This window comes from Phoca vitulina, unplaced genomic scaffold (assembly GCF_004348235.1).
Source record: "Phoca vitulina isolate PV1807 unplaced genomic scaffold, GSC_HSeal_1.0 scaffold9, whole genome shotgun sequence".
Lineage (NCBI taxonomy): Eukaryota > Metazoa > Chordata > Mammalia > Carnivora > Phocidae > Phoca > Phoca vitulina.
In genome coordinates this window covers 16,156,884-16,228,972 of record NW_022589712.1, presented here as the reverse complement: position 1 = coordinate 16,228,972, position 72,089 = coordinate 16,156,884, and the positions used below count along the sequence as shown (strand labels likewise).

The window sequence follows — 72,089 nt, the reverse complement described above, 5'->3', positions numbered from 1 at the left end:
TCCATTTCAGATCACTGTGTGTTGCAAATCCTCCCTGGGGCTGCTCAGGACTCGGGTGTCTGTTGCCTTTCCTTCCAGCCCTTCCGAAGGACGTGAAGGAGACCGAGCTGAGGGAGAACTGGGAGCGTGGAGGGGATGGAACCGTGTTCCAGAGCCACACTGGCCCCAGTGCCTTGGCACCGTTTCCAGACTTCCCTAAGCTTCAGTTCCTCGCCTGTGCAGTGGGGCCATGAAAATGCCGGGTGACCCCAGCCACGGGGCACTCAGCCCGGAGTCTGGCTTAGAAGATGTCGGTGACAATAGTCACTGATCTCACATGTGGGTCAAGCATGACGAGGAGACGAAGCACCCTGGTGTGAGCATATGTAGTGCTTCCTATGATCACCGGGAAGCCCGGGCACAGCAGCAGTCACGAACCATGGGCCCGTCCCCCTTCTCCCTGCCAGGCTTCTGTGACGGAGGAGCTGGGGCTCGGGGTCCGGTTCCTGCTCTGCTGTGGAGTCCTGTGGCCTCGGGTCCCCGTTCCCTTGCACCATCTCCAAACCTCGGCTGCTCGCCTGGGTCTCTGGCCAGGGGCTGCTGACGGGTGGCGGCTGATTCCGAGGAGCAGGGCAGCGCCACAGGACTGCAGAGGGGCTGCATGGCCCCCACAGTGAAGGACGGTGCGGGGGGGGGGCAGCCTCCTCTGATCGCGGGTCCCTTCACTCGGCTCCCCTTTCATGTAGCCGTGGGCACCCTCTGCACATAAATGGGGCACGAGGCTGCCTGGTGATGTTCCTGGCGGTAGGTGAGTCATGGCCCAGTGGTGGAGCCGTCTACACCGCATGCCCAGCAAGCTCAGAACAAAGAGGGGCCGAGGCCGATGGGAGACAAGCCCGGTGGCTGCTGAAGGGGGGCAGGACAGAACAAGAAGGGAGCGGAGAAGACACACCAGGAGCCCCCAGCCTCACCGACCCCACCACACAGCCTCCGCCCAGGTCTCGTGGCCCCACGGTGACTGTTCCGATGATGACGGCCCAACACAGACTTTCCCAGGAGAACCCCCACCTTGCTTTGTTCATTAGCTTTTCTCTGAGGTTGCAAAGAATGGAAACACATGTTCAGCCTCTGTTTTAAGGACATTCTCATTGCTAGATTATTTCTTTCACATTTTAAGTGTCCAGAGGAGCAGGTGGCTGCAGCCCCCTTTCCTCTCCCCCCTGCCCCCCGTTTGCTGTAGGCTGGGGTGTCCGGGACAGCAGGGCGCATGCTGGCTACTCAGTGGGAAAGCAGGGCAAGGAGCAATGTGGGCATTGCCGTTTTTTAAAAAAGATTTATTTATTTATTTATTTTAGAGAGTGAGACAGAGCATGAGAGGGAGGGGAAGAAGGAGAGGGAGAGAGAATCTCAAGCAGACTCCAAGCTAAGCGCGAGACCAATGCGGGGCTCAATCCCAGGACCCCGAGATCATGACCTGAGCCAAAACCAAGAGTCGGTTGCTTAACCGACTGTGCCACCCAGGTGCCCCTGGGTATTGCCATTAAAACTCCTTCCAATTCATGGGGCGCCTGGGTGGCTCAGTCGTTAAGCGTTTGCCTTCGGCTCAGGTCACTGTCCCAGGGTCCTGGGATCGAGCCCCGCATCAGGCTCCCTGCTCAGCGGGAAGCCTGCTTCTCCCTCTCCCACTCCCCCTGCTTGTGTTCCCTCTTGCTGTCTCTCTCTGTGTCAAATGAATAAAAATCTTCAAAAAAAAAAACAAAAACAAAACTCCTTCCAATCCAAAAATGTAATCATCTTTCTCCTTCTACACGTTCAGGTTCAAATGAACCAGGAAATTTTCCATGAATAAAAAAGAACCAACAAAATGGAAAAACATTTGCCCTCGCAGAACTTGTGACTTGGTGGGAGAGACTGACAATAATGTCAGGTGGTGATGAGCGCCATGAAAAAAGAAAACAAAGCAGAGAAAGGAGTAAAGAGTCCAATAATGTTTGAGGTTGCAGTTTTAACTGAGTGGTCAGTCAGGACCTCACTGAAGAGGTGCCAATCGAGCAGGGACCTAAGTGAGGTTAGCAAGGGAGCCTACAGCAACGTATGGTCGGGAGAGGTAAACTTACAAACAGGGAACTGGAAGTGCGAAGGCCCTGAGGTGGGAGGACACCTGGCATTTTCAGGGAAGCCACTAAGCAGAGTGATTTCCCCTCTCTGTGCTTTGGCCATGGGGATGATATTCTGGACAAACTGAGCAGCGTGTGGAAGTCAGATGAGCCCGCCCTCTAATTTGGGGTCCCGGGGGAGACTGACTTGCAGAGTCAGTGACTTGCCTCCATACCAGGTGGAGGGGAGACAAATTAGTAGCCAGGTGTAGTCAGGTAGATGAAGGCTCTCAGGAAGGGTTTTACCAAGCTGCCCTGAGGTTCTGAAATGGCCCAGGCAGGACCCAAAATTATCTGGGAGTCACCTGTGGGTCCTGCCAGAGGGAGGTTCTACAGCTGAAGACAAGGAAGCCTCTGTTAGGGTTGGGGGTGGCCATGAACTGAGCCAAGCAGGAGTCTTGCCAGGCCTCTGAGGGGTCTAAACACTGTGATGTGGGGTGAGGCCTAGGAGGCCAGGGGATGGCCTGTGACAGACTTCATTCATCCCTGAGGACTCCCTGGCCAGATGCACCCAAGGGAGAGAGGCAGGGGAGGGGAAGGCTACAGAGGTGAGCAGCATTTGTATCTAGGAGAGGCTGAGCTCTGTGCCCAAAGGGCCTGTCTCGGGGCCTCTGAAAAGGTAATGGGCAAGAAGTTTGCCTGGGACTTTATAAAATGCAGATTCTGACTCAGGAGGCCTGGGGTGGGGTCTGAGACTTGAACAAGCTCCCACCTGAGGCCAGTCAGTGTCACGGGGCTCAGGCCACACTGAGCAGCATGGCTCTATGTCAAAGATCAGATCCTTGAACTGAGCTGGAGTTTTAGTGGTTTCTTCTTTGTCGGAGTAAGTGGTAGATCCTCAGGAGGAGACCAAGATTGCAGACTAGATTCAGAAAACACTTACATTTTCTTCTGCATGTCCGAAGTGCCCCCACTCGTCATTCCAGAAAGGCAGGGGCCTGAGAGAAGGACCCAGGAGAAAAAGTAGACAAGTGAGACATGATCAAGTCAGGATTTGATGACTAGGACATGATTCTCTGGAGGATTCGACAAGCATTCATAGAGCCAGTTCCAGGGCAGACAGTCCTTTCAGTGCCCTCGATGCCATTGGGAACAGAAGGATGACAAGAGATGGTCCATATCCAGGGACCCTGGGAGGACGGATACGCAAGTTATCACGCTTTCGGGGCACCTGGTGCCTCAGTCCTTAAGCGTCTGCCTTCTGCTCGGGTTATGATCCCGGAGTCTTGGGATCGAGCCTGGCGTCGGGCTCCCTGCTGAGCGGGAAGCCTGCTTCTCCTTCTCCCACTCCCTCTGCTTGTGTTCCCTCTCTCGCTCTGTCTCTCTTTGTCAAATAAATAAATAAAATCTTTTTTTTTTTCCATTTTAAGTATTGCTATTTCATCTGTGATCTTTTTTTTAAATTTTATTTTATGTTATGTTAGTCAATCTTTTAAAAAAAAAAATTATCACGCTTCCAAGGTTTATATTTTATTTTATTCTACGTAAAACTTTGGGTTATGAAGTGTCATTACATAGCATCTAATAAGATCATGCAGGGTCAACTGTCTTAACGGGAAGCTCCACAGTGGAAAAAGAGAAAGTGCATTTTTCGACATTACATGAAAACTTGATCGCAGCCTTGATTTGGGGTTGATTGTATCGCTCACCCCCCCTAGTGGCTATTTACTTGAATTGCAGGGTCAGTTCCTTGCGTCTCTTAGAGACCCAAACTGCACATTATGAAATGTTAATAAATGTCTCAGAGAATGATCGCTTCACTATTGAATGCAAAAATCTCTACCACATAGGAACCCTGGTAACTTATCACTGGTATTGTGCCTGCACTCCTTTTGAATTTGTGAAAAATACCACTTTTGGCTTTGGAGGTTTTAGAGTTGATTTCTAAAGAGGAGAGGAGAATCTTTTTCAATAATTTTTGGTGCACCGAAATAACCAGAGAGAGAGAGAAAGAGAGCCAGCCGACTAAAAGATAAACAGCAAAAAGAGAACGATTTCCGCAAGTGTTAAATCTTAAATGGCGCCAAAAGTAAAATGTATTTCTCAGTATGCATGGAAGAGATATATATGGACACCCTATTTTTAACCACTGTACATTACTATATTTCTCCTGATCGAGATGTATTTATTAAGCGCCTTTGGTTCTGGTTCTAGGCACTGTAAGGTGAGTTAAGCAGACTGTGGGCTCTGAAGGTTCAAAGGGCAATACCATCATTAAAAGCTACCATTATTCCGGGAGGGGGCTGGGGTTGGGGGCAGAAAAAAACCAGCAGTTTGTTTTCAGGAAGTAAACGCCATTTGGAGCCGAGAGGTGAGGAATGGGGACTCTAGCCTTCCCTCTTCTATAATCCTCGTCAACTCAGCTCCCCATTATATGATGTGGACGTTTGACATTTTCTACCCAAAAGCAGCTGTGATCCTCATCTTCCAAGCAGACTGCTGCCTCGAATTCTCTCCTATATAAATTTTGGGGCCACCACCTCTAACATCCAGCCTACTACTGCTTCCAGAAGTTAGCCAAAGGTCTCCTAAATTCTGGTTCATTGATGTAATTTTGGTCTTTGAAGAGTGTTGATGTGTATAGATCAGTTATCTGATTGGAGGACTGCAGAACTTTCTGGCAGGTGACAATGGCTACTGCTTTGATAAGGTGCCCATCACCTGGGCATGTGAATTAGGTTATTATACTGTTGTGACTCACAGGCCTGCCAGTCATTAAACAAAGTAGGCCATTCATTGTGCTTAACTGCGTCGTCGGCAAGACTCAACTCAAAAGTTAGTTTCCTTTAGCTGAAAATGGAATGCAATTCAAATTTCTCTTTCCCATGACCCTTAAGACTGCAGGCTAAAGCAAAGTCAAAAAGTATTCAAGCTTTCAGGTGGGAATGCATAATTCACGCTTACAAAAGCTTAATAAAAAGAAAAGAAGGAAATTATTTTAAAGGGGTTGGCTAACTATAGCACCCACAAATGTGTTCAATGGTAAATCCGAAATTTAGCAAGAAGCCCCTGAGTGCAACTGTTTACAAGTAGCCAAGACGGGAGGTTTAAAGGAACATGATACAGAAGGTAATTTTTTTTTTTTTTAAGATTTATCTATCTATTTGAGGGGTGGGGGCAGAAGGAGGGAGAGAATCTTAGGCAGCCTCCCACTGAGTGTGGAGCCCGACGTGGGGCTTGATCTCACGTCTCTGAGATCATGACCTGAGCTGAAATCAACAGTCAGAGGCTTAACTGATTGAACCACACAGACAACCGGATACAGAAGGTTATTTTACCACTTGGTGGAAAGTATGTATCTCCTTGACAGATGATACATATAAAAGCTAAATCACAGGGTGCCTGGGTGGCTCAGTCATTGAACGTCTGCCTTTGGCTCCGGTCATGATCCCGGGGTCCTGGGATCGAGCCCCGCATCGGGCTCCCTGCTCAGCAGGAGGCCTGCTTCTCCCTCTCCCACTCCCCCTGCTTGTGTTCCTGCTCTCACTATCTCTCTCTGTCAAATAAATAAAATCTTTAAAAAAAAAAAAGCTAAATCACAGGGGCTCACAGAAGAGCAGAGAGCCAAGGAGAAAGGAGACAGTGGGCACATTCATTCACTCACTCAGCATTTATTTATTGAGTTTACTTATTGAATTTCTTTCTTTCTCTCTCTCTTTCTCTTTCTTTCTTTCTTTCTTTCTTTCTTTCTTTCTTTCTTTCTTTCTTTCTTTCTTTCTTTCGTTTAGTCATTCCGTTCAGTATTTATTTAAGTGCCAAATTCTATAGAAAGCAAGAGTGATCTCAAAGCCAGGTAGTCTGAGTTTATGGAGCTTACAGTCTGGAAAGAGAGGTGGGTACATAAATACTAAGTACCAAGTGGGATATGGCTACTAGGAGGGGAATACTGTGCTATGGAATATTTTAAAAAGGGACACACAGGCACAGAAAGGCTTCCGAGGAAGTGGTATCTGAGCTGAAAAGGCTTAATTACTAGAGAAGAGGGCAAGAGTCTTTCAGGTAGTGTGAACAGCACGCGCAAAGACTCTGTAGTACCAAGAACGCAGTGAGTACAAAGGACCGTGGAGAGACCTCCGTGGCTGCAGGGCAGGGAGGGGACAGGTGGTGCTGGGCCGCTGGAGGTGGGGAAAAGCTGGAGGATGCAGGGTTCTGAAGGCCACATTGAGGAGGGCATGGATAATTTGCTATGCTCCCCTGCCCCCTTCTAATTGTCAAGGAGATCTCTTGCTCATCCTTAAGGAGAGGAATGGGACAAGGAAGAACACGGGAAATAGCTGACAAGACTTCCTGGCTTTGGTTTCCTTAAAAATATTAGGAAGATGCAAGGGACTCCGAGCTCCAGTAAAATGTTTAGAGAAATATCAAAGAATGAAGAAGGTCTCCTTCCCTCAAACTAGAAAAGAATTTCTTAGATGAAGAAAGGGGCAGGATGATGGGCATCGAGGGCTCTGCTAGAGGGATAGAGGGACGCAGTTTTCCTGCAGAAGCCAGGAATGGGAGGTAGGGAGCCGTAAGGCTGGCAGGCCGTGTGTGGTCCCACATGGGCAAGGGGATGGACCGCCCAGCCTTGACCTGGGGGGACCAGTGGCCATCTCAGCATCTGTCTGGACCCCTCCCCACATGTACTGTGGAAGGCCCTGGACTCCGGACCCAGTTCCAGGGAAGGCAGAGTGGGGTGTATGAAATCTGCAAATTAACTGGCATTTGGTTGCTGCAAATGCTACTAAAATAGGCGGTTGGGGATGCTTGTATCATCCCAGGATGCCTTGGGGATGCTACGCAAAGCTGGTTGGCTGTAGTTGTCTTTTGTCTTCGCTTGACTCTTTGTTCTTTTGAATCTAAAAAAAAAAAAAATCTCTCACCTCTTTTCAAAATGTGATGAATGTGCAAAATCCTACCTCTAGATAAAAATAGATTTGTTATTTTTTGTGGGCTTGTTTATTGTTTGTGGGCTTTTTAATTTGCTGTAGCAGATAAGAAAACTTGCAACCTGATATTTTTACCAAGGGGCACCAAGTTGCCTTATTCTGGGGACCACAAGTGCACCCTTATTTTAGGTACAATCTGATCTTTTTTCTCTCTGTGTCCAATATCTTGTGTTTCGACTTACGTTGATATGTAGATTGTCTCAAATTCTTTTGGTAGAACATGTGGTACAAAACTTAAGAGAATATTACTTAAACATTTTATTTAAAAAGTTCAAAAACTGAGGTTTTCCTGAATCATTTCAGATGAGTGAATGTGTTTATATTCCTAGTAATGATGGGGATGTTGGAAACTTATTGGCTTGCGTATAATTCCTACTCCAGTTATGACAGTATTTTCTCATCTGATGCCAGAGTTTGCGTCAAATCCTTAAAATGTGGTTAGATTTCTTAATTGAAACCTCTTTGTCTATGGTGTATGTTTTTTATAGTGATTTAATTGTGTACTTTTCAAATTTTCCAGTTAAAATAGAACACAAAAAAGCAAACATTGATGGAAAATACCAACAAACATCTGCGGCATCAGGAGCAGAATTTTGTGCCATTGACCTTTAAAGAAGGTGCTAGAGCTTTGGAACCACATTCTGGAAGGGACGCTTTACTTGTTCCGGAACTAGCAACAGTGATGTTGGAATGGCTAAGTAGATAGTTACTGACTGACTGATGGACGGTGTCTCATGAAAAGATTAGTAGGATTGATTCCCCTTGGATGCAGTCTCAGATGACTTTTTTTAGAATAAAGTGACCTCTATCTCAGATGTAACCTCTGGAGTTTAAATTATTTACAAGTGATCTGAAAATCCCATGGTATGTAGTAAGTTTTAGATTGGCTGAGATAGGAATCGGTGTGCTTTTTTAAAATTTTATTTTATTTATTTTAATTTTTATTTTAACTTTTTTGTTTTATTATGTTATGTTAATAACATTTTTTTATTTATATTTTTTCTTTTTTTTTCTTTTTTTATCATGTTATGTTAATCACCATACATTACATCATTAGTTTTTGATGTAGTGTTCCATGATTCATTGTTTGCATATAACACCCAGTGCTCCATGCAGAACGTGCCCTCTTTAATACCCATCACCAGGCTAACCCACCCCCCCCAGCCCCCTCCCCTCTAGAACGCTCAGTTTGTTTTTCAGAGTCCATAGTCTCTCATGGTTTGTCTCTCCCTCCGATTTCCCTCCCTTCATTTTTCACCTCCTGCTATCTTCTTCTTCTTCTTCTTCTTCTTTTTTTAACATATAATGTATTATTTGTTTCAGAGGTACAAGTCTGTGATTCAACAGTCTTACACAATTCACAGCGCTCACCATAGCACATATCCTCCCCAATGTCCATCACCCAGCTGCCCCATCCCTCCCACCGCCCACCACTCCAGCAACCCTCAGTTTGTTTCTCAGAGTCCATAGTCTCTCATGGTTCGTCTCCCTCTCCGATTACCCCCCTTCATTTTTCCCTTCCTACTATCATCTTCTTCTTCTTTTTTTTTTTTTAACATATAATGTATTATTTGTTTCAGAGGTACAGGTCTGTGGGAATGGGTGCGCTTTAAAGCTGGTGTGTGGGAACACATCTCATAGCTAGTAAGTGAGCCTAGCCAACTGCCAATATCTCTGTTTCTACCAGACTTCACTGTTCTCTATTTATCGCCTCGTTTGCAGCAGCCATCTGGAAGGGTCCAAAGAGATCACTTTGCTCTTTTCCATTGAACTTAACATACTTTTGTGAAGAAGATCATAGTCGGTGGTGGAATTTCTTATTTGGAATTCCTCAAATGCCAAGGGTCTACTGTTGTGCCTTTGAGTGAGAAATGGATGAAGGGCCCCCTTGAGCTCTCTTCCCACAAAAAATTCTTCTGTTGTATAAAACCTCATTGCAGTGAATAGCACGAGAATACATTTCAGCTTCCTACCAAGACACACAAAACAATATAAATAGTTCCATCCAGTTTAAGACACTGTACTCAGTTGTCCTAGCTGCATCTGGAATCCACGGGAAAATAGGGTTGCTTCTTGTTTAGATCAGTACAGGATTGTAGAATCTTGGTGAAACCAGGCACATGACAGGATCCTTTTGCTTTTTGGTTTTTCTGACAATCAGTTCTACTAACAAGTTCAATGAAATAGAACGGCTTCAAGGAATGTTAAACAGAACATACAATTTGTGTGTAATTACATGATACCTGTTATTGGGGAATTCAGAGTCTAATTTGATGAAAATGGGTGCGGTACAAACAAAACAGTATTCTCTAAACAAGTCCAACTGACAAATTTTTAAATCTAAAAATAGGTATCTCTTCATGGAGGAAAGGCCAAAATACGAGAATAAAAACGTTAATGATTCTATAAGGTTCTAGGTTTTCTATCTGTTCTGAGGCACCTAGGAGGGGCCTGAGGAATTTCTGGAGGGAAATGAGAGGCTGAAATGACTGAGCAAAATACTGGAGTTTCAGACAAAAAATTTTAAAATTAATTATTTCACTACTAAATATTGTTAAAGTCATGAATATGCTCCATTCATTCATTTATTCCTTTAATAAATATTTATTGAGTGCCTATTATGGCAGGCGTTATGCTAGCTGACCACCTACCTCTGACTCTGAGCATATATTTACTCAGGTATTGGCATAAATAAATGACAAAGATAACAACGGTTCCTTATTATTTCAGAGCATGTTTTTAAAAATGGATACACTCGGGGCGCCTGGGTGGCTCAGTCTGTTAAGCGTCTGCCTTCGGCTCAGGTCATGGTCCCAGGGTCCTGGGATCGAGCCCCGCATCAGGCACCCTGCTCGGCGGGAAGCCTGCTTCTCCCTCTCCCCCCCCCCGCCCTGCTTGTGTTCCCTCTCTCGCTGTGTCTCTCTCTATCAAATAAATAAAAAAATAAAAAATAAAAAATAAAAAAAATAAAAATAAAAATGGATACACTCTTGGCACTATTTTACAGAGAGCACATGGAAATCAAAGGAAGATTGTGAATGTAACTGTCCTTTCTCTTCCATTTTAGGTGAAGATGCAAGTCTGGCTAAAAGGATAAGCAACAGGAATGATGGTGCGGGAGGTTCATCCTGCCCCCTTTCTCTTTTACCCTTTGGCAAGTGCTAGTCGGGGAGGGTGACGCTGATAAGAACCTATGGAGCTTGGAGGAAGTAGGAAAAGGGAGGTGGCTCCATGTTTCTTTTCAGGAGGGCTGACAACGAATCTGTTGGAACCAACTCTGATGTGTTTGCTGTCCCCGCAGCCTGACATTCCTAACTCAAATCAAACTCTGCACGTTAAAGTATTAAAAAAAAAAAGAAAAAAGGACCAAAGTGTTTGGGTATTTTTGTTAGCATCTACCTGACAAGAATTCAAGAGCCTGTGGCTTATCATCCCCTCATTCATCACCAGAGATGAGACATCCCGCCCAAAGACGGGAAGTCCCACCCACAGATGGGAAGTCCTGATAATTGTCTTCCCTTTGTAAATATGTCTGCCAATTAGGAGCATTTTCTTTTGCATGTGTCATTTGAGCATCACAGTCATCTGTGAGGTGAGAAGAAAGAACAGGTTTTGTTGTCCTTGTTTTATGGATAAGATAAAGAAGATTAGAACGGTTAGGTAATCTGCCTAAAGTCAATGAAATGGAATGGCTTCAAGGAATGTTAAACAGAACACACAATTTGTGTGTAAATCACATGATACTTGTTATTGGGGAACTCAGAGTCTAATTTGATGAAAATGTGTGTGGTACAAACAAAATAGTATTCCTTGAACAAGTCCAATTAACAAATTTTTAAATCTAAAAATAGATATCTCTTCATGGAGGAAAGGCCAAAATACGAGAATAAAAATGTTAATGACTCTATAAGGTTCTAGGTTTTCTATCTGTTCTGAGGCACCTAGGAGGGGCCTGAGGAATTTCTGGAGGGAAATGAGAGGCTGAATTGGCTGAGCAAAATATTGGAGTTTCAGATAAAAATTTTTAAAAAATTTTTAAAGTTTCAGATAAAAATTGTTTCACCACTAAATATTGTTAAAGTCATGAATATTCTCCATTCATTCATTTATTCCTTTAATAAATATTTACTGAGTGCCTATTATGCCTGTAAGTGGCTGAGCAGGAATTTCATCTCAGATCATCTGACTCCAGGGCTGAGTGGGGAGAACAATCAGGAAACGTATTAAGGTGTTGGGTCTACAGGCCAGAGCGGTGCAACCCTCGTAAGCCACTCGTCAATGGTAAAGTAAGAGGCTAGGTTTACCTGGGATCTCAAGATTCTGTGACTCTGTGGTGGTGGGAAGCGGACCCATCCATTTTTCTCTCCCACGGATCCCCAGTAAGTGTCAGGTATGGAAATTAGGAATATAGGATAATACTTCCCAGTGAGATTTCATTTTTTTCCTATAAGTACAGATTAGCTGAAAACTCATTGGGGAATCAGCAAAATCCCTCAGTGCCCCAAGCCTCTTGAAGTAATTTGTTCTGCTTAAATCCAAGGTTCAGCTCTGGCTCTGCCTAATTACCCCAGGGCAGGAAGCTTGTGGATGTCTTGCAGAGCGACAATTAACTTCCTTAGGAAAAGGGTCATTTTAGAGTGTGAACGATAGCATGGTGTTACAGAGTCTGAATTCTGGATGCTGTGGTTACTTTGGACTTTGTGTCACCCCCTGAAATGTCACCTCTACATTTCCTTCAGTTACCTTCCTGCAAGTGTTGATTCTGACCCTAAAAACTAACTTTTGTGTGTGTGTGTGTGTGTGTGTGGTCAGCAATGAGGTTCAGGTTTCTGAATAGTCTTGACTTCTATGGTAACCACCCTCACTCCCCAGAAGGGAGAAACAAACGAAGAAATAAGTTCACATTATGAACTCCATCTCAAATCCCTGTGAGGAAATAGATTTGTTTGGGGGGACGCAGCCACCACCATCAGCTCCCGGGAGTCCTGGTCCTGCCCGCCTGCTCAGCAACACTGTCCCCATCTCCCGGGGAAGTCTTGCTTTTAGCATCTTGTTTTACTGCAGTGCAGTAGTAATTGATGTAAATGCTCTATTAAACAGATGGAGGAATGAGCCGGAAGCGTCTTAGTTAAAACACAGCTCGATTCTACCAGGCTATTGAAACTCTTTACCCTCCCTCTGATTTAATTTTATTCTATTGGGATCCTCTGGGTGACGGTTCCTGGTGCTCACTGTTGTCATTCATGTGTGTACCCTCTAGAAAAAAAGAGCTCTTTTCTGCCCTTCTTCCCACCCAGATTAAGGGTGTGAAGTGAAGACATAAACACCATCCACCGAAGGGCCTTCTCTTGTGAGATCTCTGCTGCCAACAGGCAGCCTCACTAGCAGATGACAAGGGACAGGGGGAGAAATCATTACTGCCCAGTGATCCTTGAAATGGTGTGGAAGCTATCCAAACCTCTGAGTTTTTCAGGATTCTCTCTGAAATACAATCTGAGTGTTTAACTTCTTCCCTTCTGGTTAAGCACCTGGATGTAGAATCATATAAGTGGTATACCAAATAAAGTATTCAAACTGAAAAGAAGACAAAGATTGGGATTAGAACATATTTTTTAAAGAATGGTTTCCTTTAAGGACACCAAATAATAATCAAGGGAACAAACCAGCAAGAAGATATAACAATTGTAAATATTTATGCACCCAGCATGGAGGCACCTAAATACATAAAACAGTTAATAACAAACATAAAGGAGCTAATTGATAATAATATAATAATAGTTAGGGACTTTAACAGCTCACTTATTTCATTGGACAGATCATCTAAACAGAAAATCAACAGGGGAACAGTGGCTTTGAATGACACTCTGGACTAGATGGATTTAACAGATATACTCAGAACATTCCATCCCGAAACAGCAGAATGCACATTCTTTTCAAGTGCACATAGAACATTCTCCAGAATAGATCATATGTTAGGCCACAAAGCAAGCCGCAACAAATTTAAAAAGACTAGAGTCATTCCATCCATCTTTTCTGAGCACAATGCTATGAAACTAGAACTCAACCACAAGAAAAAAATCTGGAAAGAACACAAATATATGGAGGCTGAATAACATGCTTCTAAACAATGAATGGGTCAACCAGGAAATAAAAAAGTACATAGAAACAAATGAGAATGAACACAAAACCATTCAAACTTTTGGGGTGCAGCAAAAGTGGTTCTAAGAGGGAAGTTTACAGCAATACAGGCCCACCTCAAGAAGCAAGAAAAACCTCAGATAAACAACCTAACCTCATACTTAAAGGAGCTAGAAAAAGAAGAACAAAAAAACCTAAAACCAGCAGAAAGGAGAAAATAATAAAGATTAAAGCTGAAATAAACGATATAGAAACTAAAAAAAGAAAAAAAACCCAAAAAACAGTAGAACAGATCAATGAAACCAGAAGTTGGTTCTGTGAAAAAAAAAATCAGTAAAATTGATAAACCTCTAGCCAGATTTACAAAGAAAAAAAGAGAAAGAACCCAAATAAAATCACAAGTGAGAGAGACCACACCACAGAAATACAAATAATTATAAGAGAATATTATGAAAAACTATATACCAACAAATTGGACAACCTAGAAGAAATGGATAAACTCCTAGAGACATATAACCTACCTAAACTGAATCAGGAAGAAATAGAAAATCTGAACAGACTGATGACTAATAATGAAATTGAATCAGTAATCAAAAAACTCCCAACAAACAAAAGTCCAGGACCAGATGGCTTCACAGGTGAATTCTACCAAACATTTGAGGAAGAGTTAATACCTATTCATTTCAAATTATTCCAAAAAATAGAAAAGGAAGATAAACTATCAAATTCATTCTATGAGGCCAGAATTACCCTGATACCAATACCAGATAAAGACACCACAAAAAAAGAGAACTACAGGACAATATCTCTGATAGATGCAAAAAAATCCTCAACAAAATGCTAGCAAACTGAATCCAACAATACATTAGGAAACCATTCACCACGATCAAGAAGGATTTGTTCCTGAGTTGCAAGCGCGGCTCAATATTTGCAAATCAATGTGATACATCACATCAATAAGAGAAAAGATAAAAACCATATGATCATTTCAATAGATGTAGAAAAAGCATTTGACAAAGTACATTCACACATCCACTCATGATAAAGACCCTCAACAAAGTAGGGTTAGAGGGAACATACCTCAACATAATAAAGGCCATATATGAAAAACCCACAGCTAACATCATCTTCAATGGAGAAAAAACTGAGAGCTTTTCCCCTAAGGTCAGGAACAAGACAATGTCCACTCTCACCGCTTTTATTCAACATAGTACTGGAAGTCCTAGCCACAGCAATCAGATAAGAAAAAGAAATAAAAGGCATCCAGGTGGGTAAGAAAGAAGTAAAACTTTCCTATTTGTAGATGACATGATACTATATATAGAAACCACAAAAGACTCCATTAAAAAACTTCTACAACTGATAAATTCAGTAAAGTTGCAGATACAAAATCAATGTACAGAAATCTGTTGCATTTCTCTACACCAATAATGAAGCAGCAGAAAGAGAAATTAAGAAAACAATTCCATTTACAATTGCACCAAAAACCATAAGATACCCAGGAATAAACCTAACCGAAGAGGTGAAAGACCTGTGCTCTGAAGTTTATAAAACACTGATGAAAGAAATTGAAGATGACACAAAGAAATGGGAAGACATTCCATGCTCATGGATTGGAAGAATAAATATTGTTAAATGTCTATACCACCCAAAGCAATCTATACATTTAATGCAATACCTATCAAAATACCAACAGCATTTTTCACAGAGCTAGAACAAACAATCCTAAAATTTGTATGGAACCACAAAAGACCCTGAATAGTCAAAGCAATCTCGAAAAAGAAAAGCAAAGCTGGAGGCATCACAATTCCCAGCTTCAAGTTGCTATAATGATCAAGACAGTATGGTACTGGCAAAAAATATACACACAGATCAACAGGACAGAATAGAAAATCCGGAAATAAACCCACAATTATATAGTCAATTAATCTTTGACAATGCAGGAAAAAATATCCAATGGGAAAAGGACAGTCTCTTCAACAAATGGTGTTGGAAAAACTGGACAGCTATAAGCAAAAGAAAGAAACTGGACCACTTTCTTACACCATACACAAAAATAAATTCAAAATGGGTTAAAGACCTAATTGTGAGACCTGAAACCATAAAAACCCTAGAAAAAACACATGCAGTAAGTTGTCTGACATTGGCCATAGCAACTTTTTCCAAGATAGGTCCCCTGAGGCAAGGGAAACAAAGGCAGAAAAACAAAACAAAACAACAACAACAACAAAAACTATTGGGACTACATCAAAATAAAAAGCTTCTGCACAGCAAAGGAAACAATCAACAAAACTAAAAGGCAACCTACAGAATGGGAGAAGATATTTGCAAATGACATATCTGATAAAAAGTATCCAAAATATACAAAGAACTTATAAAATTCACCCCCCGCCAAATAATCCAATTTAAAAATGGGCAGGAGACATGAACAGACATTTCTCCAAAGAAGACATCCAGTTGGCCAACAGACACATGAAAAAGATGCTCAACATCATTTATCATCAGCGAAATGCAAATCAAAACTACAATGAGATATCACCTCACACCTGTCAGAATGGCCAAAATGAAAAACACAGAAATAACAGGTGTTGGAGAGGATGTGGTGAAAAAGGAACACTCATGCAAATTGGTGTAGTCATTCTGGGAAACAGTATGGAGGTTCCTCAAAAAGTTAAAAATAGAGCTACCCTATGATCCAGCAATCGAACTACTGGGTATTTACCCAAAGAAAACAAAAACAGTAATTCAAAGGGATACAGGTACCCCTGTGTTTATAGCAGCATTATACACAATAGCTAAGATACGGAAGCAGCACAAATGTCCATTGACATTGTCCAATGACAATGATATCCATTGATGAATGGATAAAGAAGTGGTATATATATATATATATATATATATATATATATATATATATATATATAAAATCGATTATTATTCACCATAAAAAGAATGCAATCTTGCCATTTGCAATGACATGTATGGAGCTATATTCCTTCCAAAAGGCATTGGTTGCTTTGCATCTAAGATGATGCCCAATGTGTTAATTTCCTAGGGCTGCCTTCACAACATGCTGCAACTAAAAACACCAGAGATTTATTGTCTCGCTGGAGGCTAGAAGTCTGAAAGGAAGGCGTTGGCAGGGCCATGTTCCCTCTGAAGCTTGTAGGGAGGGATCCTTCCTTGCCTCTTCTAGTTCCCGGTGCTTCCCAGCAATCCATGGCCTCTCTTGGCCTGAAGACACATCACTCAAATCTCTGCCTCTGTCATCAGCTGGTTGTCTTCCTGTGTCTCTGTGTCTCTGTGTCTCTCCTCCTCTTCTGAGGACACCAGTCAGATTGGATTTGGGGCCCACTCTATTCTAGGATGACCTCGTCTTAATTTACCTGATTACATCAGCAATGAATGACCCTATTAAAAAAATCAGGTCAGGTATGGAGGTACTGGGATTAGGACTTCAGCATATCATTTTGGGGGATGCAACTGAACCCACAACAAGACATTTCCCCAACTTATGTGCCCAGAGCACTTTATAATGGAAGAGAATACTGTGGAATGAATGACTTGTGGAACCTATTTGTCAAACAATGCCCCTTGGCGTCTGGAATGCCAGCTCACAGAGCTCCTCAGGTTGCCTTGAATATTACCGTCAACATCGCTTTCATGTCTTGCAGCCTCGGACACCACTGTTCTTCCATTTCAGTTTCCGGAGAACCATGGAACTTGCCACCGCAAAAGGAGGTGCTCCTGCACAGTGGGTCTGGGCTGAAACTGGAACCCTCCCTAAGTGTGTGTCTGCCATCTTGTGGTTGGGTCAGCCTTCCCCCAGCAGACCTACCCCCCTTTTTTTTCCCAAATCAAACAGAACCTTTTTCCTCTGCTGGGATTGATACTGCGTCAAAGCCCAATCACTCCAGATGCTCTCCACCCTCCCGGACTACCTCGTCTTGTTCTGGTCTTTACTCTGGTCTTGGTACCTCTAGGCCATGTGCTGTTCTCCCTGCTACTTCTCACAGGCATCTCTGACCCCACTGAGTACTCTAGAACATCACATCCCTTTGGTCCTTTGTCAATTCTTCTTCCTTTTTAAGTCATTTTTTCTGGTCTTGGTTAATTGACACAACCAATAGATGTATAAGGCTATTTTTAACCCCATTAAGTATCATGAAGTGATATTTATTCTTACTGAATGCCACACACTTAATTTTCTCTTCTATTTTATTCTATTCAAATCTAGCCTAGGCTATTTCATTTAAAAATGTTGTTCATAACCATTGCATTGATTGCTTTACCCATTAATGGGCTGTGGCTTGTATTTTGAGAAGCAGTGACCTGGATTAAGGAGAAATTTCTTGAATAGTCTCCCTGCTTCTATTCTTACTTCTCTGCAATCTATTTTCCACCCAGCAGCAAGAATAGTCTTTTAAAAACCTAAATTAGATCAGGTCTCTGGAGCACTTAAAACCCTCCCGGGTCTTTTCATTCAGCCAGGATGAAACCCACACTCCTTGTTATGCCTGTCAGCTCCTATATGGAAAAGCCCTTTCCAACTCTGTGTTCCCCAGCTCACCCTGGATGGCTCCACTCCAGGGTCAGTGACTTCTTTCTGCTTGGCAAACACCTGCTAATCCTGACCTTTGACTTCTCCACTGCTTTTTGTCTCAACCCAAAGTCCTTTCTTCAGAGGCCTTCGCTGGTTCCCTTAGCCCTAGCCTGTCCCTGTTTATCAATTTTCCCTAGTTCATGTTCTTTCTAGTTCTTATTTTCTTCTAAAGTTATTCATTGGTTTGCTTGCTTGTTCACTTTCTGTATCTCCCGCTAGGATGTAAGCTCTGTCGGAGGGGAGCGGGGACTGTCATAGACTCTGAGGTGGAGATTTCCCTGCAGGCCTTTATCAGGGAGCTCTCAGGATTAGCACTGTGAAAGGGGAGGGGAGAGACATCACTGGGCAGAGGTGGCCATGGGGCCATGACGCCATCTCAACAGATGCCCTACAGGGAATCAAGATGAGATGACTCTTCAAAACTGACCAGGTTTGGATTGGATACCCAGGGCTTTGCATCTCTGCCCAACTGACAGTTGAATGTGGGCTGTGTGACATTAGGCAAGACTCACCAGGGCTGACAGCTGGGCTGAGTGCCGGCAGCACCCCCAGGACTCTCAAAGGGGAACCATCATGTCACGCCACCAGTTTGTCATGACCACAGTCCCAGCATGGAGGACGGTATCCGGTCCTGGTGCTCAACAATTGTCTCTGATTGGATGTCTGTTGTTCTTGGACCTCCCCTCCCCGCCTTCAGCTCCCTACTAAGATTCCTGTCACCATCCTCCAAGTCACTTTGCTCGGATAGCTTGATTCTCTCCTAGACGTCAACAGCTCCCCTTGAATGTGATCCTATTCACATACTGCTTGTCAACTTTGGAAATCCAGAACAGACGCTCCTACCGCCTTCTTTGGGTCACATTCTAGGATTCCTTGCCCAGCACCCGTGGTTAAGTAGTTCTTCTCCGTTCACAACAGCAAGGAGAGGCCCTTGACATCCAGCTCTTTTAGAGGCAACAGGTGTTGTTGATCTAAGGGCAAAAAGAATGCAGAACATTCTGATAAAAAACAAAGTGGCTGATTTGGGATTTGCTTTCATTAATATCTCGTTGAATATATTGAATAATAACGCTATGTTATGATGGGACGATGATGATGGTGGTAGAGCTGTGTTCGCACACCTACCTCCATGCCGGGAAGGTCACTTCTGAAGTTTGCAATACTCAAGTAAAGGAGTAAGAAGAATGGCAAGAAGTTACTAACCCTTGACTCTATGAGAACATTACTATGGATTCAGCACTATTGTCAAGGTTTTTGTCTGGGGAGCAGGTAGAAGGTATTAAAGATGTAAAAGAACTAAGAGAAATGGGCCTCGCTTTCAAGGAGCATGCAAGCTAAAACTCTTCCTTCTTTTCCTGAATCATAATAATGGCTGTCTTTCCTAGGGCGTGCTCTATGCCCCTCACATACATTAACTCAGTCGCCTCTCTCACAACCCCAGGAGGTGGGGACTCTTGCTGCCCCCATTTTGCAGAGGAAGAAACTGAGGCACAAAGAGGTTGAGTGACTTGTTCAAGGTCCCACTGCTGTTGGGGGCAAGTCCAGGACTGAAACTCTGGCAATCTGGCCCAGATTGTGCACTCACCATGACGTGACACCTCTTCTCTAAGTAATTCTAGACCCTAGAACATCACGAAAGGAATTCTTATGTATTCAAGCTTATATTTTAGAGAGCATATTGCCTTTAAAATTTATAGGAACGTTACATATTGATGGTTGAAAAAATAGAAAATGTTGAAAATATAACTACGAACATAAAAAAACCAGTACCACTCAGAAATCATCAGTATTAACATTCTGATGCATGTCCTGTATTTTTCTATGCATATTTCTAATATTAACATAGAATATAATTTAAAATTTTATATTATGCTATAGCTTATATTTACAATTTTATAACAATATTTTTCACTTAATGCTCTTTTCAATTTAATGTATTTTACTTATATAATTTTCCCACTCATTTCCCTATATTATTACTCATAAAACATAATTTTAATTTGTTATTTATTTATTTATTTATTTATGAGAGAGAGAGCATGGGGGAGGGGCCGAGGGAGAGGGCGAGAGAGGCTCAAGCAGACTGCTCTCAGTGCAGTCAGACATGGGGCTCGATCTCACCACCCTGAGATCATGACCTGTGCTGATACCAAGAGTCAGATGTTCAACTGACTGTGCCACCCAGTGCCCCTTAATTTGTTTTTTAATAGTCTATCACAACTTGCTTGACTGCTTATATATCTTTGCTGTTTATTGTTTTTAATCCTTTATTATAAAGAATAGCGAAAAGAACATTTTGTGTAAACAGTTATTTCTGTGTTTCAGATTCTTTAAGATTGATTCCTAACAGAGAAATTTCTGGTTTAAAATGACTCTTCAAAAGACATTTACTAAATATTGGAAATTTTCTTTTCATAAAAACTGTATAACTTACATACCTCAGATGTGTATGAAACAAGAAAGACTTTTTACCCTGGTCTTGCCAAACTTAAGTATCATTTTAATATGGTTCAAATGAGGGGGCTAAGGTCTGGCTGGGTTGGTGTATTGATTTGGTAAATTAAACCTGGTGTCTTATTGTTGACTTATATTACTTTCCTATTGAGTTTGAACATTCCTTATATTTCTAGACTAATGTATTTCTTTTGTGCTACTTTTCTGTTGTTTTTTTGCCTATTTGAATCTGATGATTTTCTTAAGTCAGTTTGTTCACACTTTTAATATGTGAAATATATTTTCTCTTGGTCATATTTATGATAATTGTGTTCTGATTTGATTGTCCTTTAATTTTGTATGTGCTGTTTTGATATACAGATGTTTTAAATTTTTATATAATCATTTAATTAAACTTTCTTCTTTTGATTTATTCTATGACTCTTTTACATAAAAAGTGCTTCTTGGTCCAGGTGCCCTGGTGAGAGGTGTGCCCACAGAGAGGTCATGAAGTGGGAGACCAGCTCCAACTTGACCTCCTTCAATCCCCTCCAGGGCCTGTCCTCCATGGTGCCCTCAGCAGCCTCTTGACCACTGGGGTTCATCCCCTACAGGGCAGCCTCTTGACCAGGAGCAAGATGGCTCCAGCCCACCTACTTTCTGAGGTTCTTAACTGACCCACCGGAAACTCACTCATCCAAGCAAGTGTATGCTGCTCCATGGGGGGTCCCCGATGAGGACAATGTCACATGTTGATGAAGATGTGGATAAAGAAAACTTACTGACAAAGACTTTCTCTTTAAGCAAAACTGAGTCAGGCTCCCCTGAGCCTTATTCTCAGCTAGGTCCAGACCTGGGGCTGTGTCCTTGGTCCTCTTAGTTCAACTTTTAGCAAGAATCCTCCGGGTCAGTTTAGCAAAAATCCCCCACCCTTGCTATCTGATCAAATTCCTCATTCCACCCTTGATATCTTTTAATCCTGCCCTGCCTTCAGCAAGAACCCTGTTGGGTCTAGCAAGAATCCACTGAGCCTTGATGTGTCCTCGTAATAATTTTCTATCCACTGACCCACCCCACATCTCGGCTATCAATCCCCACTTTCCTTGTTGTCTTCGGAGTGGAGCCCAGTCTCTCTCCCTTAGTGCAAAACCACTGCTGCCGTGGTCCCTTAATAAACTCTTCCACAAATGCTGGAATAATATTTTTAACATTCTACTCCGCTACTAGGATCGCAGGAAGCCTGTTAGGCATTATTTTGTAAAGCTAAACATTTGCCTACCCTGTGGCCCAGCAGTTCCCTTCCTGGGACACTGTTTTTAAGAGGCACCAGAACCATTGCAGCCACGGTGGGGGACAGATTTGCGCGGTGCAGTTCCGGGAAGATGCCATTCACACCACGGGTGCCCAGCAGTGTGAACATGGTGGCCCTTCCTGTGTTCACATATATTGCTTGACCTCTTCAAGCCTGTTTCTTCTATAAAATAAAGATTTAAATAAAGTAGTGTCTACTGCTGGGGTTTGAGTGTAATGCTCACCTCTCTCTCTGCTGCTTGGAGCTCAGAGATAGACCCAGGAGTTAGACAGATGGGAACACAAATATTAGTTTTATTATTGGTAAAACTCAAATGGGGAATTTAGCCCCCATTTCTCTCCCTTTCTCCCTCCATCCCTTCCTTCCTTCCTTTTTTTTTGTATGTTGATTTCTTTTTTTTACTTTAAAATCAATTAATTAACGTATAGTGCATTATTAGTTTCAGAGGTAGAGTTTAGTGATTCATCAGTTGTATACAATACCCAGTGCTCATTACATCAAGGGCCCTCCCTAATGCCCATCACCCAGTTACCCCATCCCACCTGCCCACCTCCCCTCCAGCAACCCTCAGTTTGTTTCCTAGAGTGAAGAGTTCCTTATGGTTTGTCTCCCTCTCTGATTTCATCTTATTTTATTTTTCCTTCCCTTCTCCTATGGGTTCATCTGTTTTGTTTCTTAAATTCCACATATGAGTGAAATCATATGGCATTTGTCTTTCTCTGACTGACTTATTTCACTTAGCATAATACTCTCTAGTTCCATCCACGTCATTGCAAATGATAAGTTCTCATTCTTTTTGATGGCTGAGTAATTACATTTATGTATGATTTCTGATTTTAATGAAATTGCCTCTTGTATTTATTATTAAGAATGTTGTTGATTCAGTTTAAGACAGATTTTTTAAACCACATTGAAGAAATATTTTTAAATTGCTGGTTTCTAAAGAAATTCCTAAAAATCAGGTTGGGCAGTAAGTAATCTCAGATAGCTTTTGGAAATCTTTGAAGACTATTACATAATTTTAAAATTTGACCAATTATTGTAATATATTAATAGACTTCCCCATATTGAATTATGTCTGCATGGATAATGAACTTATCCTCAAAGGAAACAGGCTGAAGTATCTTTACTTCCACTTTACCAGGTGTTATGGGTTGAAATGTGTCCCAAAAGAGTTATGTTCATGTCTACCTGAAACGTGTGAATTGACCTTATTTGGAAATAGGGCCTTTGCAGATGTAATCGAGTTAAGATGAGGTCATTAGGGTGGGCCTTAATCTAAAAGGACTGGTGTCTTTTTTTTTGTTTTTGTTTTTGTTTTAAGATTTTATTTATTTATTTGAGAGAGAGAGAGAGCATGAGGGGAGAGAAGCAGACTCCCTGCTGAACAGGGAGCCTGACTCAAGGCTCGATCCCAGGACCCTGAGATCATGACCTGAGCCAAAGGCTGATGTTTAACTGACTGAGCCACCCAGGTGCCCCATGACTGGTGTCCTTTTAAGAAGAGAAGAAACAACACAGAGACAGACATCTATACAAGGAGGATGATGTAAAGACACACAGGGAGTACACCAGTAAACCAGGTGTATCTGTTGGCAGAGACTGGAATGAGGTGTCTACAAACCAAGGAGCGTCAAGGATTGCTGGCAACCACCAGGAGCAAGGAGGTCTGGAACAGATTCTCCTCTAGAGCCCTCAGAGGGAGCACCATCCTGCTGACACCTTGATTTCAGACTTCTAGCCTCCCAAACTAAAACAGTACATTTCTGTTGTTTTAAGCCACTCAGTTTAGGGAACTTTGTTACAACAGTCCTAGGAAACGAATATACCAGGGATCATCTTCAATGCCAAGCAAGCAATGCCTTTAACAAGAGCCCCTCTGTTTTGTCAAAATAGTGCCTCATAATTTATTCTCAGAGAAGTAACATTGAGAAACAATCCCTAGTTCTGACTTTTTCTTTTTTACTTTTCAGAAAAGTAATAAATCTCTATTGGGAAAGCAAATTCAGTGTTGGTAAACGCTATATAATATTGCTCTGGAACATGCCATTTTCTATTTAAAAAACATTTGAGACTAATATCACAACGTTTTGTCATCTTGTCTAGAACGGATATACTTTGTGGCTAAGTTCTTTCAAATGACAGCATGGTTTTGAAAATATAACGTAACGCAGCGGTTGGAGATTTCCTGTCATTTTTCTTTTGTGGGCCCCAACCCATGACCTGGCAGTATTGTGTGGCTATTGCTTGGGTGAGGAAAAGAAACACCTGGAAAGTCCCCAACTCAGAAGTCCTGTTTTGATAGGGGCAGAGACAGTCTCACTTGATGAATCACGTTCCAGAACAATCCCCAGCTTTTCTTTCAAGCTCTTCACTAGAAGGAGCTAGTGAAGAGTCTCTCTTCCAGGGAGATCATCAGTGATGCCACTGCAGTGCTCACTGGGTTAAATGGCACAGGAAGCCCAGGAAATCCCGCATTCCTTCCCCCAGGGCAAGGAAGGAGTGAGACAAAGCATGGGTAAGAATGTGCCATTTGCTCAGAGAAGGGGGGTTGTAAATTTTGATTCCTATTCTCTAACCCCCATGTCTGGACCTTGTCACATCCACCTTCTCCAGACTCTGTGCCTCCATATCCCTTTCCCAGCCCCGCAGTCCCCTGGATGAGGCTCTGTGAGCTGTCCTCCGGGGAGGCTGCAATTCCTCTTTAGCCACGGTTTTTATCAGCACCGGATTTTGTGGCCATATTCATCTTCCTTAATAAAATTTTAAAAACATCCTTTCCACTCTTGAAACTTTGAATTTATATTTATTGGGACTTATTATGTGCACGATACTGTACCTTACTGAGACACCATATAGGAAAGAGTTTCAATAAACATTTGATGTTTACAATGCTTTGCTCTTCTGGATGATGTAGAGAGATTGGAGCTTACTTTAAAAAATAACAAGTAAGTAAACAAAACATTTTTGAATCCTCCTTTTTTTTCCCAACTTCACACTTAAACTGAGATACCATTATGGTGTAGACACAGGCACGTCCTATTTTAAACCTTTCGCTTGAACACTTGCTATGACCACTTGCTGAATGAGCATGTGATGGAAATGCTTGCTAACAGTTTGCTGTGTGAACCATTAGAACCGTGTTACCTCACTCAATGCCCTAAGAAGTCGCTTTCCTGGAAAGTTCTCTTTCATCTCATTTGACTTCTGCAAATACACTTAAGGAATTTTGGGAAACAGGAAGTAAGTGGGGACAGAGTCAATCAGATTTAACATCAGCACTGAAAGTTAAAAATCATGTCTTGGGAAAATGTGTTTTCTAGAATAGTGCTATTCATAGTGTGGTCTGCAGACTGGCCAGTCCATCCGCTCTCGATTACCAATCATAAAAGGGAATATATGGCACACACTAGAATGTAAATTCTGATAAACCAACCAAGTGACTACACTACACTGTTTGGGCCAATTGATTTTTTTGTAGTACAACTGTTAAATTGTTATTTATTTATATAAATAAAATATATAAAAAAATATATTTTATTTATTTGACAGAGAGAGACACAGCGAGAGAGGGAACACAAGCAGGGGGAGTGGGAGAGGGAGAAGCAGGCTTCCTGCTGAGCAGGGAGCCTGATGCGGGGCTCGATCCCAGGACGCTGGGATCATGACCTGAGCCTAAGGCAGACGCTTAACGACTGAGCCACCCAGGTGCCCCATAGTACAACTTTCTAAAGGAAGAGAACAACGAGTTGATTACATCGCTCTGGCACAAGTTCCTCGAGTAGGACCGTCGCAGAAGCCTTGTCTTCTCAGGAAAAGCTTTATGTTTTCTGGGAATCCTGTCCTGTGTCAGACTGAATGAGGGACCGTGAGTGCACAGCCCTTATCCGATGGTATCGTAATGGTCTTTTGAAAACCTCACGAAGGATTTATGTGGTATCGATTTAGTATCTGTTTGTTAGTTATAAACATAGCACACGTAAGCCATAAAAAGGAATGAAATTCTGATCCATGTTAACACATGGATGAACCTTGAACCTTATGCTGAGTGAAAGACATGGTCATAAAAGGACAAATATTGTACAATTCCCCCTGTATGAGATATCTAGAGTAGTCCGAATCATAGTAGAGTAGAGGGGAGTAGAGTAGAGGTTACTAGGGGCCGGGAAAGGAGAAGTGGGAGGTTATTCCTTAACTGTTTCTGTTTGGGATGATGGGGGTTTGTGTTTGGGATGATGAAACAGTTTGGGAAATAGTAGTGATGAGCGTACCACATTGTGAATGTACTTGATGACGCTGAACTACACACTTAGAAAGGGCTAAAATAGTAAGTTTTATGTTATTATATTTTATCAAAATAAAAAATACCAAAAATAGTACATATTGGTTGAAACAAATTCAAATAATGTACACATACCTAAGGCAAACAGTGAATGAGAGAGGTAATCCTTCTCCCAGTCCCTAAAACCACAGGAGAATATCCCAGGAGATTTTGGAACTACTCAAAAGGGCATGGAGATAGGTTGAGAATGGTCCAACCAGAAGGACCCTGTGATCTGGGCTTGGAAGAGTGAGGACAGAAGTAGGGAGATAGGATGTTTCATGTGGAGGTCCCCCCATACTGTGCCTGTTGCCTGAAACTGTACCTTTTCATGAAATCCAGTAAGAAAAAGGCCCACACCAAGGCCCAGATGCCTCTCCTTTGATATCAGGACACACTGAGGGTATCCAGGGAAAGGAAGGACAAGAGACATTTCTAATCATCTCCATTTTAAAATGGTACAGGTTAAATCATCTAGATAGCAAAATTAAGTTTTCTGCCACTCTGTGGAAATGAAATAACTAAAACAGAAAATGAATCTGAAGTGAGTAATAAAAAATAATCATCATAAATGGTGTGAAGTGTCTCATACCATGCTGTGTGGCATCTACCCTCAGGATGCATTCCCCGCTCCTAACTTGATAAGGCAAAGCATGGGGACAGCAATTATCCCAGGATGCTTTAGCAGGACTCATAGTAGAGAGGTGAACCTCCCCCAAATCAGCAATATGTCATCTCTGTCTCCTAGCACCCCATGCTCTGTTTCTAAAGTAAAACTGATTTGAAACTGTGATATTATCAGAAACCTTTACTATAAAGCTGGGTAGTGATTATGGAGAATTTTACTGTCCTGACTTTATCATGACTGGGAAGCCTGGTCATGGGATTGTGTTGGTTGTAAAGAACTGTGAAGACCCACTTGGCTTAGCTCAGGTGAGTACTGTAGGGATTCACAAGGAGTGAAAGGGGATAGTTACGTAGAAATCTAAGAACAAGAACCTTAGGTAGGCTACCCTTTGCTGAGACCAGCACCACAAGGTGCTTTGGGATAAAAGGTGGCTTGGGTACTGAGGCTTGGGAGCTGTGTTCCTTCTCTCCAGATACCACCATTCACTGTCTCGGCTCCTCTGCACTCTTTCTTCTCACTCTTTACCTGAAAACACCTGCTACATTCCTTTATTCTGTGCTGTACATGTTTTTAAACCTCTTGTCTGTGTTCCTCCTAAGCTAAGCATGAGCCACCGAAAGCCATTTCTTAGTGGGCTCAGGCTGCTGTAACAAAAACACCACAGAAGGAGTGGCTTCAACAACAGACATTTATTTCTCACAGTTCTGGAGGCTAGGAAGTCCAAGATCAAAGAGCTGGTAGATTTGGTGTCTGGTGAGGACCTGCTTCCTGGTTCATTGGTGACCACTTTCATGCTGTGTGCTCACATGGTGGAGAGCGAGCTAGCTCTGTGGTCTCTTCTTCTAAGACTGCTAATCTCACAATGAAGGCTGCACCCTCATGACCTCATTACCTCCAAAGGCCCTACCTCCAAATACCATTCAGCGTATGAGTTGGGGGAGTGGGGTGGACACAAACATTCAGTTCATAAAATCCCACCTTCCCTTAGCCAATCAAGTCAGTTTGGCTCCAGTGCATTTTGGGTTAATGATCCTAGCTTGCTATGGAAAAGTAAATGACATGGAGAGATTTTAGGCTAACACACAGAGGTTATTCCTGGCCCATTTATATAACACGGACCTCGGGCCTATCACTTGACTTCCTTGTGCTTCATTTTCTTCATTTGTACAGTGGGATCTATTGCACAGGTTGTGGTGAAGCACATGTGAGTTAATATGTATAAAATGCTAAGAGGACCTGGTAAGCACTCGATCAGTTTCAGCTGACCTGTCACCCCCCTTTCCTATTCTGTTTAGGGTAAAGAGAGCAATTTGTTTATGCGACCCACAAAACCCAGCATCATCTAGCACCTACTTCTTAACATCAGCTGACTCCCTGCATCCCCTGTGTCTGCCACCATTTCAATCCCCAGAGGTGCCGTCTCCTTCCAAAGCACAGGCCTTGCCACACGTGCCCCTCTGACTGGAAGGTTCTTTCCTCCTCTCGCCACTTAATTGACTCCCACTCATGGTTCCAACCTCAACTCAACTGTTCCTTCCTCTGGGAAACCTCTGATCTCACTGACTTGGCCAAACCATGCTCTATTCTGCCCCCAATAGTTCTTATGGAAGTTGAAATGTGACATTTGTGACATTTGATCCTGTCTGCCTCCCCCTTAGCCCATGGCTCCACCACGGCACGTACTGTCCATTCCGCCCACCATTTTATTGCTAGCACCTAAGGCAGCACCTTTCATGTTGATCCTCAAAAATATGCTGAATGAATGAATGAGTGAATGAATAAGGGAACAAATGATCACCCTGCTTTTCTTCTCTGCCTTAAGCCAAGAAATCCAGGGTAAGAGTCTTCTTTTCCCACTGCAGGTTGCCAAATATGATAAAAAACATCTATCCAGCATGGTTGTCATATATATATATATACATATTTTTATCTTTTAGGGTTATGGATGGTTTCAGAATTCTCCTAAAGACTTGTTTTGCCGGGCACATGGTCTGAAACCAAAGAGATGTAAGCAACACCTTAATGAGCCAACGAGCCACTGCACGCCGTGTGCTATTGGTGGTCCATCCTGAGATGGGTGGGGGCAGGGGCTGCCCATACTCTGTACCTCCCACCGTGCTATGATACCTTCTCACCCCCCCCCATCTCCTTGGCTTCATCTTGTCCTGGCACTGATATGAGTTGGGCTCTGGGATTACAGAAACAGAGGATCACTCTTATCCTTTGAGGATAAGGAGCCATGTGGGCTGAAACAAAGCTAAACGTGGGACCTGCCAGGAATTGAAGCATTCACCACCAATGGCCCCTCTGTCTGTCTTTCCTCATGACCTGTAAGGTGCTTCTTCCTTCCAAGTTATGTCTCTCTTTGCCTGTTTGGTCTGCACATCTCTTGCTACTGAGTGGTTTATTTACTCTGTACTTTTGGTGGGATGAAAAGGTGAGCTGGCCACAGCTTGGGTTGCCACACATTACATGGACCAGCTACCTTGGGTCAGGTGTGGGGTTGGATCCAATTGTACTATGCATGGCCACCTCGGATGTCCTTTCAGAGGAGCTTGGGAGGGGACTTCCCTTCAAAGAGCTGTGGGCATGGCACAGTACCATCCCAACTACAGTGTCTCCTATGGAGTCCAGTTTTTCCATTGTAAACTTTGCCTACAATCTGACTTGGCTCTCTGGAGTTAGAACCAGCACAGCATATATTAAAAGAATAGTTGTCTCTTACAAAAAGAAATGTTAAAATGTATAATAAAATAAAACAAAACATAAAAGGGCCATTTAAATAACACTTATTTAATTTTTGAATAGGTAATATAATCATAATAGTTAAAAATTTAAAAATTATGGAATAGTATATAGTAATAATTCTTTCTCCCACCCTTGTCCCCTCTCTATCTAATACCACACTCCATCCAAAAGAAGTAGCCACTGTTGTTTCTTAACTTTATTTTTTAAGTAAATATAGACTGAAAAGAAATTGCAAAACTAGGGGTGCCTGGGTGGCTCAGTCGTTAAGCGTCTGCCTTCAGCTCAGGTCATGATCCCCGGGTCCTGGGATCTAGCCCCACATCGGGCTCCCTGCTCCGTGGGAAGCCTGCTTCTCCCTCTCCCACTCCCCCTGCTTGTGTTCCCTCTCTTGCTGTGTCTCTCTCTGTCAAATAAATAAATAAAATCTTAAAAAAAAAAGAAATTGCAAAACTAGTACAGAGAAGTCCTGATATAACCACTGTTTTAAATTTATGGTATAACCCTTCATGAAATGTTATGAATATACAAGCACATATAAATATGTAGTATTTTCTGCTGTTTTTATTCCAGTGGTATCGTAGTATACATAGTTGGCTATAGACTGGATGTTTGTGTTTTCCCCCCTAAGTTCAGATGTTGAAGCTCTAACCCTGCCCCCCACGTGGTGGTAGGAGGAGGCGGGGTCTTTGGGAGTTATTTAGGTTTCTGTGAGGTCATGAGGGTGGAACCCTCATGAGTGACATTAGTGCCCCTGTGAAAAGAGACATGAGAGAGATGGTCTCCCTTTTCTACCATGTGAGGACACAGGAAGAAAGCATCCACCTTCAAATCAGGAAGAATACCCTCACTAGGAACCAAATTGGGCCCCATCTTGATCTTGGACTTCCCAGCTTCAAGGATGGTGAGAAAAAAATTTCTGTCTAAGCCACTTCACCTATGGTATTTTTGTTATAGAGACCCAAACCAACATTTGCTAAATAAATGTTAAGACAGCTGCTTAAAAACAAAAACAAACAAACAAACCCTATCTAAGTTATATAATTAACCAAACTGTCATTTTTAATGATTTTGGATCACTTTTCCTGGATCGAAAAGTTTTTCTCTAATGCAAAATATGATAATTTCTTTGCTCTATCTGTTGCCTCAGGCCTCATTTAAAAAAAATTCAAAGCCTCATGGCAGTGTTTCACAAATATGCTCTTTTTAAAATGCAGATTACCAGGTCTTTTCCCCCAGAAATTTTCTTTCACTAGATCTGAGTTGGTGCCTGGACATCTCCTCTTTTAAAAACAAGTTCCCCAGGTGATTCCTAGCTTCAGGCAAGTTGAAGACACATTGCTCTTGGAGAAAGTTATGCAGGAGGAAGACCAAACCCCTTGGACCACTGTTAGCAAGATCTGGTGCATTAAAGTGTTTACTCAGATCCCGGCAATTATTGTCTAGGAATATATTGATTGAGCACAATTTTAAAAAGTGGATGCACCTGTGCATTACCAAACCCACAACACACCCTGAATGCACACGCCGTGATCTTTGCTCCTTTGCAAAGTCCTCCTAGAGTCAGAGAGTTCACCTGGTTCCTCCCACGGTGGCACACGGCTCTCTTCCCTCATCCCATCCCCCAGCATTCGTCATTCCTGGCTCTGTTTGTTTAAATACCGTGTGGGAAGAGTGGGCCCCGTTCAGAGTCAGTCTTATGACCATGTTTTGCCTGACTCCAGTCTTGGTAGCAGTTGTCTGCATTTTGATTGCCTGGATCTTTAAAAATGCTGATGGAAACATCGAGAGAAGGAAGGGGGAGACAAGAGCCAGGGCCGAGGCTCGTCCCTGGGTGGATGAGGACCTAAAAGACAGCTCTGACCTCCACCCCGTGGAAGAAGGTAAGGATACAAAGCTGCTTAGCTTCCACCTTCTGCGTTGTTTTGATGAGCGCCAGTAGATAGCAGGGCTTATGGAGAGGAGGAAACACTCAGGACAGTTTCATCAGCTACCTCTACTGTGCAAATTAGTGTGTGACAGAGACAAACCATTTCTCTCAGGTGGTCAGCTTGGCACCTGCTGGCACTAACCCCCCTTGATTTCTGGATAAAGAGTCAGCAAAGGGCTGTTGAGGGGCTGACATTTTCCCTGACCCCAATCCTGTTCTGGCTGTTAAAATCTTTCTGAAGGGGCACATCCCCGGCTGCTGGTAGCCATGGGGGAAGTGGTCAGGTCTGAATCAAAGACTTGGAAATGTAAAAAGTGGCATTGGTCCAGGCGCTCACTACCCTTCCTTGTGCCAGGCCCTGTGGGTTAGAGTCCAGTTGGCTGTGTCCTCAAAGCTGGGTGTCCAATTTAGCGGACAAGGCAAAAAACAGGCAAAATTCGGGAGGAATGAAGGGCCAAACTGATCATCAGGGGTTTCAAGGAGGCATAGGGGCATGGTGGGGGTGCAGGGAAAGGACAGTTAGGCCTGGCCGATTAATAGGACATGAGTAGCCATGGTTAGGAGGCCTCTCAGGCAAAAGGAGCAGAAAGAGCATAAGAGCAGGGATGGAACCCCTGGGAGAGATGCTGAGAAGACAGGAGGACTGCAGTGGCGGGGCGGACGGGTGAAAGTGAATTGGGGTGGTGAGCATGGGCCCAGCAGTCATGGCTGACCCTAAGATGAAGAGGTGGTGAGGGAGGAGGCAGGAAGGGAGAGGTTCTTGAGGAGGCTTGATGATCGGTATTTGAGGTACGTCTGAGGTGGGTTTGTGGTTTGTGGGATGGATTCAATTTGGAAGAAGCTCAGTGATTCTCAGCTGGACTCGTGATGCCCCCGCCCCCGGAAGAGGCCACCTGGACTGTGTGGAGGGGTGTTGGTGTGCCTATGTGCATGTCTGTGCACACCTGTTCTGAGTTGCTCTCATCTCAGGACTGGGGGCTGGGGTATACAGCAGGCACTCAGTGCTGGGAGCCAGCAATGCTAAATGTACTGCATAGGATTCAAGCCCAGGCCGCCTCTTAGCAGGCCTGCCTCTCGCTCTTTCACTGAAGGACATCCCACCCAGATGGCAAGTCGAGAAGCACTTTTCCTGAACAAAGGGACATCTGTTATGATGCTGTGTGATGGTCTGTCCTGGTAAGGATGCCCTGGGTGATGGTGGCCATGGGAATGCAGAAGTGGCCGTGGGAACACAGAGGAAGGAGTGAGTTGGGGCAAAGTTCAAGGAAGAACAACGGGGTTTGGTAATACACTGAATATGTGGAAAAGGAGAGGATGAGAGCTGGAGGCAGGGAGAGGTGGAAAGACACTATCATACATGGGGGAGGGGGGAGGATCCACAAAGAAGATGCTGAACGTCCACAAAGATGTGTTGGATTTGAGAAGATAACTAAGCAGACAGGGAAAGGCGGGCCAGGTGAGGGATCCACAGGTATTGATTGGATGCTTACCAGCACGGGGTGATACTTGAAACTTGGAAAACTGATGAATTCCCTAAGGGGATGTTGCTGGCAAGAAGACTGAGTATAGAGCTGGACACCTGCAGAGAAGAGGGCCTGTGATGGGAGAAAGGGACCATGGAGAAGACAACCTGCGGAAGGAGCTCTAGGATAATGACAACGACAGGCTCTCATAGACACTGGCTGTGTCCACTCAGCATCACATTTGATGTATAGTAAACCACTCAGTCTTCACGTCAACACAGCAAGGTGGGCACTGTTATTATCCCACATTACAGATAAGGAGACTGGGGCTCAACTATGCTAAGTGACCTGCCCAAGCAGTTAGTAGTAGAGCTGGGACCCAGGCAGTCTGTTCTGGAGTCCAGATACACAACCAGGTGCTAGGCTGCCTTTCTACTAGGAGAATAACCTAGAACAGAGGCAGCAGAAGACCAGCAGGCTTAAAAATGCCCCAAGAGATCAGAGGTAGTGTGCATTGAGGAAAGACCCCGGAATTTAAGAGTTTGGGGGATACGAGAGGGATTGGTAAGGCTGGTGGGGAACCAGGGACCGGGGGCTGGGCCTGAAGGTCGGGAACACAGAACAAAGCTGTGTGGCCCTGTCTGGTTCTGTTCTCTGCGTGCTTATTCATTCTTGCCAAATCCTCTGCCTCTTTTTTCTCTGTTCCTCACACAGAAGAATAAATTGAACGTTTAGTGGCCTCCCCAGGAGCCATGGGCACCTCTGCTCTGAATGTTACAGTTCAGTCTCTCGTTGGAATTTTTGTTGTTCACTTAAGTGATACCTGCTGAGGTCACATGGATGATCGGTGAGAAGCAACATTTAAACCCAGGCTTCTCTGCCACCCAAGTCCCTGCTCCTAGCCCCTGGAAGGGTGGACACAGTCCAAGAGAGGATTCACTGTACCAATACCAACTACAGGTTTAGAGGGGCCTGAGCCGGGGAGGGGGGGGTATAAGGGGTATAAGAGAAAGGATTCCATTACTGAAGCAACATGGAGAAGCTTTTGATGACAGCAAATGGATACCAGATTCAAACCATGTTGAAAGTTAATTATAAGAGACAAAACAATAAAATATTTAGGCCCTTCTAGTGTGAGTTAAGGAAAATAATATGTACCAATCCAAATTCCTCCAGCTTTGGCTCACAAAGAATTCCTACTCCAGGTTCATAGACCAGAGAATCAGCATGTGTGTGGGTGGTTTGGGGAATGGGGGAGGGGTGCAGAGTGGCCATGCTTACTAGACATCAGGCACAGACTTCCTTTGGGGACGGTCAAACATGTGTTCTGTTAGTATTTTCAGTTTCCTGCTTAACTATAGCAGCGGTCTAAGGAGGAGAAATGACAAAGAGAAAACCTTAGATTGTCTCCCTAAAATGAGGCAAAAATCCTGCACAAACATACTCTAGTCAGGCCTGATTCATGGAAGCTCATGGAAATGGAAATAAGAGAAAAAGATATAAGGAACACATCTCATCAAGATATGTTTGTTTTAATGTTGGTAGAAATTTGTCTTCACTTAGCTTTACTGACCATCCAAAAACTATTGTCCTAATTAAAAGTTTGGTTGTCCCAGATTGTCCAATCACTACTAAGAAAGGCTTGTGTTAGCAATTTCATATAGTTTAACCTAATACACTGTGTAACTTCCAGGTGAGAAAAGATAAAATGGAGAAAACTCAATCATACCAATGGAAGGCAGGAAAGGCAGTGGGGGACAGAAGCAAGGGAAAACCATGTGTTAGAAAAGTGCTCAGTGGTAAGGGTAGATATATGTACATAGATATGCATGTATGTGTATGTATATGATTTTATAAATTTCACACACAAATTAATACATCCCTGTGTGCATATATATATGTATATATGTATATATGTATATGTATGATATATTTGTATATATATGTAGGGATAATAAACATCCTCAAGGTTTGTGGCTGGCCATTAAAAAAAAAAAAGGCTTATGTTAAAATCATCTAATGTGGGTAACGCCTGAGAATTAAAATGTTCCCACAGACTTGGGAAAGGACAGCTTTTTAGGTAACTGAGGTAATAAACAGCTGTCAGAACCAGTTTCAAATCTGTTCAATAGATCAATGACAACTCTCCTCAGTAAAAGCTTAGCTAGCAGACCAATCAGTGACAGTTTCTTGCTTCTGAAAGCCAGCCAATCAGGGATGAATTCACTTCAGTACCAACCAATCAACAACAGTTTCAAACAAGTAACATTCTCCCTGTAGATGGTATTAATCCTATTACATTTCTGGGAGTCCACCAATCCCTGAACTCCAAGCTTCCCAACCAAGTGGTGTGCTGTATAACTAGCCAATGGGAGAAGCAAGAACCAATTGTTAAATATTCAGGAACTTTGTGGGCCATTTTTGAATTATCAGCTTGAAGTCAGGCCACAGTGGAAATTGGCAAGTGCTGTAAGTCAGGCTCCCCCACCGCCTCCTAGAGCTGGTTTATTAGCACACCACTATCAAAAATGCTATAAAAGGTCAACAGCATTTACTATGTTCACAGAGACTCTCCTTTGCTATAGGAAGCAATAAATCTGGCTTTGTCTTTTTATTTCATTATCCTTTGACACACACACACACACACACACACACACACACACACACACACATATACACACAGCCATTAATACTTTTACATGGTTGATTTTAAGAGGTTGGTTTACCAAGACTCTTATAAGGCCTTAAAATTTTAGGGCAAAGGACAGGTAAACTCAGATGAGAGAAAATTAGCAAAGGGAAAGGACTTGAATGGAGGCATTATCTTTGAGATCAAGTCTGGGTGGGTCCTAGGGGAGAGTAAGGATCAACACACGGTTGGGGGGAGGAGCAGGGAAGGGCACTCCAGATAACACAAGAGATGATGGGGCTCAGAAAGAAATTCTGTCAAATTCATTCAGGATAGCACTGGGGAAGAAAAATTTCTCTCTACCCTTCAAGATTCTTCAAGCTGGTCTAAGAATTAAATTGACATGAGACAGATTAATAGAAGAAAAAAACACAATTAATTACGTGTGCACAGAGACCCAATAATAAAATTGAGACCCAAAGAAATGACCAAGGCAGGCAGATTTTATACATTCTAGACAGAGACAATAAGTTTGTGAGGAGTTGATAGGACAAAGAAAAAAATGCTCGAGAGTTTCAATTAGGAAGGAATTCTAAACAGAATTTGGGCTGAGGTAGTAGATTAGTAAAAAGTAACAAGATTTGTTTATACAGCTTTTTTTGGCTCTAAAGTCCCTGTCTCTGGTGATAAGGGTCTCTCTCTACTTTCTAGTACAGGGAGAGTACCTTTCATGAGAGATTTATTTCCTGCTTTCAGGGGGACAGGGGAGGGGCAGAGTGTCTTTCTTGTACCAGCTATTTCCCAAGTAGCTTCCGTTCAAAATAATCAATATGCCATGGTGGCACCTTTTGGGGCCGCCTGCCCTGAGCCACTACAATAGCATTGCTCTATTCAAGAACTTTCCATCTGAACTGCCCCCAAACTCCCCAGCCCCCACACACCTCAGGAGCTGCTAGTGAAATATACTGTAGTGAGTCAAATGACTGACAGGCCCATGTGGAAACAGAGTGAGGGCTGAGGCAGGTGGGAAGGAGGTGTCCTCAGGGCAGGGGTTGAGCCCTGACCTTGTTCCATCCCCACCTTCAGAATCTGTCTCCTGCAAAAAGCTGCATCACCCTCAGCCTTATTAATATTGCTCCTCCACATTCCCCAAAATTCCGAGGAGGTAACAAGGATGACATGACACAAATTGGCCTTTTAGCGTCATAGCTAGAAAATTTAGCTCATTTGCAAAGATTTTTGAAATAGAACTGCAAAAACACAAAAGCAACTTCTATAGAGATGCAGTGAAAAAAACCCACCTTTGTGTTAAACATTAGAGAATACACGTGGCCTAGAACTTCCTGGCTGTGAAACCTAATTATGGTGCAGTTTAGGGTTCCTTGGCATTAAAGCAATGATAAAAGGAGAGTTGTTCTTGGTGCCAATAGCAAATCCCAAATGTGGCAGCACAGATTTATAGCAAAAACTGGACCATAATAGCACACGTTTGTTTTGAAATACATGGGTTTTATGCTTGAATGAATCCCTTAGAGTGGCTTCTCTCGTCTAGCATGGAGGCAGAATGACTAGTTTACAGAGGCTGTTCTCTTTCCTCTTGGAGCAGTCAGGAGGTCAAGGGGAAGGAGAAAAGGACCTTTGGTATCGGTTCACTGCCCTGCTGTTCCCTGGGTTCTTTCTCTCCAAGTCTGGCTCTGCCTTCCCCGTTTCCCCAGGCAAGATGCAGACCTTCTGCTCTTCCTGGAGCAAGCCTTTCAGGAGAATCCAACCTAGCATTGGTCAGGCCATTTGTCCGCCCTGCTCACTGATAATGTTCAGGCAGTAGCCGCTTCATTCTGCTACAGTGGGAACGCTTACCTTGGACTTTAGAAGCTGCAGAAACTGCCAAGTCATGCACCTAGGCTGCCTTTAGCTTATACAAATGCTGAATGGATATTAAGAGTTGGTAACTTACCTTTCAAACAGTTAATGAGGCATTTCATGCATTTGCTCGCTCATTCACCACCTACTAAGGACAGAGGTTCTCAGACTTCATAACAAATGATATAGAAGTTATCACTGGTGTTGAAAGTCTTTATTGACACACTTAATAAGTTCAGGGCTGATACTGATGACATCTGGCTTTGGTTCAGAATTGATCACTAGAAAGCTGATAGTGTTTGCTGCCACTCCCCGATCACACCCACTTCCTTTTAACTGAGTAACTTGGCCTTCTCATTAAATGTGTACAATTTGGGCCCAAACTTCCCTGGCTAGTAAAACGTATAAGGAATTTTCTCACTAACAGCGATGAGCAAACCATGGTACTTGCCGACATGGTATTGCCATTGAGGTTTTCAGTCATTCCCTCTTGCCTTCCCCCTCCCCATTCTTCAGAGACCTAGGAGTGAAGTATGTGCATGTGAGTGAAGGAGAAAGTTAATCCTCTACCTGAATTCTGCCTGGAATGTTCCAGACCCTCAGGGCCAGGCACTGGATCCTCTTGCTCTCTTCATTCTGTTCCTGTTGTCATTCTCTTCTTTGTGTGAGGGTACCCAAAGTGACATCCCACCTTCTGGACTCAGACCTTTACTTTCACACTAGACATCTCTGCTTGAACAACTCACAGGCATCTCAAATGTGATGGACTGGTGATCCCTACCTCTACTTCCCCCAGATGGTTCATTGCTCATCCTCTATCTCAGTAGATGGTCCCACGGTCTCCCCAGGTGCTAAAGCCCACCACCTGGGTCTCATCCTTAGTCCCTCTCTCCCACCACTCCAGCCACACACTTCAGCAGGCCTTATCGTTTGTGTCTCCAAGATGCTCCAAGAATTTGTCATTCTTTTGTTGCACACCTAGTCTGGGCCAACATTATCCCACCCTGGCTATTGCAGTGGTTTCTTGATGGTTCTTCCTCCTTCACTTTTGTCTCCCTCCAATATACACCTCACCCTGTTGTGTTTTTTCTTACTCTTTGTTTTATGTTGCTTATATGTTGCTTTTTCCTTGCTCCATTCCAGATATTTTCTTCTGAGTTATCTTCCAGTTCACTAATTTTTTCTTTAGGTATGTATATCCTGCTTTAAATCCATAAATTAAGTTTTTAATTCTATTACTTTATTTTTCAGTTCTAGAAGTTTATTTTTTCATATTTTCTATGTCATCTTTATCTTTTCCTGTACCCTACAGATTTATATAAATTTGTGTTTTTTTCCCTCTAAACGTAGTAATCAAAATTGTTTTATCTTTTGAGTCTGATAATTCCAATATTTGGAGACGTTTTTAAATATCAACTCTGTTGTTTCTTGCTCAAAATGTTTTCTTTTTATGATTGATTGTATTTGGTGGGTTGCTAGTAACTGTAGTTAAAATTACTTGTATATTGGCATTTGCTTCTATTAGGCAATGGAGGTATTTTCAGGCAGGACCACCTAATTCAAGTTTGAGGCAAGACCCACCAAATGGTATAACCCCTTGGGGGCTGTTATATTTATAATCCATGCTTTCTTTAAGGATGTAATCTTGGGGTCCCAGCTTATTAGCCTTCTCACTGTGTGTGGGTCTGGGCTTTGATTCTTGTTCCCTACAACCCCTGAAAATATAAAAATAAAAATTCAAATATGTAGAGATTGGCAAATCCTATCAAAAGAAATGTGGCTTCTTTGCTTACTTGCCTCTGCAGGCTCATATTCCCCTTCAGTTTTGGCCTAGGAATTTCTTACTATGTTGTCAGCAATTCGTTGATTTTTTAAAAGACTTTAAAGATACTTTATCTCATGATCTTAGTGGTTTCCAGCTAGCGGGATATTGTTTCAAATACAGCAGTTCACCATTAATAGAAATTTTCATTCTTCATCTTTGTGTAGGTAAAATTTTCTTTTTCTTGATTTTTAACCAGTGTGGAACTTGGATAGCCAATAGTCAAGATCAGAGTTCAGGATTTTGTGGACTCATTCTTTTCATTTTCCCTGATGCTTTTGAAATGATAATCTTGCAGACATTTTTGAGAACTTTATTTCCTTCTCCCTGTTGGCCACCTTATGACTGTAGGGGAGGAAAAATAATTTTCCCTCTACCCTTTTAGCTTCTTGGCGGAGACAGCCCCCCCACCCCAATCCCGTAATAAAATACAGATTAAGAGAAAAAAAAAAATAAGAGCTTAATAACATGTATACCTCCTGTATACATGGGACAGATCCAGGAAAATTGAGTAAGTCCCCGAAATGGCCCAAGCCACCACCTTAATTACCATCTTCAACTAAAAACAAAAGAAAGATGTTGCGGGAGGAGGATCCAGTTATGAGAGGTTATCAAGAAGAGCATAGTGTTTTAAACAAGGGTAAGCTTGTTGTGCATATTTAAGTCCACCTTCTCCATTGATAAGAATTTCTTGTGAGAATCATCCTTTTCTTCTTGGTACAGAGAAGGCTTAGGAATGGAGATATCCTCTATAAAAATAAATGTTCCTTACAAAAAGGTAACTTTTACTCTGGTTTTCAGAACTTCTCTTGTGTCTGTTGTTTCTTAAAAATTATCAGCTCAATGTGATACTTATGCCAAAAAGGCATATTTTGGGGTGGCATATTCTGCTCCCCTTCCTGACCAAGAGAGATAATTTAATTTGCTGCCTTTCTTGTTCATATTTGCAGATGCTGATGACTGGCAAGACTCAGAGGAAAATGTTGAACATATTCCATTCTCCCACACCCGGTATCCTGAAAAGGAAATGGTTAAGCGATCCCAGGAATTTTATGAACTTCTCAATAAAAGACGGTCTGTCAGATTCATAAGTAATGAGCAAGTCCCTATAGAAGTCATTGATAATGTCATCAAAGCAGCAGGTCTGTAATGGTACATTGTGTCTTTGAGAATGTCAGCTGTAAGTGACAATACTACAGCAATAAATTTCAAACACAGTGAATAAAGCCCAGAGTGAACATTTATCTCTGAAGTCTTACCCCGCTGTTGACTGGCTACCAGAAACATAATGATTTCCACTTTCTACAAACTATTGACTGTTACAAACTTCCTGGGAGCAGATGTAACAACAGTTTGAGACTTCTGAAATTACTGAATATTATGATCTTTTATTAAAATTTAAAATTTCTGAACATACTATTATACACTGGAAGAGAAACATGCCCTTATTTTCCCCTCCTCTTGAAACACATGCACGCATGCGTGCACACACACACACACACTCACTCACATTTATGCATTTCTTTTTGGAACCAAATTTTTTATAATACACACCATAATGCTCTACTACCGTTCTCTAATGAACTAGCAACATTTACCTATATGAATTTGCAAAGTAAACCACAGCAAAGCAAACCCATTTTCAACATAGATTGATATCTCCATGAAGGAAAATAAAAGAATTAAAGAAAAAGGGGGGAGGAGATGTAAGAAAAATCCCCCATTTGAGTATTATTGGAGTATTGGAGTATTATTCTTATAGAAATCACATTAAGTTCATTTGCAAAAAGTATTACATGGCCATTGTGAATCCATTGCTCAAGTTGAAAGGAAGCAAGAGTAAAGCACTTTATTTCAGTTAAGAATACAAATGCACTGGCTAGTTTTTTATTTAACTATAGCAGTTCCTAAGTTCCTTCTGTGTATATACCTGTATCCATATATATGTGTGTGTGTATACATATCATGTGCAGATAAATTCAGCATAATCGAAAACATTAGGAAACAATTTATTTCTTATGTGTAGTGACACAAATATTTAGTGGACAGACAACATAGGTACCAAGGGAACTGGAATCACTCTGTTCAGAAATGTGGGCTTTGTGTTTAGCTTTTGACTTGCATCTCACAATCCAGTCATGCTCTCTCAACCACAGGGAGTGGTGGGAGGCAAACAAGAGCCCCATCAAGCAGGCAGTCCTGACCCCGCTGGTGTAGAGATTATGTCATTAAGTTACTCACTAGGGAAAAAGGAATAGTTCCTTCTGAAATATCCTACCTATGGGTCACTGTGGTCTCTCACCAGGAACAGCAGGCCATCTCTAGGACAGCAGGGTGACTCACATCAGAAGCTGGCCCTGGTTGGAATCGGAAAGAGAATTCAAGTTCCTTGGGCGCTGAGATGCACTATGAAGCTTTGTCCCAGGATACTGGGACTGACCCAAGTGTGGGCTGAGGGTTCCCATAGCCCATGAGAGCTGAAGACAGACTTATGTGTACTGAGCACCCAGGGCCAGGAGATCCCATGTGTCCCCAGCAGGACCACAAACCCCACAGTGCCACACTCAGAGTTCTGATATAGGTACCAAACCATTTATAGGTTTGGTTTTTTTTTTACCTTTCATGAGTATTTTATTTATTTATTTATTTATTTTTTTTTTTATTTATTTATTAAAGGTGAATTTTTTTTTTTTTTTGAGAGAGAGAGATAGAGTGAGTGGGGAGAGGAGCAGAGGGAGAGAGAGAACCTCAAGCTTAGCGTGGAGCTGGATGTGGGACTCGATCTCATGACCCCGAGATCAAGACCTGAGCCGAAATCAAGAGTCAGATGCTTAAGTGACATGTCATAAGTGTTTCAAAGCCATTTTACCATTTAAATTTTTTATCTTTTTCAATTAGCTTCGTGACTTTATCCTTTTTCAAGAATATCAAAACGAAACACAATCTTGGAGAATTTGGGCTGTCAGAACTTCCCTTCTGGGTTCCCTTAATGGTCATGGTACAGTTATTTAGGAACGTTCTCCCCCACATAATTATAGAAGTGATGATAAATTCCCATCGCCCTGGAACCATTGGTCTTGACCTCAGTTAGCTGGTTTGTTGCCCCTAAAGTGATGCAGAATGAAACGGAGTGGCTGCAACATACCAGCGTCTGCGGCCAAGAACTTCATTCGCCAGGTGATCTAACTTCATTTTGAGCAAGTATGAGTTATTATATTTATTCTTTTTTTAAAAGATTTTATTTAGGGGTGCCTGGGTGGCTCAGTCATTAAGCGTCTGCCTTCAGCTCAGGTCGTGATCTCAGGGTCCTGGGATCGAGCCCTGCATTGGGCTCCCTGCTCGCAGGAAGCTTGTTTCTCCCTCTCCCACTCCCCCTGCTGGTGTTCCCTCTCTCACTGTGTCTCTCTCTGTCAAATAAATAAATAAAATCTTAAAAAAAAAAAAGATTTTATTTATTTGAGAGAGAGCGAGTGAGAGAGAGAGCACGAGCTTGGGTGGGGGCAGAGGGAGAAGCAGACTCCCCGCTGAGCAGGGAACCCGATATGGGACCGATCTCAGGACCCTGGGATCATGACCGGAGCTGAAGGCAGACGCTCAACCGACTGAGCCACCCACGAGCCCCTATTATATTTATTCTTAATGAACATTCTTGCATTTTCCTGTGTTTTAATTTCTGATTTTAATTTACTGGATGATAGGAACTGCCCCAAGTGGGGCCCACACGGAGCCCTGGACCTTTGTGGTTGTGAAGGACATGAACATGAAGCACAAGATTCGGGAGATCATTGAGGAGGAGGAGGAAGTAAACTACTTGAAAAGGATGGGACACCAATGGGTTACAGACCTGAAGAAGCTGAGGTACAAAAGTTGATGGAGTTATTAATTAACCTCTCTGTGCTTGGTTTTCTCATCTGTAAAATGGGAATGTCTAGGATTTACTTCATTATGAAAATTAAATATGTAAGCACATTTGCCAACATGTAGAACAATGATGACACCTAGTAAGTGCCATATGCATCTTTGGTAAGTAAATGGGATTTGACCCAAGTAATAATAAATAAAACATTGAGGACTTACTTCATTTTTCTCCCATCTGGAATGTAAGATTGTGAGATATTTCTCAGGACTTTGACTGAAGTAAATTACATTTGCTAAAGTGATACCATCTTCCAAGTGATCTTACTAAGCAGGCTTTAGTTTTAGGACATGCTTAGTAAGAGTAGATACAAGTGTAATATCTAATAGGCATTAGTCACTGTGCGGGCTTCCTTACCTCCCGGAAGGAAGTGTGGTGGAACTCATTGTAACTAGATTTAATGCAGTGCCTCTGTGCATTAGGGTACGTCCTGCAAGTTGTCAGTTCCTCTAGTGGCTGCAACTAACGGTGACTTGTGGAGTCCTCTTTCCCCACTGAGGGCCGGTCATCCTTCATAATATCTCAGATGCATTCCATAACTTCTCAGTCACTTTTGTCATTAAAACAGTGACTTTCAATTGTTTAGACTCAGCCTTGTCACTTACCGAGTCCTCAAAACACTGCCCTCCCCACAAAGACCATTTCCATTCCCCTCCGGGGTGCCCTGAGGCTGAGCGTGAGGAGGGACAGTGGGCAGAGATGTTGGTTCTTACTTCAGAGAAGGGAAGCTTGCTCTAGTCATTGGCACTTGGAATACAGAGGTATTCACACCTCTGGTTCTCAACTGTGGGCCTTCCGTGGCCAGTCCTGGGGTGTTATCCAAAACCCCAGTGTGACCCAAGCTTGTAAGAAAGAAAGGGCAATGAGATTGCAGCCTTGGGGAGAAGGGGGGACCTCTTATCCAGTAGTCAGGGCTGAGTGATGGCAAGAGGGCCTCTTGGCTCTGCTCCTGTTTCATTTATTTGGCCCCAAAGGACATATTTTTCCTAAGATATTTAAACCCTATTAAATTGATGCCTTATGGAGTTGTAACTTATTACCATACTCTGGAACTAGTGCAGGATATTAATAATAAATATAAAAATCTTATTGCAAATTCATGGGGAAAAAATGGGATGGGTAAAAGTTAAGTTGAGTTCCTACCCTTAGATGTCCTGCTCTTTGCATGCACAGTGCCCACAAGATGCTGCAGGGCCCTGGCACTCTCCCCAGCAAAGGCAGAATTAGTCACTCTCTCATCTCTGTGCTCTAAGCACCTAATATACAACTTCTGTGCATCTAAAATGGCCATTTTATCACATAGCATTTTAATTATTGGTTTACTTTTCTTCTCATGTTATAGGCCATATTTTAGAAAGCTTATAGACTTTCTCTGAAGGCAATATGTACACACACACATATATATAAAAACTCTAGGGGTCCAGATTTAAAATGTCACATTATATCATTTAGCATAGTGCTGATGCATAGTAGGTAATTGAATAAATGTTTGTTGAATTGAATTGCAAATGAGCATATGTCCTGACATCCTGTTGGAGTCCACTTTGAAACCCATAGCTGTCATTAAAGACTCAATATACAACCTGGGTCCAACCTACTTTTCAAACCTTATATTTTTCTGTTTGTGGGTTTCAGCCCTCCACCCCAGGCAGAAGGTGCTACTTGTCCTTCTCTTAATAGGTCTTGTTGCTGTGTTTTTATTAGCTTTAATGTGATGTCATAATAAATTCTTGTAAAATTGAACAAACCAGAAATATTAGATACTAATGTATGTCTAGGCAAAAAAAAAAAAAAGTACAAAAATCATTGAAAATTGCTAATCTGCCTTTGAACCAAGGTAAATTGCTTAATCTTCATCTTGCATTAAAATATTTTTTAAATTATTCATTGTAAAATAATATTAGTAGGAATAATACTAACACACACATAACAGTGTGCTAGGTTAGGTACTTTTCTAGGTACTTCATCTATTTGACTGATCTCACCCTCACAATAGCTGTATGGGGTGAGTGTCTAATAGTGCCCTTTACATATGTAGGAACTGAAACATGGAAAATTCAGGAGGTTGCCCAACATGGCAAAACTCGTCGGCTCCAGAATTTATCCTCTTTGTAAACAATAAACATTCTCCCCGTTTGTAAGGAGAAAAGGATTGATAATAATAGCCCAATGTGACTGATAGAAGCATAGTTCTACACTTGATCTTAGCCAAAAGGCAGAGAAGCTGTAAGCTGATTGAAGCATGGTAAGGTAGCTTTGGAAATGTAACCTGTAGAAGTTAAGAGTGTAAGAGGAACCATAGAAAACTGCACAAGTGAGTTTAGTATGTTTTAAAACAGTAAAGAATAACTAGACTTAAAATGAAATCATCTCTTGTTAATTAATGACCTAATGTATCTGTATCCTAAAAAAAATTCTAATATACAGCATTGCATGAATACTACTTTGAGTATCTGTGCTGGAATAAAACTTTTGCCAAATGTATGGGATAGGGTAATGGAATAGAGAAAGATATGCTCCATAGCTGGAAAGCAAAAATTGAAAGTTAATATTTATACCTCACATGAATTATCTCCCACTCCCACAAAGATCCCTTCCTTTTCTCCACAACTGGGCTGATAGCATTACTATCTCTGCCCCTGTGATTTTGGTTAAACCTCACCATCACCCTTTTCCTTTGCTCCTGTACCGGACCTATCAGTTCCAGCCTCTACACCTCCCCAAATTCTCCTGGTCCCTTGCCCACATCAATCTGCCTCTTTCAGAAATAGACCTGATCACATGATGCTTCTGCTCAGAAGCTTGTGGTCACGTTCCATTACCTACCAAATGAAGTATGGGGCAGGCCACCCATACTTTACCATGCACCCCATCCTCCAGCCTACCAGGCTTCTGAAAATTCCCTGGCCTGTTAAGCATCCTCTGTCCTGAATCTGCCTTTACTCATCGACTCACTAGGATGCCCTCCCCAGTGCCCCCTTTCCATTCGGTCCTCAGTGCCCCACCTCAAGGGAAAGTTTGGAAAAGTTCTTCTAATCTGCTTATTCAAAATTATCAACACTTCATTTAGGAGGACTCCTAATGCTCTTGACTTACATTTCTTTAATTCCACTTGCCATGTTTTAGTTTGCCAAATTTTACATATTGCCCTCTGGGTTATAGGATCCATCTTTGTATCTTTCAGCATTTCATGTGCCTTGCCATACTATACCCGTATGAACACAGGTTTATTGGATTAAATGACCCCGGACAGAAAAATATGATAGGACACAAACAAAAATTCTGCCCTTTTTCAATTGAAATATAAAAGACAAGAAAATTCTTTAATTTTATTTTTTGTAAAGATTTATTTATTTATTTTAGGGGGGGTAGGGGCAGAGGGAGAGGGAGAGAAATCCTCAACCAGACTCACCCCCCACCCCCCGAGCACAAAGACCATCGTGGGGTTTGATCCCAGGACCCCGAGATCATGACCTGAGCCGAAACCAAGAGTTGACGCTCAACTGACTGAGCCGCCCAGGCGCCCCAAGAAAATGCTTTTGTTTTAGACATAAATAAGCTAATGTTGTAAAAAAGGAAAAAAAATCATTAAGAGCAAATAGTCTCTGGATTATCTTTTTTTCCCTTCAGAACCAATTGGATTAAGGAGTACTTGGACACAGCTCCCGTTCTGATTCTGATTTTCAAACAAGTACATGGTTTTGCTGCAAATGGCAAAAGAAAGGTCCACTACTACAATGAGATCAGTGTTTCCATTGCTTGCGGCATCCTCCTGGCCGCTCTGCAGGTATGTTACCCTCCCACCCTGCCCCGAAGACAGAAGCAATACCCGAGGGCCAAACAGTGGCCTTATTCACACATTTCAGACATCTGGAAGTTGTTTATCTAAAGTTGAATTCCTAAGTAAGGCAGCTCTGATGTAAAAAGTCACCCTGGAAACCTGGATAGGTGAGTCTAGTGGTGCAACAAGCTGGAATTCTTCCAGAAATTCACTTGCAACCTCACTCAGGCTCAGAAAAACGGTCACTGGATTTACCTTCATCTATAACGACAGGAAGCTTCCAGAGTCTCGGCGGACACACTGCCTAGCTGTGCTCACTGTTGTCTGAGGCAATGGAATTACAAAGCTCTAAAGAGGACTCTATCATAGAGCTCTTCCTGGAAAGTCCAATTGCCATCGTATTGCATGAGAAAGGTGTCTATGTGCTTTAAAAAATCTCATCTATGTAGTAGCTGGAGCAATGTTAAGCAGGAAATAGAGCAGGATTGAGGTACACTTTTTACATGATTCAGTTCATTCACTCAACCTATAGTTTCTGAGCTCCTTCTATGTGACAGGCCCTGGGGCGGGTGCCAGGGATAAGCTGCCTTGTGAACTGTGTGTGCATTCTGCTGGGAACTGGGGTCCATTGGTGGAGAGACAGGAAACACATAAAGCAAATGAAGCAAACAAGATTATAAGAGCGAGTGATCATACTTTCAAGGGACAGTCGATTCTAAAAGCCTACATGCTTCTTCAAGAAAAACGTGTCTGCCAAAAACACCTTGCAAAATACAGTCATTGTTACACAAAAGAGAAAATTGCTTTTAGATTACTTGAAAAGTTGGCCTCGAGGAGGTGACGTCTTATTTCCTTCCTGATTCTGTGAGCAGTTAAATAGAGGAAGTGATGTGCAAGGTCGGACCGTATGGCCCCACCGTTCATTCACCTTAGGGTGCTGGAAGAAGTGCAGAGTTCACAGAGGTTTTCCCAAGCTCGGAGTCGGCAGCCCCGTCACATTAGTGTTGAGTTTGCTGCCCTCTAGCGTCGCCTCAGGCCTAATTCTGAGTGTAGGTCCTATTTGTGAGGGAGGAAAGCGGAATCTTCCTGAAACCCCCACCTGCACAGATCCCATAATGACCACCGGGCCAAAGAGCCTCTCTTGTACGACTCTCAAAGTCAGTTCCAGAACTTCTGCCTGGCTCAGGCTTAGCAGTGACCCTCCGGTTGGGAAAGTAGGGAGATGGAGATAGTCGGCTTGGGAGGCATCTTGAAGCTGCACATGATTTTTACTAGGTGTTTATTATCTGGAGGGGCTTGGGGAGAAGTTGATGGAGTAATTCCTCTACTTCCAATGGATCCCCAGGCCCCTGGGTCTTCTGTGATTGGACATAGGTATTTTCACCTGGGGATGATACTCTGCCTTCATTGTTGACTTTATAAGCACAGGAACTCCCTGGTTGTGGGGCCGCTCCTTTGGTGTATTTGGATTCCCTACATTTCCTTCCATGAAATAACCATTCCTATTTCTTAACCATTGGTGAAAAATAAGACTAGTATTTTTCTTCTTCAAGAAGCCTCTCACCATTTGGTCAAAAGAATGTGGGGACTGGGAGATTGAGGAGAGCAGGTAAGGTTCAAGATCCAATTGCCCGGGGTGCCCAGCTTCAGGGAAAGGACAGGACAAGCAGGCCTCATAGGGACCAGAATGTCCCCAGGCTACAGGAAAAGCCGTGACTTCTTCGCCCACTGACTTGCCAACGTATTCTCTCCCCTCCTGTTGTAGAATGCGGGCCTGGTGACTGTCACTACCACTCCTCTCAACTGTGGCCCCCGACTGAGGGCGCTCCTGGGTCGCCCCACAAACGAAAAGCTGCTGATGCTCCTCCCGGTGGGGTACCCCAGCAAAGAGGCCACAGTGCCCAACCTCACACGGAAACCTCTGGATCAGATCATGGTGACCGTGTAGGCAGGAGCCCATCAGGAATGCTGACAGACGATGGCCTGGTCCACTCTGGTCCCTCTTGGGTGTGCAGGTTGCTTTTTCCATGGGTGTTAGGTCTCCCCAGCGCTCCACTCCACTCAAGAAACTTTCCACGTCACCAGGCCCTTGGAGTCTGAGAAGCCCTGCTCCCCATAGAGTGATTAGGTGAACGTAAACAGTAAGAGGGCACTGGGTACTTCCATGTCTCATCCACTTTGGAAATGCATTAACCTTTTACAGAGAACAGGCCCTGGTTTTTGAGTTTTTAAAATTGTTCCAGAAAAGTCACTGGTGATTTTTTTCTCTTACATTTTAAAAGCTAGGAAAGAGTCATCAGAATGTTTAATGTAGCCCGAGAACTCGGCTATGTGATCATCCTTGAATTTAAATTTAGACTAATCATATAGCCTCTGCCTTCTGATTTCTGGTGGCTTTTAGACCAGGATGTGCTTTTGCGATTTACTCTTTTACTGAACTTCATGGATATCCTGCCCTTTTTTAATAAGTAACTGTCAAAATACTTCAAGCATCACCATCACAGAACAGAGGAGCGCATGCTTGAGCAGGTGACTCTGACCCGTAACCGTCTGAGCGTGTGAAGGGTTAGTCGCATCATCCAGTGGTGTGTTGGAGTTGGCTCGCACCAGCTTGTGGAAGCAGATTGTTAAATATTCAGGAATTTTGTGAGCCTGTTGTTAAACTATTTGTGGTTGGAAATCGCCCACGGTGGGAGTATTTACACCACTGCAATCGATGGATACTACAAATCAGGGCTTGTTTTCTTTTTCCTAAAGAGAACAGTTTTCCATACACAGCACTCACGGTGTCTCCCTTCTTTTCTACTCCAGCCCACAGAAGACTTATCCCTTTTCTCCAGATGGCAAGTCAAGAGGTTTGGGACTTACGGGGTAGGAGGTGTTAAGTTGGGAATGCCAGACCTCATCTTTCGCCCATAATTCTGCCTTCCCTTCCCAGGGTGCTGCATACACTCATAGCTCAGATCAGTTCTCATCCAGCGTCCCCACTGGGCTCTGTAGCCCTTCTGTCACCCTTTTTCTGTATTCTTACTCAGCTTCCTCAAGAAAAATCTCTCCTGCCTCTTTTCATGCCTCTTGTGAGTCACACAACTTAGGAAAAGCCCTTAGTATTTTTGATGAGTCAGAGTTGGTGACGAATCTGTATTAGAGAAAAGGAGGACATTTTTTTCCCTTTAAAATATAATTAGATATTACAAGAACCTGTGCCCTCAACCACTTCTGAAGTCCTTTGAAGGATCTAGAAGTTTCCTTTAGAATCTCCAAAATCTCCCATCTATAGTTTCATTTTTCTCTAAACATGCTTTTCCCCAGGGCTACACATTTTAATAAATGCAAACTTTTTCTTACATTTTGTTTCTATTCTTTTTTTAAAAAATAATTAGTATTGTGACAGGCATTTGTCCTGTACTCTTTATTGTAAATGAGCAATTGTTTTAACTACATTGTTAAAGACTTACATGGGCTGGAATGGGAGCCTAACCATTGTATTTCAGATTGTTTTTAGTAGGAAAAAGATATTCTGAGAGTTCCAAGTATCAGAATAATAAATACACTTTGACGTTACGATGCAATGAAATTGAAGTTATACTGATAAACTTCTGTTTCTTATGTTTTGAAACTAGTTGAGCCCAGATTTGTGTGCTAGTTTTAGTTCAGTCTGCTGAGGGGGGCTGAGGTTTACAAGGGAATCTTGCCTCCGGGGAGTGGGGTGAAGAGGGAAAATGGCCACAGGTGGGAGTCCGAGTACCATGTTCAAGTACAGAGTCACTTGAGAGGAAAGGGAGAGCCCAGCCACGTGAGTTAGGAGCCCTCCAGCAACAGATTGCCAAGGCCTGCCCACCTTCCAGATCCCTGCACCCCGAAACACAGCCCTGTTTCTCATAGATGCTGAACAAATGTGCAAAGACATAGATTCAGGAAGCTTGACAGCCAGCGTTCTCTTTGGGGGATGGAATTACAGTCGACCCTTGAGCAACACGGATTTTTTTTAGATAAGTACAGGACAGTGCTATCAACGTATTTTCTCTTCCTTACGATTTTCTGAATGACATTTTCTTTTCTCTAGCTTGATTTATTGGAAGAATATGGTGTATAAAACATAGAACGCACAAAATATGTGTTAATCGGGTATTTATGCTATCAGTAAGAGGAACTCAACAGTTGGCTGTTTGAAGGGAAGTTTTGGAGGGATCCGAAGTTATACGAGTTATGTGCGGATTTGGGAGTGCGCGGTGGTGGGGGGTGGTCGGCGTCCCTAACCCCTGTGCTGTTCGAGGGGCAACTGTAACAGTGATTCTTGGTCTCGACGGCACAGCATAGATGACCTGGTTTCTCGCCTGGTACTCACCAGCTGGGTGGTCATGAAAAACGGGGGTCTTCCCAAGCCTCATTTTCTTCATTTGTAAAATGAAGGTAAAAGTTGCACTTACCTTGTGTGTGGTGAGTCCCATGTAGTTCCTAACGTGGTAGCACTGAGGGCTAGCTGTTATCTTTGGCTCCTGGTATTAGTGGTAGTAGTAGTCTCACAATGATTAATGCTAGGTGCTATGCATGTTTGGCAAAAAAAGAAATAAAGTGGGCGCCTGTGTGGCTCAGTCGTTAAGCGTCTGCCTTCGGCTCAGGTCATGATCCCAGGGTCCTGGGATCGAGTCCCACATCGGGCTCCCTGCTCGGCGGGAAGCCTGCTTCTCCCTCTCCCACTCCCCCTGCTTGTGTTCCTGCTCTCGCTGTCTCTCTCTCTCTGTCAAATAAATAAATAAAATCTTAAAAAAAAAAAAAAAAAGAAATAAAGTGACACCCTTTAAGAATCTTATCTTCAATGGACCAAATGGTCTTAAACTCTAGAAGCAATGTATCTGCTATCTTCGCTTGAGCCTGGGCTGTTTTAAGGATTTATAGGCTGGACGTCAGCTGTATATGATTGGGTTCTGGAAACCTCGGCAGGGGTCTATTTAATGAGTCACAAAAAGACTATTTTCAGGGAGGAGAGACGGGGACATAAAGTAAGATTCCATGACAACAATCGGTGTCAGAACAAAGAGGCAAATCTCAATGTGGTCTGGAGTCTGCCACTCAGACACCAAGCACATAAACTCTCAAGAACGTTCCCAGAGAGCAGGAGATGGTGCAGACTCGTACGGCAGGATCAGCTTCAAGATCATGTCCGTGAAACAAGGGTGGCCGTGGGGTAACGGTTAAGCACAGGAGCTTAGAAATCGCACGGCCTGATCCCTGCCCTACGAGAGAGCTAAAGAAAAAAATTCTTGTTTCTCTAGTGACCTGGAGCTAATTGCTTAATGGAGGCTCTTCTCTGATGTGTCAAGTGGCGGTAATCATCCTTCCGTTGCAGAGTTTGGCACGGTTCCTGCTGCACAGCAGTCCTACCCGCTAGGTGTCTTTATTGTGGCGGTGGTGGTTGTTGATACCACTGTCCTCGTCAGGCAGCCCTACTTTGAGATCCAGGTGAGCAAAGTAAGCAGGGGGGGTGAGAGACCGGCCCCTCTTCGGAGGAGAAGGCCTGCCGTGGCTCAGGTGGCAGATGCGGGACCATTTGAAGTTGGCCCAGGGGGTACCAGCCTCACCAAGTCAGAGAGTTCCTCGGCAGGTCTCACCACTGGGAGGTTTTTTTCTCTGTTGGTTAATGTTACCAACTTGATATGCAGTTAAGTTGTCTGTTTGCATGCATTTTTCACCTTTTTACTTAAAAATTACAATGGGAAGATGTGGTTGTCACCTTGACCCATTTGTTAGCCATCTCAATGATTACACACCACCAAATAGAAGGATAACTGACATGAAGTGCCTCCCATCGGGATACAACATGAAGGATTCAGTATCACATTTTAGATCAAAATGTCGAAAGGGAAACCAGTTAAGCTGGTACATCTACCTCCCAGTTTAGAGTACAGGATACCTCAGACATATTGCGGGTCAGGTTCCAGACCATTGCAAAAAGGTGAATATTGCAATAAGGCAAGTCAAATGAATGTTTTGGCTTCCCAGTGCACATAAAAGTTGTTTCCACTATACTGTAGTCCATTGGGTGTGCAATAGTATTATGTCTAAAAAACAATGTACATACCTTAATCTAAAAATAGTTTCTTGCTAAAACATGCTAACCATCATCTGAGCTTTTAGCGAGTCACAATCACTGGTCACAGATCAGTATAACAAATATAATAATAATGAAAATGTTTGAAATACTATGAGAATGACCAAAATGTAACACAGAGACATGAAGTGAGCAAATGCTGTTGGAAAAAATGGCGCTGATAGACTTTCTTGCCACAAACCTTCCATTTGTGAAATATGAAGTATCTGCAAAGCACAAAAGTGAAGTGCAATAAAATGAGGTGTGCCTGTAAATGCAGAGGCTAGAGAAACTGGTTAATTGATACGATGAAATAATCAGAAAAACCAAGAATGTGGATCATTCTACAAGAAATAGGCCTAGACCCTCCCCAAGTCAATGTCATGAAGGAAAAAAACCAGGAAGGTCACTTTTCTATCCTTGCTACTCAGTGTGGCCCCACAGCTCTCACAAAGGCACTCGTGCCCGTGGATGGGTGCCGTATTGTTTTTGTTGAGGGGACGGATACAAGGAGGGATATCTTATTTGGCCACCTTGCTGATGTCACTTCCTCATTATACTTTTATTTTAATTTTTCTGTGTGCTTGGAATTTTTCAAAGTGAAAAGATGAAGGAACAAGAACACTTAGAATTAAATCTGAATGGAAATGGAAATGGAATGGAAATACAAATAAGCATTTTTTTCAGTCATAGAAACAATTTTCCTAAACATGCCCCCTAAGTCCATTGTTAAGTTTAGACATTCACTGAAGACACCAGAGATTAAGTTTATTTCATTGGATTATCTTGGAGTGTCCCCAGGGAGATGCGTTTAAGGTGGGAAGATGGAAATCATAGGAGAAGTGAGACCAGAGGTTTAACTTGCCTGCAGGGAGCCCGTTGGATAGTAAAGGAAGGGAGAGGAGCTTGGGGAAAAAAAATATAAAAATACATTTCATCCTGTCTGCTCCTGGGATGGGGAGCCTTCCAGGGAAATCTCACTCCCACTGCCCCAACACACCCCACGCTAATTTCAACTGTTGCTTCATAATCTGGGCAGATCAGCACAGCCCCCTGCCAGTGGTTGTGCCTGGAAGAGAAAAGATAATTCTCTTTCTTCTCTCAGCAGCCTCAAGCTTTTTTCTTCTTTCTTCTTTCTTCTATGTGTTCTTTAAACGCAGTCCTGTAACCATTGTGTTCAAAGCAGAGTGATCTGGAAGGCTTATAGATCCCCTGTAGTTCTGAGACCCTACAATAGGGGGAATCATTGGATTATTGCATCACTGTGAGAAAGAATAATGAAGAAACTTAGAAAATGACTTGTGTCTCACTGATAGGACTCACTTGGAAACTCCCACTTTGCCGGGAGGAAATCTGTAATGGGGAGCTATGTGAGCCAGGATGGGCCAGCGCAGTGGTCCTCAAATGCCAGCCTGCAGCACCAGCCCCTGGAAGGATTGTTCGGGCGCAGATGGCTGGGTCCCACCTCCAGGGTGTCTGATTTAGTAGGGCTGGGTGGTGCCTGAGACAACAGTTTCCCAGATGATGCTGCTGCTGCTTGGGGGACGCACTTTGAGAACCATGAGGCTGTGGCAATTAACAACTCCAACACGTCAGTGACTAAACATGATAAAATTATATTTCTTGGGCAAGCTAAGTCCCCTGCAGGCCCTGGTAGCCCTCCAAGACCATTATTCTCCATAAGGTGACTCAGCTCTCCCGTGGCCACACCCCCCACAGCATGTGGCCTCCTTACTCAGGGAGGTGCTCACCCCAACAATCATACACCTTGGTCCAGGAGTGACTTCCTCACTCTCACAGTCCATTGGCCAGGACTAGTCACATGGTCTGTCCAGAGGGTGGGGAGGTATCATCCTCCTGTGCCTGGTTGGGGAGGAGATCTAAATGTGGACAGGCATTAGAAGTCTCTTCCCCAAGAACAGGGAACTTTGAACTTAGGGAATAAAAGTGGATGTGACAACAAAGGCGTGGGAATAGAAAGTTGAAAAAATTGGCGAAAGGCATGAAGATTCTCTCCTGAAAGGTTAACGTTGAGATGGTTGACATTCGTCATGTGCAACTTTTAAATATGGGATCAATCTGGGCCAAGAAAATCAATACAAATATGTAGAGAAAGGAACTAAAATTCTCTTCCCTAAATGTTCTTGCCTTTGCCCACAAAATGGAAACTTCTATCTCAGAAGAAAGTCCTTATTTTCACTTCTTACTTGCTCATGCCTCTGAAAGGAAAAGGGACTTCTCTGGTCAGTGAAATTGGGGGGGAAAATGGGTGATTGTACGTGTTGAGACCCAACCAAAGTACACTCTACTTTAAGCCACATGAACAAATTAGGGGGGGATTATTCGCTTTAGGAAGATGATTTACCAATGAATTCCTATCAATATTGCAGTTTTCAAAAGTGTATTTAAACTGATATGACATTTTTAAACATTTTTGTAAATATCTTTCAGGAATAGTTATAACTTGAAGAAAAACCTAGTTGTAACAAACATTTTGCCTGAGAGGCATGAGAAATGCCATTTATCAGCAGAGTGCACCATGATAATTTGGTGAAATGGGAACAGTTGTAATGTTTCAATCCACACATATCTACAAACAATGAAAGGCCTAAAACAACTGTTGCTCCCCCCTGCTGCTGTGAGGCCCACAGTTTCACACACAAAAAGGCTGGACATGCAAAAAGGAGGTATTTATCTACTTTTTACAGAGAGGTGGGGATGGGGAGTAGACTCCCTGCAGTGGCGTGGAGAGAATGGGCCGGTGCATCTGAGGTTGGGACCAGATCAGCGTCCCCTTTGGGTGGCCTCAGCTAACTTACAGGATGTTCCACGGCAGGCTTCAGGGAGAATAGGACTTGAAGCAGAGATCCCGTCCAATTAAATGCAGTAGCTCTGATGAAATGTGAGATGCTATAATCTCATTTTGGGAATTCCTAAAAAGTCACAAGGAATGGGCATGGTTTGTGTTATTATCATGACTTTAAAGTCATGGCACAGAGCCAGTGTTCAGGATTAAACTCAACAGCATTAAAGTGCCCTTAGAGCAACATGAAAATATGCCAGCGATGTCTGCAGAGGGCCAGATAAACACAGAAGCCAATGAAGTAATAAGGGAAGTTCGCTAACTCCAGTGGAGGCGGGGTTGCAGACTTCCTTCTTCTCTAATAATTAGAAATAAAGAGTAAGAGGTAACTGGAATGAAGGTTCTACATTAAAACCCCTCTAAAGGGGGTCCCCTGTTGTCATAGGGACCACAGAAAGGGTCAAGGTGCTCGTTTTCCTTCTGACTCTTGCTCCTACACGACCTCGGCTTATCTGAGGTATCTGCCATGTGGTTGTCATGAGGTTTTGACCCAGGAACTTTGACTCCCTTGAGGTAGAAAATCTCTTCTCTTCTTGAATAAGTGACTTTTCACATCTGGGAATGTTTCGAATTAAATATGGAAATGATGAAATAAATCAAACCCATAGCAGTGATACTTTCATGTTAAGTTTAGGAATAATCTTGTATATGTTTCTTATTTAAGTGATTTAAATGTTTACAAAATTCACGATGCCAATTTAAGATGTGAAATTGATTTTAGGCTTGTGCTTTTAAGTTGAAAAGTGTAAGAAAATTTGCTCATTAACAGTATTAGCACAGATTCACTATAAATTATTTTTTTAAGATTTTATTTATTTATTTTGAGAGGAGAGAGCTTGAGCAGGGGGAGGGGTAGAGGGAGAGAGAGAATCTCAAGCAGACTCTGCGCTGAGCTCAATCTCATGACCCTGAGATCATAACCTGAGACAAAATCAAGGGTTGGATGCTTAATCGACTGAGCCACCCAGTTGCCCCAGCACAGATTCACTATAAAACAGTAGGGAGTTCCCTCAAAAAATTAAAAGTAGAATTACCATATGATCCAGTAATTCCACTACTGGGTAGTTACCCAAAGAAAACAAAAACACTAATTCAAAAAGATACATGCACCCCTTTGTTTATTGCAGCATTATTTATAATAGCAAAGATATGGAAGCAAGCTAAGTGTCCATCAACAGAAGAATGGATAAAAAAGGTGTGTATACACAATGGAATATTACTCAGCCATAAAAAAGAATGAGATCTTACCATTTGCAACAAAAGGGATGGACCTAGAGGGTATAATGCTAAGTGAAAAAAATCAGTCAGAGAAAGACAAATTCCATATGATTCCACCCATATGTGGAATTTAAGAAACAAAACAAACAAATAAGCAAAGAAGAAAAGAGACCAAAAAAACCCCAGATTCTTGAGGTGCCTGGTTAGCTCCGTCAGTTAAGCATCTGACCCTTGGTTTTGGCTCAGGTCATGATCTCACGGTCATGAAATCGAACCCCACATCGGGCTCCAACTCAGTGCAGAGTCTGCTTGAGATTCTCTCTCCATCTCTCTCTGCCTCTCCCACTCGTGCTTCTCTCCCTTTCACTCTCAAATGAATAAATAAATCTTAAGATAGAAAAACAAAAACCCAGACTCTTAACTACAGAGAACAAACTGGTGGTTGCCAGAGGGGAGGTGGGTGGGGGATGGGTGAAATAGATAAAGGGCATTAAGAACACACTTATCCTGATGAGCACTGAGAAATGTAGAGAATTGTTGAATCACTCTATTGTACACCTAAAACTAATATAACACTATATGTTAATTATACTGTAATAAAAATGTTCTAAAAATTATCTATACACTAAAAAAGAACAAATTCACTATATTTATAATTTTATTACATTTAGAAAAGATGCTTAAATATATGAGAACATTTGACTTAATTGGTTGTCAACTTGCCAGGTCAATTATTCGAAGGGCTAAAACAGAAAATCAAATATGATAAGACTATCCAAAGAGTTTAAAATGTTTAAGAGATTTTAACAAAATGCTCCTTGTAAATGAGACTGATGGCTTAAGGGAGTTTAGCTTATTCAACTTGAACTAATCAAACATTACTCAAAACCTTTCTTCCCAAAAGTGATTAGTTTGTTTTATTTACACTTGCTAGATCTATAAATATAATAATAAAATGTGTATTTAACTTAGAGTGTTTTGGGCAGAAACCCCCAACTAGAGTGGCTTAAATAAAGAGGGGTTATTGTTCTCTCATAATGACAAGTTTGGATGCATTTTCATCAGTTCAATGAAATCTCGGTGGTCCTCCAGGTTTTCTTCATGGCCACGCAATGCTGTCATAGTTTTACCCATCACAATCCAACACAGTGCTTGAAACATAATAGACACTCAGTAGATATTGATGAAACAGAATTTATGCAATATATATATATCATTTATATATGATAGAAACTATGTATCATGCAATTTTAGAGTGTGAGATCCGAACAGGACCTGGGAATCTGTGTTTTTAACAAGTTCTCCAGGTGATTCCGCTGACCAGATGAGTCAGGTAAACATGGAGAGCATTCTCTCATGGGCTCATCTATCTCAGGGCTGTAAGTCCTTGCCATCTGCCGGAGCCTCCCAGTCTACACCTCCAGCCGTGACCTCTCCCCTAAACGCTTACCGCCAACTGGTTTCTACACACCTCTCCTTAGGTGTCTATTAGGCACCTCAACATTTACACCCTCCAAGTAGCACTTATGCAATCTTATCACCGCTTGCCTGGGCCCTCAGTTTATCTCCTTTGGGTGGAGCCCCAAATCTAGGAAGCATCCTAAATTCCCATCATTCTCTTATCCCCTACATCCAAATCCATCAGCACGACTTGCAGACACACCTCTGAAGAGTGCCCTTGGGAAGGGAACAGCGAGAACCAGTGTAAACACAAAGCTCACACTGCCTGTTGCCATGAATAATAAAATCTGTGGTCTGACCCAGATGTCTCGTGTCTTCTGCCAGCACCCACAAAGCTGGCAGTCTCCCTTGTTTGTAGGGAAATCGGCGTTATTCATTCCCATGCATTTAAAAATATACCTTTGCCACTTAATAATATATAATATTATTTTGTATACTTTAACTTTGCATAGATGGCATATTTTACATATTTTTCTGCAACCCGCTTCTTCAGGCCAGTGTTGTTTGTGAGATAGCCACATTGTTCATTTTCACAGCTACACACGATTGTGGATACATCACACATTATTCATTCTCCTGTGAGTTGGCATTTAAATTCTTTCATGTTCATTCTTTCTGGTTGTGCAAATGTTTAAGAATTTCCCTAAGGTATATACCTAGGCGTAGAATTGGTGGGTCAAAGGGCATTCATATTTCAACTAGATATTATAAATTGTTCCCCTAAGGGCCCCCCTCCCCCCTGCCCACTGCCAGGGTTTTAAGCTCATTTATTGACGATCTCCATGTCCAGACTAAATTCTAAGTCATCTTATCAATCATGTCCACCTCTATGTTCTCAGTGCCTAGAACAGAGGCTGCTATATGAATATTTTTTGAACTGTTGAAGAAATGGGGACCCAGAGGAGAGCAGTGACCTTCCCAGAATTACAAAATTATCTTAGTGACGAAGCCAGGATTTGAGCCCAGGCTGCTGACTCCATAAAGCCTGACTAAGAGGAAGCAGTTATTGTTAATACAGTCCCCTGAGCCATGGGTCTAAAGGTCTTGTCCCCAGGAAGACAGGAAGAAAGTCTGGAATGAGGTCGCACTGATTAACCCATGGGACTTCCCACTGTGCCTGAGCCGGTGTCAGCCAGACACACACTCCCTGTGCCGGTGGGAGTTATAGTTTCCCAAGAGTCTTCAAAAGGTGAGGTTCTGAGCCCAAGTGTGCAGGAACAGAGCTGCTAGGAAATGGGGCTGCTGCGGTGGCAGGAGGACCCCCACAGAGGAGGGGGAGCAGGGGAGAGTGGGCCATTTCGAAGGCAGAGGGACTGCTGATCCAGCAGAGGCTCCTAGGTCAAGCCCTGAGATCAAATCAACCTTTACATGGTCAAGAGGGAATGCAGAGGAACCTTCTCCCCAGGTCCCTGCACGTCCTTGGTGAGGACAGCTCGTAAGAGCACAGCCTTGGAAGCTGTTAGTTTGAGGTCATTAAGTTTGTGTTTATTCTGGCCTTTCTTTCTAGTTGATTTGCATTTGCTTTTCATCCCACACAGTCTTGGATCCAGCCTGGAATGTATCAATCACTTAGTAAGCAAGCAAACAGCAGGGCCACCAAAGGGAGGGAAAAGAAAACCCCCAAAGTGAGGTTAAGAAAGGGCGACTGGAGAAAGGGGAGAGGGGGAGGAACAGGCAGGATGGGGGTGCAAAGAGGAGGGGGCTGTGAGTCACCAAGGTAGTGAGTGTCTCCTAGTTCCCCAAGACCAGCTGCGCCAGACTCGATACTTGAAGGGGGAAAGAGAGACAGAGACAGAGAGACAGAGCAGGCTGGACTAAGCTTGTGTACGGAGCATGTGTGAAAGAGAACAAGCCCAAGAATCCAGCACCAGGGTGTCCGGCCATCACTCAGGTGGCCTGCTTCCCCCCATGGGGTCCCGCTTACTCACCCCCCATGGTTGCCCTCCCTGTTCGGACCCAGAATACCTTTCCATTCTTTTCAGGCTTCCTGTCGCTTTGATGGAAGTCACCTCAGATTCTCCAGTCAGACTTCACCAGGGAAGACAAGGCTGGGCCCATCTCTCTCTTTTGAGCATCCGAAGTGTCCCTTCCTGTGGTCCTTGCCCTCCTCTTCCTCTGGTCAAGCCCTCTACTCGACTCCCGGCTCTCGGAGAGCAGGGGCCAAGTCTGACTCAGCCCAGCCCCGTGTTCTCTCCACCCCTCGCCCCCCGGCCTGGCCCATGGCTGGTGTCTGGTAACTCACACTACAGAGAATCCCTGCAATCTGATGCTCTCACTGGATGGCTGGGTGAGGGCACCAAAGTCTTTTCTGCATTTTCGGTGGGAAATCTTGGAAAAAAAGAAAAGCCCAAATCTCTCAGATTTAGTGGCTAGAAAAACTACACCAAAACCCACACAGTCATGGGCAGAGTGGGGGCATGTGTTTGGAGTTGGGGGGTGGCAAGGTGGGATTAAACTAAGCTCAGCATCCTCACTCCTTGGCTCTCTGAGTTCAAAATTTAATTTCTGGTCACAAACCAGGAGCATTAGGCTGACTAAACAGCATGTTTCTGTCAATTTTTGGACTAAAAAAGGAATTGAAAATCTCTTTCTAAGCCCACTCTCTGCCCTTGGAAGGGATGGATGGCCCCCATGTTGCTGTGTTCTAAGAAAGGTATGACGGGGTGTATTAGACAGGCCCAGCCAGGCAAACAGATACCATTCTGGGTATTTCCATCAAGGGGATTTAAGACAAGAAATTGGTTGCACAGGTGATGGGAGTACTGGAAAACCAAAGGAGACAGTGAGGCAACGGTTGATGGGTCTTACCCTCCTCTCTCTCCTCCCCTCCCTGCGCGGCCCGGTGGGAGGTGGGGGATGGGGCCTCAGCAGGGGACCACCTGGAGGAAGCTGGGAACATGGATGGCAGGCCAGGTAGTGCTGGTGCCATAGGGCAGTGAGGCCAGGGAAGAGTACTCTGACTTCGTGCTTCCTCCCACCCTCCGAACTCCCACCCATGCTTCCAATCAGCTGAGCCTTTCTCCCTCCTTCTCTTCTTCCCTTCTTCCTTCCTTTCCTATTTTTAAGACTCCCCCAACATTTTTTTTTTTTTTTAAAAAGAGGGGAAACTTTTCTGGAGATCTCTAGATACATCTAGAAAAGAAAATAGCACATTTAAAAGTAAAAAGTAAAAACTATAGTGGCCCCTGGTAGCCATGATTGCAGTGAGGACCTGAGGCCTTTCTCTTCCTGACCTCCAAGCACCCACGGAAACTGCAGGGGGAACACTGGGCGTCTCACCTGAGGGCCAGCGGGCCTGGTGGGCAGGCCGCGGGGCCGGGGGCAGGCAACCTCAGTCCAGGCTCCAGCCCCACTTCCTAACCGGGTGCTCCTGGGCAAGTGGCCACCTGGTCATGGAGTGCTCCCATTTGTGGGAAGCGGGAAACGATCCAGTAGTCCTTCCCTTATAGGGTGACTGTAAGGATTATGGCGTTAACACACTTAAGGGCCTTAGGACAGTGCCTGGCGACCAATACGAGAGCTCTAATCCCAGGAAGATTCCTAAATGGTCCTGTGGTCCTCAAGTGTCCCCTGGCGAGCTCCGGAAAATAGAAAGCTGCAGCAATCCTCCTCCTATGGAAATATTTGGACTTGGAGGTCGGATATCGTCCATTTTCGGCCCTTCTATCTAACAGACAGTATTTCCACCAGCGCACGCCGAGTGCTGCCTTGGCATCCTGCCAAATGTCAACTGGTGAGGACCCAATTAAACTAGCAGCAGGAAGGAGGAGAGACAAAATAAGCCCTTCTTTTGTCTCACGATGGCATTTCAAAGCCTGCCGGGCTCAGCTGCTGCCCCAGCGCAAATCAGGGTCAATGCGCTGCACCTGTGGAATGAGGGCCCTGGGCTTGCAATGTGCCCCCCCCCCCCCCCCCCCCCGCCGGGGGGGCGGGGGGCCCCGGCCCCCCCCCGGGGGGGGGGGGGGGGACCCCCCCCCCCCCCCCCCCCCCCCCTGCACCGTTTGGCTGGCCGGCCAGGCCTGTTCATCCAAAGGCCGTGCCTCTCTGAACTGGTTTCTTGGATCAGCTGCTTTCCTAGTTTCTGTTTGCTCTTGCTTCTTTGTCTTGTAAAGTTATAGTATGATTTCTGAAGAAAAATAAGAATTGGGCTAGAGATCCCAGAAGTTTATACGCCTTATCCTCAACATATTAACCACTGAAACAAGAAAGGACTCTATCAAACACAAGAGACCTCCCAAGTATCGAGAATCCAGTTCACAAAATGGAAATGGAGAAACGCGTGAAACTTTTATCACAAACTCTTTGTGTACCTAGAAGCTAGGGACTTCTGATTTTCAATTAGGTGTTTAAATGTAATTAAATTAACACTTCTGCAATTCCCTTAATTAAGGTCTAAGGAAATGAAGTGATTGAACTTAGGCCAGTTTCCATCCATGCATGATTTTTTTTTCCATGCTGAAAGTAAAACTCAGAATTTCCTAGCTTAGAGGCAGAAACTAAACCAGAGCCAGCATGAACTCTGTCAGTGACCTGTAACAAGAAAATGGTGTGGGGGAGAAGCTGGAGAGAAAATAAAGCTTAAAAGAGGCAGGTGTCCACTAATCAAGACTAACAGGGGACATGAAAATCAAAGCTAATAGATGGTGGCTTTAATTCTTCAAGACATCATGTCCAAACCCTGGTTTTCATGGCCAAGTCCGCGCTCAATACAACATGAGTATTTGCTAAATGTGGGGACCCCTCTTACTTACTGTTTTAATAGGTGTACTTTCCATAAAGATTTAAGACTGCTAATACTATCAAAACCCATTTTTTAAACAAAAACAAACAGAAAAAAATAGAAGAGTTAAAGACAATAAGGAAGACAACTTCTAATGAGATATTGTCCTCTTTCAGCATTCTAGGGTGCAAATACATAGAGTTTAAGATGATGACATTGCACTGTTATCTCAGCATAAGAACCCTTGAAAATAGTCTGAATGTGGAAAGGCTTTTCTAAAGACTACTTCTGAGTTTTCTCTCTATCAGGAAAAACTGCAATCTGAGTCAATTTTAATATGACACGTGGTATATCAGTCATGGGAGAAGCTATCGATCATGGCCATTGAGATAAATGGCCCACTTCGAGATGATGAATTATATTGAAGGATTAAAACAACTCCAAGACTTACATACAAATAGATATGATTTAAAATGCCATTTTTCCTTTTTATAAGCCATATTTCTATGATTGATCATAAAAAGCAAAGTGTAGTATGTGCTAGCCAGTTACGAGGAGATCTATCCTTTTCAAAGCCAAGGTCAGAAAGGACAGATTCTGACAGCTCGCTGATGTTCTTCTACATAACAAATCATGTGTACGGTTCACTAGTTCTAATCTGTAATTATTCGTTTGTAAAATGAAGCCTTATGATGAGGATTCTTTATCATAACTGACAATTAAGAGGCAAATACAGACAAAAACTGTAGAGCCAACGTGGGTCAGCCGGGATCCTTCAATTAAAGAAAATCTGCCTTCTCAAGAACAGATGCTGTCAGCTATTTTGAGTGATCAAAAGCCTCCTACACCAAGAGACAGAAAACAACCACTGGGTTCTTCCTCTTTGGGTGAGTAACACCAGCCATGTCTACTCCTACTGTTCATTGTAAGACTCAAATACCATCCTTTATATCTTGAAGCTATAAAGCACCATTTATATATTAGATGTGATAGTCACAGTAGGGACAGAAATACTGGAGATTCAATGCAAACTATTCTTACTCCAAAAGAGAACCCAAAGTATGTTCCTATAAAATGGCATCAGTGTGTCATTGCCCTCTGTTGTGAAGGACAGCAAGCGAAGGACAGCCACTTGAAAGCAGAACCAAAATAATTCCATCGAATCTGAAAATCAAAAGACAGCTTTTTCTAATGATCTGCAGCTTCAAAACACAATAGACCCAACCATTGGCTTTTGGGGGGAAAATAGAAACAATCATATAAAATGCATCTTAAACACTCAACAACTGCATAGTTATATATTTACTAACATTAATTCAATAATTAATAATATATTAAAAGAGTACTTTTCAAAAATCAATTTATAATGTCCTAGTCCAAATTGGCTTGATCACGGGACCCAAACTGCTAAGTGAGTTTGCTCCAAATAAAAATTGCTGGATTAGAAAACCAGAAGGCTGGGGTGCCTGGGTGGCTCAGTCGGTTGGGTGACCAGCTCTTGATTTTGGCCTGGGTAATGATCTCAGAGTCATGAAATCGAGCCCTACATCCAGCTCCTTGCTGAGCATGGAGCCTGCTTGGGATTCTTTCTCTCCTTCTGGCCCCCCCTCCACAACCCCCTACCCCTGCTCTCATTCTCGTGTGCTCCTTTTCTCCAAAAAAAAAAAAAAAAAAAAAATCAGAAGGCTGACTTTCATCATCTAATAGTCTAGAAATAGAAAATAAAACTGTTAATGTCTTCACAATTAGTTTTGAATTTCAAAGCACCACTTTCAGCAGCAAGCAGGTGATTTCTTCATAGATCATCTAAAGGTAAAAATCTGAAGTGTGTAGAGTTTCTATCAAATACAGAAATGACTTGTTTGACCGATGTTTGGATTTATAAAAATCTCAACCCTCTGGTTCGTAAGTTCCAACCCAGAAGAGAACATTTTTTTCCCTCAGAGCCTTAAACAGCTGTTGCAAAAACCATTCTAAAGATCCAGAACAATCCACAACAAAGGTCCTCAGCTCTTTACCCGAAGTCTATCTATTTTATGAACATGTCTACAAAGCAGAGTTATTTCACTTCTGGCATACAGTAAATTAAATTGCAACTTGGAAGGTGAGAGAAGGTGAGGAAAACAGGAAGAAGCAACGTGAAGAAAGACACGATGGTCTGCTCAACAGCAGACAGACAGCTATAAACCTAGATGCACTCACAAATACCAGGCTGGGGACAGTTAATTCTCTAGTGTACTTGCAACTTTAATAGTGTTTAGGAGTGTCACTGTGTTACAGCATATAACTTCTAGATGACTATTAAAACAATGGAAGACAAAGGAGGATATACTAAAACAAATTTTTATTTCTTCTGTGGAAAATTTGGAACATATATGAAGAATATGAAAAAAATCCCTCGCAATCTTATAACTTAGAAAGACTCATTGTCAGCCATTTGTTTTATTTCCTTCTAGTTGTCAACATGGGCAGTAAATATGCATAGCACTAAGATTTTTTATTAGCTCATTTCCTAATGGCTTGGCCTAGCTTTTTATAGAGAAGCTTATTGTTAGAGCCTCTGAGAGGAATCCAACAGAGCCAAAGGGAATCTGGATATCCTCTCCCCTCCCGTTGTAAGCCAAACTGGTCTTCTAGAAGAAACTATGAAGAATGTTGTAGTCACTCTGAAGTGATTTTTAAATTACTTTTTTACTGATATATGTTAAATGTGTTGTGATACAATGTGAAATCTGAGGACAATTTTGTTGGTCTTTGACTAATTCATTGTCATGAACCACACAAGTAGTGTCCTCCGCTGGGTAGCGTCTGTTCCCTCATGCAATTACCAGGACGCAGTTAAAATACCTGTTCCCTTGTTTGTCCCTCTGTTAGGTGGGACTTTCATTGTTCAAAAAGAATGGTGGCTTCAGCAGTTTCTCACGTATCAAAATGTCCACACATCCGTGGATTTGCTTTTTGAAATACTAGTTTTACAACTAGTATTCCCACTCAGTCAGTTAAGTGTTTGCCTTCAGCTCAGGTCATGATCCCAGGGTCCTGGGATTGAGCCCAGCTTCCGTCTCCCTGCTCAGCGGGAAGTCTGCTTTTCCCTCTCCCTCTGCCCTGCGCCCCCCACCCCCCGCTCATGCTCTCTCTCGCTCACTCTTCTCTCTCTCTCTCTCTCTCTTTCAAATAAATAAATAATCTTTTTTAAAAATGCCAGCAAGTATAGAGAACATAAAAACACACATGAGGGGCACCTGGGTGGCTCAGTTAATCGTCAGACTCTTGATCTCAGCTCAGACCTTGATCTGAGGGTCTTGAATTCAAGCCCTGCATTGGCCTCCATGCTGGGCATGGAGCCTACTTAAAACAACAACAAAAAAACCACACACATGAATCCAACATTTGAATTAGTGAATATATTTACCTTTTGTAATCCTGCAGGCTTTTTTTTTTTTTTAAATAAAAGAAGCAAAGCATTAAAAATGAATATGTAAGACCTCCCCAGTCTCTTCTAGGTCTCAAGCTGTTCCTGCCTTTCTCCCAGGCATCCACTCCCGGGGATTCATTTTTGAAAGACAGGTATCAGCCACCAGCAGAAATCTGCGTACCTTATAGGTTTGCTCTAAGGATGGGATGAGGTAGTATATATAAAATGTTAGCACACATCCTGAGCACATAGAAAAGACTGAAAAATACCAGGTACTACTATGAGAACTAGGAAGATAAAGGAGGATGTTCTAGAAAGTGAACTAACTGTTAGCTACGCAGAATGTGTCAATGCGCAGCTTTTCCTTTTTTCTTTGACCATGGCTTAACATAGCTCAACGGTGAGATTTTAGCAAGAGGCAGGGGGTGTCTCGTGTGATTGGGGAGTGGTCCTATCAGCTAAGCTCTAAACCAGCATTGAAAGGGAGATTCAATCCATTTCCATTCAACAGACACATATTGAGTGACTAGTACTTACAAGAACAAGGCGAGTCCCATCAGAGAGACAGACAAGTGAACAGGTATTTTAACTGCATCCTGGTGCTGCATGAGAGAACAAATACTACGCAGGAAGAGGACGCTTTCTGTCTGGTGCCTAACAATGAGGTAGCCAAAGACCAACAAAAAATGCCTTTCTAATTCATGATGAACATAAAGCTGAGAGAGGTTGTGTAGTGGAAACAAATTCATGAATCCAAAAGATTCTAGTAAGCTGGATATAGACTAAAATTTAAAAGATGAGATTGTATAGGGATAGATATAAAGTCCCACAAATTGTAAAAACCAACTGCCCCAAAACAGCCAGGCAACAGCAGGTCATTGACAACAGTCTCAGGGATGTTAGCTGGTTGGTGCAAACGCAATTTGAACTAATATATTACATAGTTGCAAAAAGTCATGTAGTCTTAGACTACATTATTAGAGGGAGCCCAGTATTACAGCCAAATAATGCTCTCATTCTATTCCCCGCTCCCCGGAGCGCATCTTGCTCACATTTGAGTGATACGTGTTTAGAGAATATTGACACATTTTAATATGTAGAGGAAAGAAGATGGTAAAGGAATGGAATCCACGAATCTATAGAAAAGGTAAAGGTTTAAGATAGCTAGCTTAGTGGGGATATATATTGAGGGCAGGAATATAGTAGATGGCTTGACATAGTTTAAGATTTTTTCACGTGGGGGCTGCCTGGGTGGCTCAGTCAGCGACACATCCGATTCCTAGTTTCGGCTCAGGCAATGATCTCAGGATCGCGAGATTAAGCCCCACATCGGGCTCCACACTCAGCATGGAATCTGCTTGAGATTCTCTCTCTCCCTCTCCCTCTGCCCCTCCCTCCACTTGCTCTCTCTCTCTCAATCTCTCAAATAAATAAATAAATAAATAGAATCCTCAAAAAAAAAAAAAAAGGATTTTTCACGTGGTCTCAAACTTTACAGGAAGTTATAAGATGACAAACTTTACATGTAAGGAAGACCATCATAGAAATTATAAATGAAATGGTAAGCCTTGTGAAGAAAACAGTTCCCTGTTATTGGATGAATTGGATGAAATAAACTGTCAGATACATTGTAGAGAACTTTCTTGCATCAGGTAGAGAAATCTCCGTTCTGACTCTGAGACTCTAGAAGTACCCTGGTCGTCGAATATAAATGTAAACAAGCCATATGATTATTCGCCTCTGGGTTAGGTATGGTCAAAGCACCTAGCTGACTTTACTATATCCAAGTCTTTTCTATGCCCAAAGATCATGCATTTTTTTTCCAGTCTATATTTGCCTAAATATAGGCTCTTAAAAATCGGTGACTACTTCACACCCACTAAAATGGCTATAATAATATAATAATGACAACAACAACAACAGTAATTTTTTTAAAACAGAAAATACCAAGTGCTGGTGAGGATATAGAGAAATTTGAACCCTCATATATTGCTGGTGGGAATGTAATGCCACCTTGAAAAACAGCTGGGTAGTTCTTCAAAGAGTTAGACATACAATTACCATATGACCCATCAATTCCCCTCCTAGATATAGACCCAAGAACACTGAAGACATACGTTTATACAAAAAGTGTGCATTAATATTCAAAGCAGGACTATTTATGATAGCCAGAAAGTAGAAACAACCCAAGTGCCCATCAACTACCGAACACATAAATAAAGTGAAATATACCTAGACAATGGAATATCATTCAGCCACAAAAAGGAATAAAGTACTGTAATGCTACAAGATAGATGAACTTGGAATACATGCTCAGTGAGAGAAGCCAGGCACCAAAGGTCACACACGTGACATTTATATGAACTATCTAGGAGAGGCAAATCCATAGAGAAAGAAAGGAGATTATTGGTTGCCAGAGACTGGAGTGGGGAGGGGAGATATGAAATGATTGCCGTGGGAAAGGGGTTTCTCCGAGGGGTAATGAAAACGTTCTAAAATTAGTTTCAGGTGATGATGGTACAACATTGTGACTGGTCTGAAAAACACGGAACTATACACTTTCAAATGGGGAATTTTATGTTATGTGAATTATATCTCAATAAAAAATACCAATAAAAAATAATATTGACTATTTGGAATGTCCTAGTTTCAAACATAGAATATGTTTTTAGAATTCTGAAACATTTCTATTTTTCCCACTTTTCCAAAGGATACGGAGGCTTTTGCCCCAGCTTTGCTTCCTTCCTGGCTCAGCTAGTTTACCATGCCGTACATTTATATATTTTTCTAGATCCACGTGAAATGCACTGTCATTTCAAAACAACTTGTAAAATAAACTATGAAGATTGTTTTCTAACTTTTCTTTCCTGAATTTCTTTTGACTCTCTCACCGTGGTGGGCACTGACCCCACATTCAAACAGAGAGTAGAAGACCAAGCACAGAACTGCGTTTATGTGGGGAAATTTGTGGGCTGGGGACTGTCAGAACAGGACAGGGAGGAAGGGATTCCAGGTAAAGTAAGAGAGAGCCAAAAGTTTGGTGTGGCTAGGCTTCACATTTAGAGCTAAAATTAGCGGAGATCATCAAATTTCAGAGCAAAGAATTGGGAGGTGAATGTTGTTGCTTCATGAAGAGCATCAACCTTTGGTTATTTGAAGGCTGTCTACTGAGTTTGGGAATTCCTCTTCTATATGTTTATTCATTGCTACTAATACTATCTCTAACTCCTAGCACCTTAAAAACAGCAGGAAAGAGAAGTCTGTAACTCCTCTCCTCCACACTTGAGCGTCTGGAGGGCAGTGACCGAATCTGGACAGAGCCGGCGGGTGTATTGAAGACACTGTGATACACACATGGTGCACATTTTGGCAGTGAGTGGATGCTTTTACATGATGAAATCACGGGGGTGAAATCAGGCACTTGTGTGAAGTTCATGAGCTTTCACTCCATTGGCTTCAGTAGTTGGGAAATAGCTACATGTGGATGCCATAGAAAGCCTCCTTCAACCCCATTTTATCGTAGCTAATGGGAAATTCAAAGCACGTTTCTCAACAGGAAGGAACTCCGGCTGGCGGCAGTTCCCGTGCAGCCACTAGATGGCACCGTCTCGCCGGATGTGATCAAGCTCAGCAGAGAGGAGAATGACTCTAAGTAACCTCATCAGATACTGCAGGAGCTGTCGTTTGCTTCTTTCTTTCCCCCACCTCTAGAATTTTCCTGTGTGTTCCAGATCATGTAAATACAGATGTGCTAGAGTCAGTCATTCAAATCAACTGTTTGGTGACTAACACCGCGCCGTATAACAGAGCATTTCCCTTTGTTTTCAGTTCAAGTATTTTGACAATTCCTTTGTCACACATTCCTCTGTCTTTCCTACAGTTACATCAGTGGACGGGATCGCTTTTCTGTTGTACACAGACCGAGGGACAGGGAAACGACTATCTTTAATGCGCTGGCAATTCTTTTCCAGTACATCAATTTCCTAGCCCTCTTGAAGATGTCACTCATCTGATTTTGCACTGTGTTAGGGAGCTCCAGCTTTTGGAATGATGTTACGGAAAAGAAATGTCCCAAGACACAAAGTAGACCCGGCTTTGTCTTTGTCTTTTGAAGAACAAAACACAACAAAACAAAAATGAGAGGAAACGTTTATTCACAGTCAGAAGCTGAACCAGCAAGACCAGGCATGTTAGTAAGACTGCGCGACCTGTGATCACTTGAGGTGGGCCCCCTCCCCGTCCCCCCTGGCCCCAGACAGCACCCCCTCTAAAGCCAGACACACGCGGGCCCCCAGAGGAAAAGCTAGCAAGTCCAGAGCCAATAGAAGAAACTAATGCAAGACGCTTAGGGGCGAGAAGAGAGAAATGAGACTCACTTAGTCTAAGGTCACAGGGTTGCACATGCCGCCAGTGTGAGGCTCGTCCTGCAGAAGTGCAAAGCTGGAACCACCCGCAGGCTTGGAGCTGGAGGCTGGGAGTTCCACCTCTTGGCTGGGTCCCTGTGGCTGTCTTGAGAAATTCTTGAGTTGGGGATCTCATGGAATCTGAAGAAGTGGCCGCCCTGAGGTGGTGGCAGCCCCTGCAGTGGGAGGTGTTGAGGAAAGGGCAGCAGACCCGACCCAAGATGGTGGAAGGCGTATGGGGTAAGAAAAGACACACTGGCATGCTTTCCTCAATTTCCTTATGGTGCTCATTTTCCACAGGGGGAAAATAGAAATAGTAGAGTCTAAATTACAAAACAAGGTGTGATCTAGTTTTGTTGTTGTTGTTGTTTTAAGAGAAAAGCATTAAGAAACAGCTCTCAATTCTGTGGACAAGATTTTAGGATCTATTTATAAGTATGTGACTGAGGTCTTCAGAGATGACCTTCAATCCTAGAAGCGTATGGGTAAAGATTTTTTCTTTTTTTTTTTTGCTGGCTCTGTCCTTGGGATATAAACAGAACCTTGCATCACTTTGACATTCATTAAAAAGTAGAGTTCTTTTAAGTTTTGAATACTCTGGATCAATTTTTATATAGTATTACATTTTTAATAATCCTTATTTCCTTTTTCTTTTTAAACCCCACCTTTCTGGGCACCTGGGTGGCTCAGTTGTTAAGCGTCTGCCTTCGGCTCAGGTCATGATCCCAGGGTCCTGGGATCGGGTCCCGCATCAGGTTCCCTGCACAGCGGGAAGCCTGCTTCTCCCTCTCCCACTCCCACTCCCCCTGCTTGTGTTCCTGCTCTCGCTATCTCTCTCTGTCAAATAAATAAATAAAATCTTAATAAATAAATAAATAAACCCCACCTTTCTGTTCTTTGGACCCAGATATCATGTAATAAGATGTGGCATCATACATTTGTACCTTAGAACCATGGTCTAGGGTCTTGGTGCTTTTGTTATTTAAAAAATGATATGTCCCTTGGGGAGGGTATGTGCTATGGTGAGCGCTGTGAATTGTGTAAGACTGTTGAATCACAGACCTATAACTCTGAAACAAATAATACATTATATGTTTAAAAAAAAAAAAGAAAAGAAGACGAAGCTACTAAGAAGGGAAAAATGAAGAGGGGGAAATTGGAGGGAGAGACGAACCATGAGAGACTATGGACTCTGAGAAACAAACTGAGGGTTCTAGAGGGGAGGGGGATGGGGGGAGGGGTTAGCCTGGTGATGGGTATTAAAGAGGGCACGT

At 42.8% G+C, this 72,089-nt stretch overlaps 1 protein-coding gene across 2 annotated transcripts; it reads left to right on the top strand.

Annotated features, from left to right (window-relative positions):
- The first annotated feature begins 30,852 nt into the window (after window positions 1-30,852).
- IYD (iodotyrosine deiodinase) lies at window positions 30,853-48,916 on the top strand. Of its 2 annotated transcripts, XM_032408293.1 has the most exons (5): window positions 30,853-31,126; window positions 39,898-40,089; window positions 42,646-42,805; window positions 46,494-46,650; window positions 48,410-48,916. In XM_032408293.1, the coding sequence occupies exons 1-5, from the start codon at window positions 30,943-30,945 to the stop codon at window positions 48,590-48,592; spliced, it is 876 nt and encodes a 291-aa protein (XP_032264184.1). In that variant the 5' UTR covers window positions 30,853-30,942; the 3' UTR covers window positions 48,593-48,916. The 2 variants fall into 2 exon arrangements, with proteins under 2 accessions (XP_032264184.1, XP_032264185.1); XM_032408294.1 differs by lacking the exon at window positions 30,853-31,126 and having other exon boundaries at window positions 39,898-40,021; window positions 48,410-48,853.
- Window positions 48,917-72,089: the final 23,173 nt, after the last annotated feature.

Excerpts from the sequence above, each read along its gene's own strand:
- IYD (XM_032408293.1), top strand. The coding sequence starts at position 30,943 with ATGACCATGTTTTGCCTGACTCCAGTCTTGGTAGCAGTTGTCTGCATT. Across the intron at positions 31,127-39,897 it reads CCTCCACCCCGTGGAAGAAG|ATGCTGATGACTGGCAAGAC; the intron begins GTAAGGATACAA and ends TCATATTTGCAG. Across the intron at positions 42,806-46,493 it reads ACAGACCTGAAGAAGCTGAG|AACCAATTGGATTAAGGAGT; the intron begins GTACAAAAGTTG and ends TTTTCCCTTCAG.